Here is a 72,089-nt window from a genome sequence, read left to right as displayed (position 1 = left end):
GGCATTCTCCTGAGTAAACCTTTGGCAAAATTTCTTTATTATGAACAATTACTGTTCCTTCTTTAGGTGTTGTTTTTATTGGCACTACCATTGTAGATCTAGGTGGGATCGTAATACATTCAGTTATACAAATCCGACCGTGATCTGCAATGTCTATCAGAGGTAAAACTGCCACTTCTTTCTTATTATCATGAAATTTTAAAACTTTTCCAATTGTATCCATTGTTGAACGATTCCATAGTTTATCTCTTCCCAGTAATCCATCTGCTGGTATCTTGCTTCCCAATGGAACTACATGCATGTTGAATTTTAACTCAGTAAATTCCTCATGCTCTATATTTATTGTACCCAATGTACCCAATGTTATGTTACCACCAAAGGCTCCTATTAGTCCCTTTGTATTGCGTTTATTTATTTCTGCTTTATTTAATAACGCTTCGGACTTTATCAAACTTGTGTCAGCTCCGGAATCCACTAGAAGTAGCAATTTATTGCCCACTGCCTGTTTACAAGGTACTTCTATATAGGCATCATCGAACGATTGACTAATACCGTCCATGGTATTGTAATGTAATCCCGTAACCCGTGGTATTCGAAAATTCTGCGACATCCAAATTTTATTGATTTTCAACTGCTCCCAGAGTGTTGAAAAAACTGACATTATTAACATGCATATACGGCACAAAAGATCAATCTGGTCGCAGTGCTCTGCTCCAGTGGGAGCTAGTACCCTGTTTATTTTAAACATGCATATAATCAGTACATGTATTACAATAATTACCAAATATTTCTTACATTCATTTGATAATTGTTCTTTAAATTTCTTATATGTATCATCTGCCATATTTGTTAACTTTATGCTATTTACTTTCAAGTTATGAGATTCTTTTGCTTCTATTATAGTTAATTTATTTTCCTTCTTTTTTTCTAATACATTCCTTTGGACTTCCTCTTTTATTTTTGATGCTGGTTCCCATTTTTGTGTTATATTTATCCTTCTTTGTTTGTCGGCATTCCAGTCTAGCGTCTTAGACTGGGCCGATTGGAGTTTCCCTGCTGAGTAGGTAGCGTTACTCGGCAAACCTTTGCCATATGCCCCTCTTTTCCACATTTGAAACATTTAATCTTCTCTCCTCCAGAGCTACTGCCAATTTGATTATTCTGTGGTCTATTTCTGTGTTGTGAATAATTTTGGTTACTTGTCCAACGACTATAATTATTTGTTATTTGTCGTTGATTTCTATTGTCTGAATTTACAAATTTACAAAACCTGTTTTGTTCATGCCCCTTTACTTTACAAATATTACAAAACAACGTATTCAATTTCTTAAAACATTTGGAAGAGTCATGCCCCATTTTTTTACAGAAATCACATGTTATTTGTTTCGTACTTAGCTCATTAATTGTACCAATTCTACATTTTGGGCCATTCTCATGACCATATTCACCACAATTTGAGCAGTACGGTGTGTTTTGTCTGTCTTTGCAATTTACCCATTCATGTCCTAATTTGTTACAAAAAACACACTTTGTTTCCGTTAACGACATGTTAATATTAGAACGATGTTCCCCTAATAGTTCTTCCGCTGATTCTGCTATGGCCACCAGTTTAGTTATTGTGTCATTTTCCAATCCAATGAATCGGTGTTTCAAATTATTGTCTCTAAGCCCCTTTATGAAACACCTGACAGCTAACTGTTTGTACTCTCGTAATTGCGACAGGATTTCCACTTCACTCCCTTGATTTTTTATTTGTGTCTCCGCTTCGTGGAGTAGAGCCTGTAGGCGCTCCCCATAAGCGGTAGCAGATTCATTCTGTCTTTGCTTGTTGAGTGTTAAATCTTCTCTGATGTGCTCTAAGGTCCTCCTTCTTAAATACGTTCGTTTGACAGCTTCGCACAAATCGTTTATTGTAAAGTAGGGTCTATTAGCAATATTGTCGTATGCTATACCCACTAACCGTTGTTTTACACAACTTACAATATATTGTGCTTCAGCTTGAGGTAAAGCTTGTTGCACTACTTCGCAACCAGCTACAAATTTATGTACCTCTCCTCTTAGCTCCGGGCCTTCTGTTCGAGCGAAGTATGGAACCACTTTAGATACTGCTTCCATAATTACACTTATGGACGTCATTTTTCGTTCCGTTCCTAATCCTTTATTATTTGCCAACTCCTCTTCCGTTGTTTGATTATTTGTTTTGATCATTGGCTTATTTTCGTCGAAAACACTTATTTTATCTAATTTACTATCTAATTTACTATCTAATTCACTGTCCTCCTCTAGGTATATGCTAACGTCTTTATCTGACTTTCCTTCTCTTCGAAGGGCTTTTTCCAAGCTTAACGTCTGATTTTCTGCGTCTTGAAGTAAAACAGTCAATTCTTTTGTCTGTAGGACTAGCTGTTTGCATTTATACTCCAGGCCACACTTAGCATCCGTTAATTCTTCTAATGTACTTTGTAATTTTGCTGTTTTTATTCCTTCAACTTTCTCTATCTGTTCTTTTATATATTCTAATTCGTCTATTTTTGGCAATCTATTATGTCTTATGTAATCTTTAGCTAATTCAAGAAATTCCTTATCTGGATTCAATTCTACTAGTTTGTCCCACGCTTGATTCAACGTACTTGTTAAATATTTATTTAATTTGAATAATTCTTGTTCTAAAATTTTTATTCTCTCCTCCATTTATGAATTTATTGTAAGAAGTTTGAATAAAATACGAACAAAAACTTCCTCAAATAGAAAAAAAAAAAAAAAATTTTATTGTAATCTTTAACCAGCAATTTTGAACCAACAATTACATAAATCTCAGAATCATAAACCCCAGACAAAAATCTCTAACTTTAATTATTATAATTCATTGGGTTTAAGCATAAAATTATTAGCCAACATACAGAAAAACAAAAATTTTTCGTGAAACAAAAACCAACATTCATTTCACACATTTATTAACCAGCAAAAATTCTTTGCTTACCAACCAGCAAAATTCTTTGCTTGAAACTTCAAAACAAATCAAAATTTAGTTTGCGAAAATATTTTTCACACTTTATTTTAATGCCATATTTTGTAATTCATTAACACAATAATTTTTGTACAAATTGTATAAATTTTTGAAATTTATATGACTAATAAAAAATAAATTTAATTAATTTTCTTTATTATAATCCTCTATTATTTTCTGTTGCCATTTCCTAATGGCTTCTTTACCTAAGTGTTTTACCTTGTTAAACTCTAACTTATAAAATAACTCTCCGCCTCTGTCTTTTAAAATCGACTCTACCGTAATTCTGTCAACTAAATCATTCACCTTTTCTAATAACTTATCATGAATCCTCAAATGTTATTCAATCTTTTCTTTCCTAAACCTCTCCTCACATATAAAACAATATGAGTACTTCATAATACCCCTCAAAAAATACCCCTATTCAAAAATGGTACAATATAACCAACAGAAAATGCACAAAACTTATTGAAATTTAGAAATCATAAATGTAAATTTGAATATTAAATGGATATTAAATATTAAATTAAGCAATTTTAAAAATGATTAATATAAATTTTCATGCTATTATACAATTTAATTTTATATGCTAGCTTACAATTTAAATTTTTTCATGCTAGCTTTCTGTATACGATAGTTCAAATTTTCTAGATAGATTATTTACTTAAGAATAATAATTATTGTATCACTTACATATATTTTAGAATATTGTTTTCCGTTTGATGTCATCTTCAATGTTGTATCTTCAAAAAAAAATCCCTCGTAGAATGATGTAAAAATTAATATGTTTTGATGTAATATGTGATATGTTTCCCACGTAGGTTGTTGAGCGGAAAAATCCTTTTCCGGTCCCGGCTGTGCCAATGTTGTATATTGGCGGATTTGAATGTGTTGTTTATCGTACAATGTAACCCTTTTATATTGTACAATATTGTATATTCTTTTCTTCAATGACTTCTCCAATAACGTTGTATAGCCAACTAGTTGTCTAATACAATAATCTCATATTCTTTACTGTTCTGTTTACACTATGAATGTTACGACTAATATCCAAAATCCCCTTAAAGATTGTTCCCATAGTAAAACTGCATTTTTATTTTTCTCCCACTATTAGTTCATATATTTTATTATGTTTTGTTCAAATTTTAGTCTTTACTTATGGTTCAGTTTATACACCATAATTTCTTATTACAATATCACATTTTCCATATAAATTATGATTTAATTTTTATTCACTTGATTGTTCGTTTTAAATTCCAATTTCAATATTATTTTTCATGTTGTTCACTTAATTGGTTTTATTAAATTTACCTTATGTCCACTTTTAAAATTTATTTTGCCTGACATATCTTTGAGGCTTCACTTAATTTAAATTAATAATTTATTCTTATTTACAATAAAACTTATTTAGAATCCACATTAAGATTTAGATTCATATTTTAGACAAAGCTTAGGATTTAAATTAACTGCCAAATAATCTTTAGACTTCCGACTAAAAATTAGACTTTTAGATTCCTTAGGATTCCTTCAAAAATAATCTTTTGACTGACACATCTAAAATTCACTTCAAAAAACTAACTGCAACTGACCTAATTAATAAACAGACTCTATATATATAGAGCTGCTTTCACCTACGCTTAGAACTTTCTCTAATATGACCTTTATTTTAGACATTGCCCCAATAACCCAGAAAACTTTAAAAATTAATTAAAAATTAATTCTGTAATAATAATTTTGCGTAATTCGCAAAATTATTCATTCTACATATTTCAGTCTTTACCTTGTTACCATTTCTTTTTTTCAAAGTCATTTACAATTGACCCAGATAATAAATACTACAAAAAATCAGCATTTTACTTCGACAGTTTGTCTTACTGACTTTTTGTCTTCTTGTTAAAATTACTGCAATTGTAAATAACTTTGGCTTCTTTTAGGTGTAAATAGAAAATGTCCCCATAAAGACTGCTATGCATTTATTAATTATTCTTAACTAAAACTTTTAACTTTATTACATTAATTGTCCCAAAAATACGGTCTTAAATCTTATTTTGAGGAACGAAACTATAGTTAACTTTACATCACAACAAGAGTTAAAAAGAATGTTTTTCGAGAAGTCTAATCAAGCGATGCTGCAGACCTTTTGCAGCAACCAATTCATAAATTTCAATTTTATACCGCCCCGAGCACCTCACTTTGGAGGTCTATGGGAAGCGGCTGTAAAAAGCGCGAAAGGCCATCTGTATCGAACACTATCAAATACTCGATTCACCTTTGAGGAGCTTGGAACAGCACTGATTGAAATCGAAGCCATCTTAAATTCGCGACCAATCACACCTCATTCTTGTGACCCGAGCGATTACGAAGCGCTAACGCCGGCACATTTTCTTATCGGTGGGTCGCTCAAAACTTTATCTGAAGCAAGTCCTCAGTATGAAGCTGCATCATTAATTGATAAATGGTCTCGTATAACCGCGGTCAAACATCTCTTCTGGCGCAGATGGTCTAGAGATTATCTGAATGAGCTGCAGATACGCACCAAATGGACAGAAGAACAATCTAACATCACCGAGGGGGCCTTGGTTCTAATCCATGAATTGCATTGCATCAGGGGTCCAGATAATTTGGTTCGTGTTGTTGATGTGCAAACCCCAAAGGGAGTAATACGCCGTCCAATCCACAAACTCGCACTATTACCAATTGAAAATCCTTTCAAGGGGGGCGGGATGTTAGAGCGGTTGAAGTCAAATTGTTAATATTGTAGGATTCTGTAGAATTATTATAATTAATGTTTTATATGATTTATATATTATATTTTATTATATTTTAATCTATTGTAATTAATATATTGTATAATTAAATTATTATAATTAATATATTATATAATTCATATATAATATTTTATATGGTTAATATATGGTTAATTAATTTATCTAACTAACCCTGTATAAGATGTAATCAAACCAACGGTTCTAATTCTTGTTTTTATTGCCTTTTGTTTTTTGCGCTCGAGATGAGCAATTTTTTGTTATATTTTTTGGCTGGTTTTCGAACGCGAAAGTGTCAACACACGGGTACACACAAAAAAGTGATTAAACAATCAATAACCGAAATTGTATAAATTAAATAAATTCAAATAAAGATCACACCAATTATAAAAACGCTTATACTTTACACTCTCCATATCGATTTATTTACAGTTTTTTTCCTATAACATATTTTACCTGTGCAGAGTATTTTTCCAACTTTAGCAAAATAACACTTCACCGAAAAAGGTAGGTGTGATTATGTGCTGCAGTTTTCTAGGTAGTTCGGCTAGTATGAAACTAATTAACTTTTTAATTCATCTACATAAGAAAAAAGTTTATTAAACGGATTAATTATGTTAAAATTCATAATTTGAAAACAGAAATGATGCGGAACTGATTTAAAATGTTAATATTTCATTTATATATCTATTTAAGAAATAAAAAGTAAACATTTTTGTATAGTTTTTCTCCGAAAATGGTATTATGGTGCATATGAGCAACACCTGATAAATTAATATTTTTTAATTACTTCTAAAAGAAATATCACAGTGGAAATATTTATTTTTTAAGTAGAATATATATATAAATCTGAATCAAAAGTAAAAACAAAAAATTTGTGTGACATAATCTTTTTTTTTTTTTACTGAAAAATCGTATGTATGTGTTTGGTCTGATATGAAGGATAAATAAATTTTTAAAAGTACTTCTAATTACAATTTTTGTGTTTTATGTAGAATTTTATTACTAATCGAAATCGAAAAGTTTATATAAGAATATATGTAGTATATTCTTTGAAAATTCATTCAATGAAAATATAGTCCGCATGTGTTTGATGTGTTTTGCGGGAAATATTAAAAAATTTCAAAAAAAGATGGTATGTTGAAAATTTTTAATTCGTAGTAAAATTTAAAACTGAATCAAAATAAAATATAAAAATTGAAAATTTAGCTAACAGTTATGAGAATACTTTTTTTTAAATTTAACGGTTAATATTAGAACTTAAATATAAACAATTTTAATTGTTGAAACAATTTCATAAAAGTACAATCAATTATCTTTGAAACGCTGTAAATTTCAAAACAATAAACCCTTCAGAAGGCAACGGGAAACCACTGAAGTACATATCCCAGCATATCATGTAACAATGGAAGTACAACCACAATCAAGGCCCTCAGTCTCCGGCAGTACGAGGGTGCTAAGAATCCCCGGAGGTAAAACTAAACAAACTTTAAACATTGGAACATGGAATACTAGAAGCTTGTATGAAGCAGAAAAATTAGCTAACACGATTTTAAAAATGAAGAAACACAATATTGATATACTCGGCGTAAGCGAAACATGGTGGCCCGACTGCGGAGAATTCTTTTCTCAAAACACAAAGGTTTATTACTCTGGCAACCAAAACAAACATCATCGTAATGGAGTAGGCATACTAATGAAAAAGGATATTGCAAAATTTGTCACTGGATTCATTCCCAAATCCGATAGGGCTCTGATGGTGAAAATAAATGCCAAACCACTTAATATAAATATTATTCAAGTATATGCGCCAACTGCTGACAAAAGTGACGACGAAATAGAATCTTTTTATGCTGAATTAAATGAACTTATGCGACTGACCAAATCACATGAAATAAACATTATTCAAGGAGACTTTAATGCAAAGGTTGGAAGAGGAGAAGTTCATGGAGTTGTGGGCCAGTATGGACTAGGTGAAAGAAATGAAAGAGGAGATTGACTAATACAATTCTGTCAAGATTATAAATTAAAGATATCAAATACTATGTTCAATCTATCACCTCGTAGACTATATACGTGGAAATCTCCATCTGACACTCCTGATAACATTATCAGAAATCAAATAGACTTCATCCTAATTAATGATCGTTTTTGCTCTTCAGTAAAGAAAGTTACAACTTACCCAGGGGCAGATGTACCATCTGATCATAATCTTCTAAAGGCGAAAATTTGCATAAGATTAGCATCAAATCGCAAAAAGAAACCAAGCCTTAAATTCAACTTAGAAAAACTACGAAATGATGACATAAAATGTTCATTAAAAAATAAAATAAATCATAGCATTAGTAATATTGATTCTAGGAACCCAAATAATATATGGGAGCAACTCAAGACAACGATTACATCTTCATCGAAAGAAATTATTGGATCATATAGGAAAGAAATAAAAAATCATTGGATGACCGAAGATATAGTGAAATTAATAAATGAACGTCGTCAGTATAAAAATACACAACAAGATCTATATTGGCAATTAAACAGAGACATAAGAAATAAGATTCGTACAGCAAAAACAGTTTGGTTAAATAATGAATGTCAAGAAATTGAACGATTGCAATCATTACATGATGACTTCAATCTACACAAAAAACTGAAACAGACTGCAGGAATTTATCGAAAAAACTCTCCGTCATTTCTCATTAGTGATGACAATGAAATAGTTTTTGACATATATGAAAAGAAAAGAATTTGGAAAACATATATTGAAAACGTTTTTTCTGATAGCAGTAGACTAAATAATGATATTTATTTTACAAATATGCCAACTGGAATGTACATAACTAAAGACGAAGTCAAGAAAGCTATACAATCGATGAAAAACAATAAGGCAAATGGCCCAGACGAGATTCCATCTGAAATTTTGAAATTAATTGATGAAGAAAATACTAATCTATTAGTAAAATTGTTTAATCATGTATACGATATTGGACAATATCCCGACGACTGGGTAAAATCTACCTTCATAACACTGCCTAAGAAGAAAAATGCAAAAAAATGTAGTGAATACAGACTTATCAGCCTTATGTCACATGCTCTAAAAATTTTTCTAAAAATTATACACGGCAGAATATACAAAAAATGCGAAGAAGTAATGGGGAAATCACAATTTGGTTTTAGGGAAGGACTTGGAACTCGGGAAGCACTATTATGTATTCAAGTATTAGTTCAAAACTGTAAAGACGTTCACAAAGACGTTTTTCTCTGTTTTATCGATTACGAGAAAGCGTTCGACAACGTGAAACATGATAAACTTATAGAAATTCTTCAAAACATTGATATTGATGACAAGTAAATCCGAAGCATTAAAAATTTGTACTGGCAACAAACTGCGCATGTAAACATCGATGGTGATATAACAGAAGGGATATCCATTTCAAGAGGCGTTAGACAGGGTTGCATATTGTCGCCACTGTTATTCAATGTGTATTCAGAAAAAATATTTGAAGAATCCATTAGCGATATTGAACAAGGTGTGAAGGTAAATGGCGTTTTCATTAATAACATCAGATACGCGGATGACACCGTTCTTATTGCCGACAGTTTAAGTGGCCTACAGGAGCTAGTAAACAGGGTTAACACCACTAGCGAACAATATGGACTAAAAATAAATATAAATAAAACAAAATATATGATTGTAAGCCGAAAGAATATGTATAGCAACACAAATTTAATGGTTAAGAATAATGGTATAGAAAGAGTACAGCATTTTAAATATCTTGGATGCTATGTAAATGAAAATTGGAATTGTTCCAAAGAGATCAAATGCCGAATAGAAATAGCACGAAATACTTTTCTTAGATACAAAAAAGTGCTTAACAGTCATGATCTCAATATTAAAACTAAAATCCGTTTTGTAAACTGCTATGTTTGGTCTATACTTCTATACGCTATGGAAACCTGGACTTTGAAAATGGTTGATATTAACAAACTCGAAGCATTTGAGTTATGGATTTATCGGAGAATTCTCAAAATTCCATGGACAGATCATGTTACAAATAATGAAGTGTTACGAAGAATGAGGTGTGATCGCGAATTGTTAACAATTATAAAAAGAAGAAAAACAGCTTACTTGGGACATATTATGCGAAATTCAAAATATGAGCTACTCCAAATGATTATTCAAGGAAAAATCGAAGGAAAACGCGGTATTGGTAGAAAACAATTTTCATGGCTGCGAAACATTCGTCAATGGACTCAAATACGAGAGGTTGGCAGCCTTATAAATGTAGCGAGATTCAGAGAGCAATACGCAGAAATAGTTGAAAATTTGTAAATGTGTTTACTAAAAACTAATCAAACAATATATTATTATGTTATGTTATTATATTATAATTATTATTATGTTATAATTAATCAATATAGTATTATGTTGTGTTATTATATTATAATTATTATTATGTTATAATTAATCAATATAGTATTATGTTATGTTATTATATTATAATTATTATTATGTTATAATTAATCAATATAGTATTATGTTATGTTATTATATTATAATTATTATTATGTTATAATTAATCAATATAGTATTACGATATGTTATATGATCACCAATATTCGAAATCGAATTGGCAAATAAAGAAGAAGACATATGGTGCAATGTGTGGTTCAGTTATTTGTCATCAAAGCAATGACAAAATAAAGGCTCATATTGCTTGAAAATAATTTAATATTATTTTCATTTAAAATAGAACTGTGTCAATATTTACGTTAAAATTATTTGGAACACTTATACGTTGTGTGATATACAGTTTGTCAAGTATGAGTTTACACATTAAAAAAAAATTGAATATTTAAAATTCTTGTTCAAAAAAAGACAAGTTTTTGTTTTAGTATATATGTTTTTTATTTTATATATTTGTTAATTACTATATTATGAATATAAACATATAAAAAAATTAAAAAAATATTGAAAGAAAAACACAAAATATGCCAAAAACAAATCCTACATCATTTTTTGACTGTCAAGTAACTGTTTACACAACTTGTGTTTTTCAATTGTTTTGCATTATTTAAACGATGTACGGTAAATTTGCAGTAATTGGCGCTTTACGGTGATTCTTGTCTGAGATGTTGATATTTAATTAGTTATTATTTTTTAATTGATTCACTTTATTAACTAATATAAAATATTAATGGTTTTAAATGTAGAATGAAACATTATCGTTTGGAGTGGAACGGTCCAGGTATTATAGCCGCCACTTGGGGAAAAGTGTGCCGAAACTATGAGAAATATTTTACTAATATGTAGGACTATTTATAATATTTTAAATCTGAACACGAGAGTAGACTAGAGCCAAAGTATTATCGTCAAGACCAACTTTCACAACATATGCAGACTATGTTATCATGAGGAAAATATGAAAAAACCGGGTAAATTTGGTCTGGGTCTATACTATGGAACTTAGGGAAGAATATAATGTTGTTGTTTCTTATATAATAGAGCGTCAGGTCAAGTCTACTGCTTGAAATGAAGCGTCAAATTATAATATACCATAGGTATATTTTTTAAAATTTAACGGGAATCGTAATATTGCGTTTAATAACAATGTAATCACCTTAAACTACATTCTGTAAATATATAACATCTTATATATATAATTCTTCTGTACGTGTGTTGACAGTGAACTTCTTCTAAACGGCTTCTTTGATGAAATTTTTTGTGTGTGTTCAAGTGTAAACCATCCTTGAATTCACTTGAACACACACACAAAAAGAAGAATTATATATATAAAGATATAAATAACGTACATTAAAAAACAATATGAATAACATATGAGGCGGATATCGACTATTCGTCACATTCACGAATTGTAATCGGTGCTATGAATAAACAGTGCCAACACTGTCATAAACTTAAATACGAAGGTGAATCGGCCGGTTTCTGCTGCGCATCTGGAAAAGTTGTATTGCCACCATTGAATTTGCCGCCAAAACTATTGAAAGCACTATTGGCTGGAGCTACATCTCAATCTAAATTGTTTTTTTTCGTAAAATTCGCAAATTCAATTCGTGCTTTCAAATGACATCATTTAGAACAACAAAAATCGTTCAGAATGAGATTGGTCGCAATTTTCAATCAACGCTTAAGATTCAGGGCCAAGTGTATCACCAAATTGGTTCTTTAATGCCGATGCCCAATAATGATCCCAAATTTCTGCAAATCTATTTCATGGGTGATGAGAAGCAGCAAATAAACGCACGTTGCCAGTACAACCATATCGAGCAGAAATTCTGGGTATTTTAGAACCGTTTTTAAAAAGTCACAACCAGTTGGTCCAGTTGTTCAATACCGTTTCAAACAGACTGCTAAACGACAACTATACAATCGTCATCAAAGCAGACAAAGTACTATCTGGGCAGCACACAGGCCGATATAATGCACTGACTATTAATGAAGTTTTAGTTGTTATGGTTGGCGACGCATTTGAACGTCGAGATATACGAATACAACGTAGAGATAACACAGTGCATACGATTGCAGACAGTCATCGCTTTTACGACGCTTTGCAATATCCATTGATATTTTTTTTTCATTTAAAATGTAGGGCTTATAAGGATTTGAAATAACATGAAAATATTTGTAACATAAGTAATGCATGTGGACTTTTTGTAATTCAAAAGAAAAAATCAATTCAAAATTATTTTCGCATTAAAGGTTAAGTTGAATAACAACAAATATTATAACTCAGCTGAGCCAGGAAAATTAATTGCAAGAGGAAACAACGTTCGCCGGGTCAGCTAGTATATTATAATACTTTTTAAACGAAGTTTCTTTACTTTTATTTTGTTTACTTATGATTGAACTTAGGCTTGAAAAACTTATTACATATTACATAAGTTTTTATTAATAATTAAAAGTTATTAATGATAATAAAAATAATTGCAATATTATTTGTACAGGTAATATTAATTGAAATTGTATATTATATTATATCTATTATATTTTTTTTGAATGAAGTATTTCTACACTTTTTGTTTACTAATGATTAATATACTAATGATTATACAGTATATAAAGTTATTAAAATAATTGAAGAAATTGTAACAATATTTGTGCAGGTAATAATAATTGTAATTGATAACATTTGTAAATAATAATTATGTTTTAAATAGTTTTGTTATATTTTTATGTATTACTTTATTTTCTTTACCGTCATTTATCGTTATATTAGTATGTAAGGATGGAAATTTTAACTAATTTCCAACCTACATACAATCAGTGTGGAGTTGATATCTGCAATGAAAACTGATTAATTTTATTGTTAATTTAAAACGTAAATAACTCACCATAAACCCACCCCCGCATGCACGTAACTGCACCAAATGAATAAACCTAAGATTACATTGAAAATGCAAGGAATATAAAATATATTTAAACAAATAAATAATACCCTCGCCTTATTTATTATTTATATTAATAATTTTAATAATTTTAATATTTGTAATATTTATTTAAATCTTAATTAATAAATATAAATATTAAACACCGGCACTACTGACAATGAGTAAAAGAAAGCACATTTAACATATATAAACAAAACAAGAAATGTCAAAGCATGACAGCTTTGGTTGAACTAAATACAAAGCACGGCGAATTCAAGAACACGCGAAAACACAAAGCACAGAAACTACACCCAGGCGAACAACAGCAGCAAAAGACAACAAGTATCAAAAATACCAATGGCAAATGTACCGATGCGCTACCGGAAAAGCTTCAGTCGTTTGAGTATAAATAAACACGCATTGTACAAGCAAAAGCACTTGTTGGGAAACTCTCAAAGGTAGTAATGCTCTTTGTGAAACAAGTCAGAAGTATAACGTCAAGGTAGTACATACGTCTTGACTAATAGTCTTGTATAGCGTCAAGGTAGTACATACGTCTTGACTAGTAGATTGTATATGTAGTCTTATATGTAAATCAAGCCAAGGTAGTCATGATACATCTTGACTGGTAGAATTTTCTATAGGATTTAGTTAGGGTAGTAATACGTCCTAACATTAATAAATGCTAACCAAGGCTGTAACCCAGCATAACACTTCTAATCTCCAGTTAACGACGTCTTCTGACAAAACAATAATATTAGCACGAGTAGTGTCGTCTGACAGCAACATTTCAGGAACGTGGAAACAACAATCGGAACAATCAACGAAGCACAATTATTCCAAATAATCGTAGTCATCAAATTAGCAAACCAGCATTATATTATAATTATATTAGATTGTAAAACCTTATTTTATTTAAAATTCTCCTAAATAAATAATTGAATTACTACATCACATTGTTTTTGACTTCCAAAATAAAAATTCTCTTGCAACGACCCCTGGACGACGGCTGAGTATACCTCAGCATCATCAGCGAGAAAAAGTGTGTCGTTACAAGTGCCATTAATATAATATCTGTTACTTCAAAAGGGGCCTATGTATTGTCTAGTGTCTTTTCTTTTATTTTGAGATTTTACTGAAACCTTGCTTCCTATTTCTAACTTAATTGGATTATTATTATATCTAGTTTGTTCTTGCCTTTTGACTTTGGCATCATGAGTGAACTTTCTAGCTTTTTCAATCGATAGTTTGAGACGAGCCTTCAGTTTGTTTGCGTAATTTTCTAAATTGAATTTACCTGTATCATTCTTGAGTTTTTCATCAGAGTTAGAGTTAGAGTTTATATTGTAGATGTTTATTGGTGCATCAGAGGAAAATTCCCTAGGTTGTCCTCTGGTTCTGAGTAGTTTTTCTGGGCATTTAATATCCGTGTACGTCTATTTACGTTTGAGCTGAATTGACCTCTTGATTTTCCAGTTGTGTTATTGTATCTTGCTGTTCTATTCCTATTCTAATAGTTTGATGTATTGTTAGAGTATGTTGTTTATCAGAGATATGTAAAGTGTCATGAATTATATTTAATCTGTGTATAAAATAGTTTAATTCTTCAATTTTACCAGTGAAAGTTGGTCCAAGTTTTGCTACAATTTCGTAATTTAGTTTTTATATTGTACTTGTATTATTATGATTATTTTCCTGGCTTACTATATCTTCATTGGTAGATAAACCTGATACTGTTAAGTCAGGTTATATTTATCGAAAAATGTTTCTGCTAATGAAGTTATTGTTTCAAACTTAGAAGTTGGGTATACTATCTTGAACTTATTTGACAGATATTCTTGCACCCAAATTCACAAGTTACTTTTGCCACTTGCGCACGTCAACTAAACCGTCTTTGTTGCCGAGTAAAACCAGAAGAAATCAAAAAAATTTTTTTTTTTTTTTTTATTTATTATATAAACACAATCTGTAAAAGAACATTCAGTATTACTTATGAAAATAAAATATAAAATAGAATAAGATGATATGTAAACATGTGCGGGACACTAAGTAGTGTACACCGCTAAAAATTAAATTACAATTAATGATTACAATGACTACAATTAATAATTTAATGAGCAAATAGTTGGCTATAAATGTTTAATTTTAGTGAGTTTATAATTACGATTCACGTATTTGGGGTTCGACTTGACAAGTCCGACGTAGAAAATCTTCTTAGTCGACGTGGATGATTGATATCTGATAACAGCTCGTGTGCCAGTGAGTTCGGGTGGTTTAATAGCCCTGTACGGTAGTTTTTGCTAACTGTTTGTGTTGTTTCAAACACTGACGGGACATGGAGATCGCGATGTAAAGTACTATTTGGTATATACCACGGAGCAGCCGCACATAAACGAGAAGTTTTTTTGATTCAAATCTCTGTAATATCGCTATATTAGATTTTACAGCTATTCCCTAGATCGAGACACAGTAGGTCCATATTGGTTTTAAAATAACTTTGTATAAAAGTACTTTATTGTTCAGCGATAGCTTTGAATTTAGGGAAAGAAGCCAGTACATAGAGCGCATTTTCAGACCCAGTTGCTTGCGTTTCGTAAATATATGGTGTTTCCAGGTGAAACGACGATCAAGATGAAAATCTAGATACTTCACGTGATCGTGAGCAAAAATGCACTACTCAACCGTATTTGGAAAAAGACAAAAGCAACCGTTGCCATGTAATTAATTAGTTTTTATTAGTTGAAGTGTGCAAGTGGTGAATTGGCGATTAATGTTTTAACATTAATTCAATGCATTTCAGATTCATTTTTAAGATTTCATATATATAATAAAATTCATGCTTAAAATTAAAATATTATTAATAATAATATAAATAATAATTTTTTATATAATAATTACAAAAGAATATGACAATAATATTCTACATAAAAATAATTATATTCAAATAACTTAATAGTAAGTAAAAATCAAAAACATAGAAATATAAAGACATGTAATTTGGCTCTGATAAAAAAATCATGAATTCTGAAAAGGTACTGGGAAAAGGCATTGGGAAAAACATGTCTGTTTAAACAAAAATTATTAAACTTATTATTTCATGTATGATCACTAATATTTTGCTAGTGGAGTCAGAAATCAAACCAATAGCGAACATATTGTGTTTTGCTTGCACAAAATCATATAGAATAAACCAAAGTTTGGAATGTGGTACACAAAATCGTACACTGCACTGTGCGAGTGGAAATTATTTTTAAAATATGCACACGCACATTTGTGGTGTTAAGAAAAAAAATGCGCGCACTTAAATTTGATGTGCGGATTCAAATTTCAAATTGTACAAAGCGATGATTGTGCACACAGATTCGTGCACACACATTTGTGCTGTGCTGCCCCTGCGGGATAGGGGTTAGAATATTCCCGCGGTAAGGCATGCCTGTCGTAAGAGGCGACTAAAATCCAGCTAGGCGTCGGAGGGTGTGGCTTAAAAGGTCACAGAAACCCTGAGAAGCCCCTAAGCTGAGCCGAGTAGACGCCGGCTCTAACTAAGCGTCCACCATCCCGGGATGGCATCGAGGGACGTGTAAGCGCACAATGTCTGCTTCCAATGTGAGAGCAATTGATGCGCCAACGAGGGAGTCGGAAATGCGCAGCGTCTGTATATCATGTTAGGGACGACTGTCGCATCACAATTCACATACGAGAGATGATAATGGAGGAAGCCTATAAGAAAAGGCATCAGGATCGATACCAGTAAGATTCTGATTATGGTATACTGGACAACAGCAAACGATTGGATATGATGACTTGGGCTGGTGGATGATGTATTCTGTTACCAATATGGGCTAGAGTGAAATCTGGTCCAGACGGCTTTCAGGCTAATGCTTCATCTGCCTCCGTCCCGTTAAAACCTGGCAAGCCTTAAAGAACGATCTTGGATTCGTCCTGTTAAGTTGGGGTGTAGGGCAGTTAAGAATATCTTCTGCTTAGCTCCCGGTTTGGCTCTGAACACATGCGCTCATAAGGCTATGTGTCAACCCTCGCATGACCTCCCTGCATTGCAAAGATAATCATGGAACCACAATAAGGGTAACTACACAACGAAACTAAGATAACGGCTTTAAGTTGGGACCCAATTGCAAAGAAAAATGTTCACAACTACAAAAACACCAATACACTCTGGCGTTATTACTCCAGCCGGCACCGAAAGTGCAAAGGAGTCACGGATAGTCAGTCCCAGGCAAAACCCCTTCATGAGGGCGCCGAGTCTAACACACTCACCTGTGCTATCACAAGAGAGGCAAAATAACGAGAGAGCTCGCTCATCCCCTCCGGAGCTTAATGGGAACAGTGTTCCAAAAGTGAAAAGGGAAGCGTACATTAAACTCGGGGACAAAATATCCGAGCTAAATGAGATGATGGGTGGAAGAAGAAGGTCCATCCACCAAGCAATGCGTAATCTTGTTGCAATGATATCATCGCTCTATAAAAGAACTGCCGAAGAGACACCAAATAAAACTATCACCGCTAAAACCAACGATAGAGGTACCCAAACAATTCAGCCGCAGCAAACACCTGTTATATCAAAACGGTTAAGAGAAGAAATCGAAAAAAGTAGGAAGACACCGCCTAAGAAGACGAAAACAAATCGACCTTTGGGGGCAAATAATACTAAGTCTAAGGAGCCAAGGAAAGCATTGGAAAGTAACTTAGATACGGTGGCCGGGACGAACGGCAACGCTGATGTACCTCAAGCACCAATTGAAGACAACAACAAACGACACGCTTGGGTTTTACAAACAAAAAAACGCGTGAAACCACCTCGACCGGATGTAGTGATCATTAAACCGTCTGAGAAACTTTCCTTACTCATACTCCGGAAAGTAAAAGGAGCTCCAGAGCTTAAAGCAGTCGGTAATGATGTTCACTCTATCAGGAAAACACAAAAAGGGGAACTTCTGCTTGAATTCAAAAGATCAGCAGAAACAATAACAAGTGTCCACCAAGACCACATCAAAAGTATACTACCTGAGGAAATAGAGGTCAAAACGCTAACGGAAGAAGCTACCTTTGAATTACGATACCTGGACGAAATAACCACAGAAGAAGAAATAATTGATGCATGGAAAAACCAAATAGGCGAAATACATCCCTCGGCGATCAAAACAATAAGAAATGCCCCTGGAGGTACCAGAACGGCTATAATTGTAATACCAAAGAAGCAGGCCGGTAAAGCTGAGGAGGTGGGCAAACTACGAGTTGGATGGACCGTGTGCCGATTACTCCAAAAAGTTACCCCCAGGAGATGTTACAAATGCTTCGATTTTGGACATGTGGCAAGGAACTGTCAGAGCTCCAAAAACTGGTCTAAACACTGCTACAAGTGTGGTAGAGAGGACCACCTTGCTAAAGGGTGTCAAGGTGCCCCTCACTGCCTACTTTGTAGAACTGACACAAATATTGACGCTAACCATATTACGGGAGGACCTAAATGCCCCCACTACTTGACTGCCCGCCGGAGGATACTAAATAAAAAAAGATGAAAGTTTTACAGCTGAACTTAAACCACTGTGAAGCGGCACAGGATCTTTTAAAGCAGACTGTACGCGAATTAAAAATAGATCTAGCTATAATGAGCGAACATTATAGAACACTAGACAATCACTGCTGGGCTACCAGCAAGTGCAACAAGGCATCGATATGGACGTGTGGTAAATTTCCACTAGAACAGGTTTACGACAGAGGGGAAGCATACGTAAAAAGTACAGTGAATGGAATAATGTTTTTCAGCTGTTATTTACCCCCCAGTCTATCAATCGAAGAATACAAACAAAGACTGGACAATATTGTTAGCGACGCTAAAAATATGAAGCCGATAGTGATTGCCGGTGACTTCAATGCCTGGGCCATTGAATGGGGCTCAACATTGACAAACCCCAGGGGAGAGTGCCTACTAGAAGCATTGGCCACCCTGGATGTAGTATTATTGAACTGCGGCCAAAAGGATACATTCACAAGGAACGGTAGAAGCTCTAAGATTGATTTGACATTTATCAGCGATCCACTAGCTAATTCAACTGAGTGGCAAGTGTCAGATATCTACACACATAGTGACCACCAAGCTATCATATTCGAAATACATGACCGCGCAGCAAGAACCATTACTGCGGTAGCCACTCCAAATCCGCTATGGAAGGAGTTAACTTTGGACAAAGAAGCTTTTAAGCTCTCAATGGACGACATCCACCTAACTGGCAGTGCGAATGATAAAGCAATACAACTGATGCGCTGCATAACAAATTCATGTAACGCATCTATGGCAAAGAAAGGCCGGCGGAATGGCAGACAACATGTGTATTGGTGGACTGACCAAATTTCCGAACTGAGAAGAAAATGCAAACATGCGCAACGCCTATGTCAAAGAGCAAGGGGTCGTGAAAATTTTATAGCGCACCAAGAAGCCTATGAAACATCGAGAACTGACCTAAAAAAGGCGATATCGAATAGCAAGGCAAGATGCTTCAAGGAAATGTGTGAGGAGGTCGAGAATAACCCCTGGGGACTAGGATATAAAGTGGTTATGAAAAAATTATATAGCTACCGTCCACCAGTTACAACAGACGCAGCTAAACTACAAGCAATAGTTGAAGGTCTCTTCCCGCAGAGAGCTGATATAACCTATACAGTACAAGATAGTGAGCCACAGAATGAAATACCTGAGGTTAGCAGGCAAGAATTGGAAGTGGTATGCAAAGGTTTGAAACTAACCAAAGCACCTGGAGTAGATGGAATACCAAATCTGGCACTAAAGATGGCCACAGAAATCAACGCTGATTCATTCAGGGAAGTGTTCAACGCATGTATAAAGGAGAGAACATTACCCCAGATATGGAAAATACAAAGGTTAGTGCTTATACCTAAGGGCAATAACGTACAAGATGCATCAGGCTACCGCCCGCTTTGTATGATTGATACGGCCGGTAAACTTTTGGAAAAGATAATTAGCCGAAGACCGTGGAAGCAGTCATAGCCATAGCAAAAGATGCCATTAAAGGAGACCGTTGGCTCGAAGGAGACAAAGAATACTGTGTTATCATTACAATAGACGTTAAAAACGCATTTAACTCAGCGGACTGGGACACTGTTCTAGCAGCACTTCAAGGGAAAGACGTTTCAAAGTACCTAGTAGAATTAATCGTTGACTATTTTAAAGAGAGAGTGCTTTTGTATTACACAGACAGAGGCACAAAGTCATACCAAGTAACAGCAGGGGTACCACAGGGCTCGGTACTGGGTCCAATATTGTGGAACATTATGTATGACGAAGTGTTGAGACTTGAGCTCCCAGAAGGCGCAGAAATAATTGGATTTGCTGATGACATCGCGCTGGTGGTTAAAGGGAAACAAATAGAAAAGATACAATCAACATGCAACGATGCGGTCGCTATTGTAAGGAGCTGGATCACAAGTGTGGGGCTCAAACTTGTTGATCATAAAACTGAAGTCCTTCTTGTAAGCAGCAGGAAAAAGATTGAGTACATTACAATAACTGTTGGCAATGAGCGAGTCACATCAAAACAAGCAATCAAGTATCTTGGAGTAATGATTGACAAGGGCTTTAAATAGCATTTTATGCTTCGCAAAAGGTTCTAGGTGGTTTTAAACCCTGAGGTTTTTAGTATTTATTTACGGCATCACAATGGGCCAATAGGCCTAAGTGGATCCACTAGGGATCACCGGTATAACCTAACCTAACCTTATGATTGACAATAGACTCACCTTCAAAGAGCATTTACGATATGTTGCTGCAAAATGTGCGAAAACAACGTGTGCACTATCGCGAATAATGCCCAATATAGGTGGACCTAGACAACAGAAGAAGCAGTTACTCACAAATGTAGTTAAGTCTATTGCTATATATGCGGCTCCCATATGGGCAGATGCAATGAATAAAAAAACGTACAGATCAGGAGTAGACGCAGCCTACAGAAGATGCGCTCTCAGAGTTGTTTCCGCATTCCGTACAGTATCTACTGACACGGCCATGGTTATTGCCGGAATGATGCCAGTACAGCAGGAAGCAGAAATTGAAAAGGAAAAGCATGTAGCAAAAAGAATTGGGGTTACAAACTTCAACCAGCTCAATGAAGAAGCATTGAATAAGTGGCAACGGAGTTGGGATATATCCACAAAAGGAAGATGGACGCATAGGCTCATTCCGAAGATAAGTGATTGGACCAACAGAAAGCATGGGCAGGTGAACTACTACCTAACCCAGATGTTAACTGGACACGGCTGCTTCAGAGCATATCTTTTTAAGTTCAAACATGACGAAGACAACACGTGCCCAGCATGTCCAGCATGTACAAAAGAAACGGTGGAACATGTGTTCTTTGATTGCCCGAGATATGAGAGCCACCGCAGCTCCTTGGCAAGAGCAACCAGAGAGCAGGTCACACCTGATAACATCATCCCACTGATGTTAAAGTCAACAGAAACCTGGAACCTGGTGGGTATTTTTGCGAAAGAAATCACAGAAGAACAGAGAGCAGCAGAGAGAACTAGAAGAGCAGTAAGAGACGCCAGCAATCGCTTAAGCACCACCCTCCGAAGTAATGCTTAAAGGTGGTTCCGGAGGGATTTATGGTTAGAAGCGACACGGTGTTAGGATGAAGTTTAGTACGTAGGCGCAAATATCAAGCAAAAGAGTAAGTCTTGGTTGCGAATCGTGCATGCTGGTAGTACGGGCTACCAGTATCTTTTGAAGATTCCACATCCCTTAGCTCGTATAGCTTAAAAAACAAAAAAAAAACATTTGTGCTGTGCGACTGACTTGTAAAAATGTGCACAATCAGATGTACGAGAAAATTCTCTTCGCACACCGCACTGTGCGACAAATAATTCTCTGTGCACACGAGTGTGCTGATATAATATTTTTTTTTTTATTTTTTATTTTTTTTTTGGTATCGAACCTGGGTGAAAAATCTTTGAAAGGTACAAATGCTCGATTCAATTGACTCAAACGACTTAATTCAGTCATACATGCCTACGGACTAAAAAATCCCCTACATTCTCAGCTTAAACTCCTGGAAATCCCTGCAGTCCGACCAATTAAGGTATTCCTTCACAGGGCAGGTTAGAAGAGACTTAGCGTGCTTTCACTCCGATTGTGTACTAAGTATATCGTCCGCTATAACAGCGTTTATTGTTCTAGATATTATGGACATGTAGAGGGTCGATTCTTCAACGCTTGCCAATATTTTTTTTTTTTTTTTTTTTAATTTTATTTTCTTATATTGCGATCTGTCAATTCAGAGTAAACAATAAACAATATTTGAAAGTGACCAAATACTTAAAAGTCCATTTTGAGCTTGAATGGACTGAGCTCAGTAGCACATCCGTCTGTTGAAGTCGGACACATAAAAGTTCCAATGCGTTTGTTTGCGGACGCGTGTAAACGTTTTTCCTTCTGCTATAATTCTGCTCATAAAGTGGTTGGGCTGATGTAACATACGTTTTGGAACGTTGAGATCGCGATGCATACATTCATTTGTTATATATCTAGGAGCATCTAATATTAATCTAAGGGTTTTTGATTGAAAACGTTGGGTAATCTAAATATTTGAATATGCAGCAGTTCCCCAGAGTTCAATGCCATATGTCCAGATTGGTTTGAGTATCGCTTTGTAGATAAGAAGTTTATTTTCCACGGAAAGCTTTGAACTTTTGTTCAGTATCCAGTAGAGCTCCCGCAGTCTGATGCCAAGTGGTTTTCTTTTGGTAAAAATATGGTGCTTTCAAGTTAGTTTTGTGTCAAAGTGTATTCCTAAATATTTCGCTTAGATAGACTGAGGGATTAACACATAGTTAAGACGTACCGGTGTGCAATTTTTCGTTCTCAGTGTAAAGGTTATTTGTGAAGATTTAGACTCATTTGCTTGTATTCTCCAGGTTTTAAGCCACTGGGAAATGTTATCTAGCGCTCGCTAGATTTTGTTGGATGCTAACTGGTGATTTTCGTCTGTAGCAATCACCACAGTATCATCGGCAAAAGTTCCAATCTCAGTACCAACGGTGGTAGGCAAGTCGTTAGTGAAGAGTAAGTATAACACAGGTCCCAAGACACTGCCTTGTGGCACTCCAGCCTGAATTGGCTGCAAAGTTGATATTTCATCCCCCCTGTTTTACAAAGAAATATCGTGATTCGATGTACGATTTTAAGAAAATATAGTAATTAGTTGGGAGCATCTTTTTAAGCTTAAACAATAGGCCGTTATGCCAAACTTTATCAAATGCCTGGGATATGTCCAGAAATGCTGTTGTGCAGTACTTCCTTTTGTCAAGTGCTGTATGTATAACATTAACCACTCTGTGTACTTCTTCTATTGTACTGTGCTTTTTTCTAAAACCAAATTGATATTCCGGAATTAGTCTCCTTCTATTGACAATGGGCATTAATCTGGTAAGAAATAAATTTTCCAACAACTTTGATATAACCGGTATAAGACTAATTGGTCTATATGACTTAACATCTTTTGCCGTTTTTCCAGGTTTGAGTATCATGGTAATTTGAGCCACCTTGAATTGGGGAGGGATAAAGCCTTTTGTGACAATAGAGATAAAAATGTTTCGCAGCAGTACTATTGCTTCATCCGGTAACTCCTTTAATATTTTTGAAGTAATTAGGTCATAGTCGAGTGCTTTATTTATTTTTAGTTTTTTGATTTCAAATTTTATGTCGAAAATGGAGAATTTTTGTATTGGAAGGTCCAGTTGGTGCGTTTGCTGTAATACCTCTCTAATCTCTTCAATTATACTATTTTGGGCTTCATTAATGTTTGGAATAAAATATTTGAATTACTATAGTAGGAGGGCTGGCTTCACCACTTAGAGTCTCTAGATTTTGTCTAGTATCAACGAATCTTATATAGTCTCTAATTATATGGTCGGGGCTCTCGGGGCTTTATCTGGAAAAACTGTCAGTACGGGCTACTTGCCAGTCTGAACCGGCAGCCATGCCCAGTAAGAAATTGCGTTAATTGAAATCCCAAGTCTCCAGATCCTCGGTTAATCCAAACTTTTATATTTGGAATTAAGGAATGCGTCCATCTTCATTTTTGGGAATGGTCCCACCTATGTTGCTATTCATTAAGATATTTGTCTCTTATTTCTAGATAAGTATGTGGCAGAGATTGCTGAGTTTCATTCATTCGTAGACGAGAACGCAGGAAGAAGCTGTCTCTGGCCAAGAGCGTTTCATGGTCTTTTGGCATACGTCCAGTCAATACTCCTGCAGCATCGTCCGATACTGTACGGTAAGCACGGCAGATGCGTAAGTTTGCCAATCTATGTGCATTTTTCATTACGCGTGAATCCGACTTTATGCTTGTAGCAAGCGCCCACACAGGAGCACGATATAGCATTACCGACTTAGAAACGGATGCTAAAAGAACTCTAGCTGTGTCCTTGGGGTCTGCTATGTTTGGCATTAACCGGAATAATATGTTGCTAACACGTGAGGCTTTGTCTCTTGATTGTTTTATGTGAGTTTTGAAATTCAACCTACTATCTACGGCAACACCAAAATACGTAAGTTGGGGGCTAGATTGTATATCTACGCCACCCACTTTAATTGAGCATTGTTCAATCTTTTTCCTACTGCTGATTAACAGCACCTCAGTTTTATGCTCAGCGAACTCTAATCTGCTGTATTGCAACTATGATTTAGCTGCTGTAACAGTAGCGTTGCTATTCCTAGCCACTTCATCTAAAGTTTTTGCAACCACTACTATTGCAATATCATCTGCATACCCAACTACGTTTACACCGTCCGGCTTTTCTATTCATGATATTCTAAAGAATTGGCCCTAGAACTGATTCCTGGGGAACCTCTCCCGTAATCTTATATGTTTTGGGTCCGGAGTCTGTATCAAATAAGAGTATTCTGTCTTTAAAATATGATGTAATTATTTTTAAAAGATATTCTGGGACTCTTATTTTCATCAGTGCATTTAAGATACTTCTCCACTTAGCAGCATTGAAAGCATTTTTAACATCTAAGATCATCACCGCGCAGTATTTTTTGGTACCACTTAGCTACCTTAAGCCCTTAGTAGCTTCCTTTGCAATGTTGCACACATGTAATATAGCATCAACAGTACAGCATTTAGGTCTAAAGCCAAATTGGTTACTTGACAACTAATTTGCCTTGCCTCGTAAATTTTTCTAATCTAGAACATATAATTCTTTCAAGGATCTTATCTACAGTGTCCACTAAGCATGAAGGTCTGTAAGACAATGGTAGTTTTGTGGGTTATTACCTTTAGAAATAAGCACCAATCTTTGCTTTTTCCACCACAAAGGAAAAATTCCTTCCTGTAGGCAGCTGTTGAATACCTCCCTGAATATAGCAGCTTGTTTTTGTATTACCTTCTTCAATATAGTATTGGGGATTCTATCCAATCCAGGAGATTTATTGGATTTAACTCTGGAAGAAGCGGCTATGACTTCAGAATCTGTAACCGGGGGGATTTCATTTAAATCTGTGATTATCGGTATTAAGATTCTAAGTTCTCCCGTTTTTGGGAACAAGTGTTTAACGATATTCACCATTATTTTAGGACACGAAGGTACCGAACCTCTTAACATCTTAAATTTAAAAACGTTTTGGTCTACATCATTGATCAGAATTTGAAAAGCTTGGTTCTTATTCCTAATAATTGCCTTTTTAAGTTTAGATCTGCTCTCTCGGTATTTTTGTAAAAGCCCCTTTCTGCATCTACATTTACGCATCTACATTGAGCTTTTCCGCAAAGCATTGAGATATTAGTAAAGCTATTTCTTCCGTCCACCAATAGTTTGGTACGCGCCCATTACTTCTGTCTTTTCTTGGCATTGATGAGGTTTATGTAGAATACGCCTCTACCATTATCGAACGTTGGGCTATGCCCATTGTTCAGTTGTGTTAAGCGCGGTGCAGACTATCATACTGGTGTGTCATACGTGTTGCGCTCTCTCTTGCTCAAATTTCTTCTAGCGACCGAATTTGAACAGGTATGACACACAAGAGTAGGCAAAATTTTTGAAGAGTGCTTTTGCGGGTAATGCTGTGAAAATTTGTGTTTAAAATAAAATTTTAAAATTGAAAAAATTGATAGTTAACGTATAGGTTGTGCTTTGCTTATAATTGATTATAATTTTGTATATTTTATATATGCCGCGTTTTTTTTTTTTGCGATCTTTATATTCACAGCTTTGTACATCCCACAAACAGCGATTACTTTTGTTAACATTCGATGAAAGCATCTAATGCTTTATGCTTTTATCTTAATGCTTTATCTGCATCCATATTCATATTTTTTTTAGGTTTATTTACTGAAAAGATCAGTAAAGGACTGTAGTTAATTTCATTCACTACCTGTAAAGTTTCTTAAGAAATTTTTCATAAATAGATCATACAAATAATGTATATATATATATATATACATAAGAATGTATATATCTTCATTGTTTTTCAAGAAATTTGATCATTTCCATATTTTTGTTAGTTAAAGGTTATTAACATTTAAAATTCTTTTATTTTAATAACAAGTTTTAACAAAGAAAAGCATATTTAGAATACAAAGTATTATATCTTAAATTTGGGTTATTAATTAATTGTTATTACGACCAATTTTCAATATGTTTTTTTATTACTGGGCTTAGATCATAAATTTAACGATGTTTATATTTAGATGTTTTTTTAAAAAAAATTTTACTTATAATCATCGTTTATAAATTAAAATAAAATAAAATAAAATATTTAATATATTACATAAAATATTTAATTGTATTTTAATTTTTTATAAGAATTTTATGTAAAAATTTATATTTTTTTTAACTAAGATACAATTATATATTTAACACAAATTTATAAGTGTAATTTTAATAATAATAAATATAATAATAATAAATACATTAATAATAAAATAATAAAAAACATATTAAATTTATATTATAATTCTACATATTTCACCTGCTTACAATAAATTTGCAAGGCAAAAATGCTCTTGTATGACGTATGAATCGTTAGGGGTGACAGACTATCATACACAACGCGTATGTGAGAGCTGTTCACCAAAATTTTGGTGAGCACGCCAACACGTTGGTAAAGGTGGCAGACTATCATACCTGTGTGTCATACGACGTTTTTCTCTCTCGTATGACATACCAGTATGATAGTCTGCACCGCGCTTTAGGTTTAGTGAGGTGAATGTCTTTAATAGGGCTCTACCTCGGCGTGTTGTATTAATACTGCTCTATTCGACTGCCCAAGCATTGAAATCCTCTGCAACAACGATGGAAGTTTTATTTCTAACTGTTCCTGATAGCCTATCAAGCAACTCTCCAAATCTCTCTTGGGTAATATTTGGGGATATGGAGCAGCTGCACACATATATACCTCGGATTCTAGCAAGTACTAGACCTTCTTTTTGTACCAATACGATTGGTTCAAACATTATGTCCTGTCCTAGCCAAATGGCTGCCTTTGCAGAAGTATCTTTATACCCATTAAAGGTTTCTTCTGATTTGATTTTCTCCACATCTCATACATGTACTTAATCTATCACCACTTTTGCATTGCCTAGCAGCATGTCCAAATTGAAGGTATTTAAAGCACATCATGGGTGTGATATGCTTTCTGATTCTACTGCGCACCCAGCCCACTCTGATTAAGGCAGCTGTGATTAGTACACTGTCATCCTTGGTAGGGAGATCGATAATCGCTGTTCGTGTATTATCCCTTGTCAATGCCAAAAATTGACGTTGATTTCGCTTACGTTCATTGCTGGAAATTGGTCAGCAATCGCTGCGCACACCTCTTCGTTGGACGTTACCTCGTCCAGATCCGTGCATTCTTTTAGGATGCGTTGTGTTAACGATTTTACACTAGCATAATCCTGAAGTGTGTTCTTCATTACAGTGCATAAGTCCTTAGCTAAAGTTCCAGCTTCTTTGGTAAGCTCAACCAATATATTCCCCTTCGTTGTTTTTTGGATTCTGTTCACATTTTTTCCGAATTCTTGAAGCTCTGGTTTTGTCTTAAGGAGCTTTAACATTTCAGCGGAAGACTTGTCTTGTCTGCCGTCTTGCTAGTAAGAATAGCTTCAGGTCTCACTCTTGGCGCTTTAACGAGGTCCAGTTTTGTCATAGTTTTCCTGTTTTTCTTTTCCACTAGTTGCGATTTGTTGCAAGGCGTTCCATGTTACATGCTTCCTATTTTACTAATCTGAACTTTGGATGGTGGACCGTTCGGTTTTTCATTTGCAGAACGCTTTAGTGCTCTCTGAGTTTGCACGCTAATGGAAGTAACACTCTTAGCCACTAACGACACTAGGGACCCCCTTTCTTGTTCCGTCTTATTCATCTTAACTACCTGTGCTAGAAAGTCCCGCATATCCTTATTGATATGTCTTTGAGATTCCATCATCGCAGATAGTTGTAATAGCTTATTTTCAATGTTATCGTCTGGCTTGGTGGATAAAGGTATATTTACTACCTCCTTCTCCATTGTTTTCTGAGATGCGTTTTGTTTCCGCATAGGTGATGTTCTTTGCCCACTCACACTTTATTGATACCCTTTTGAATTATTTAGAAAATTAAAAGAATGAAGTACCTGTAAATTTTAAATGTTCAAAATTCAGAATTTATGTTCAACATTAAAATTTTGCTAGTAAATTTAAAATTTGCTAAATAAATTTAAAATTTGCTAATTAAATTTAAATATTCTGCTAAATTGCTAAATAAGGGTACAACATTACACGATTGCACAAGCTTTTGAGTAAGAATTGATCTAATTATTTGATCGTTTTGTAACACTTATTCACTTTGTAATATTTCTGTGTTAATAATTTTAATTGCTGTCTCTATCAGCTGCTTTTGTATGTGTGCAATTATTTTGCAAAAAAAAGCACTAAAATTTGATAAAATAAAAAACGATATATGAAAATTCAAAAATTAAAAAATTTAAAAAGAAATTTATGAAAAATAACATTTATCACGGTAAGTAAACAACGTGACACTCACTGTTCTAATATTACGATTGCACAAATGTGCGATTTTGCGCGCACCCAAGGGTAGAAAAAAATTACATGAATTTCACAATTTTGTTTGAAATAGAAAATATTATTTTGCTGCAAATTTTGAAAAAATTGATATTTGCCTTCGTTGGAATCGTAACTTATGTTAAAAATTGTATAAATTAACAAATATTTAAAATAATTAGTTTTGTTAAGTTTTTATTATGTTAACTAAAAATTATAACTGTCTTAACCATATTTGTATTTTAACTTAAAATATTAGTTTCTTGTATATTACTTCCCAACTTTTGTGCATTTTTAAATGCAAATTTAGTAAGTGAACTTAAAGTATTTGTTTAGTAAGTTTTGCACCAGTTTAAAAGAAATAAAAACATATTTTAGGAAGATTTTTTTATTCCCAAAAAATATGTATTTACACACGTAGAGTATGTTATCTAACTTTTATGAAAAACACGAAAGATTAGGAAAAGATTCTCTTGAACAGGTAGCACGTATTGGTATTGGTGTATTTGTTTAATAAGTTTTGCATAGATTGCTTAGATTTGCTAATGTGAACTTAAAAAACATGAAAAGAAAGTAAAATTTTTAACTCTTTTGGTAGGACACAAATTTTTAAATACAAAGCAATTAGTTCCCACAGAAATATATGAATGAATACTAATAATAGATTAAGTAAAATACTATTAAGTGGTACTCTTAAATAAAAACCAACCAACTAAGCCTCAGTCGTGTTAATCACTTACACCTTAGAGAACAAAATCAATATTCTATAATTTTAATTTCTAAGTGATAAATAAAATTTTATGAAGTAGTCCAAAATTAATTTTTTTAAAGTAAGCTCCGTAGAACAGATCCCCTTTACTTATAACATTTCGAAACAAATACTCTTTCTCTATTAAATTCATGTACCTATTTAACCCATATATCATAAGCTATTTATATTTTATATTATAACAAAGTTTTCAAGTATATTATGAAATTAACTTTATTAGCATGTTTTAAATTAATAAACCTTAAAATAATAAGTAATAGAAGCAATAAATATATATCAAATAAACACAGTTTTTTCCTGAACCCTGGAAAAAACTCTAATATGAGAGCAAATGCACACATAACTTCTAGTTCATGTGTAAGTAAGATTCTTGGTACACTTTTTCTACTCTTCTTTGTTATTGCACACTTACTATGTTAAATATCTTTGTATAGGTACATGGGTAGGTAAGACAATATTTTTGAATGTGATGCTTGGACCAAGAAACTTACTTACGCATGAACTAGAAGTTATATGTGCATTTGCTCTCATATTAGAATTTTTTCTATATGGTTTTGTTCAAGCAACACACAACTTGTTCGTTATTCGTTTGATTTCTGACTCCACTAACAAAATATTAGTGATCATACATGAAATAATAAGTTTGATAATTTTTATGTTTGAACAGACATGTTTTTGCCATTGCGTGTACCTTTTCAAACTTCAAAAATTTGCTTTCAATGCGTTGAACTTGTGTTTTCAAATAAGGCTGTAGTTTATAAGCTCGTTCTAATATTAAAGCACGGCAAGTGTTTTTGTTAGTGTCACTAATTAAATAAAAAAGTGACAAGAAACTTGGAACTAGAGCACTGAAAGTTCCAAGTGCAGCCTTGTCTATTTGTGGATAAACACGATTAGTCACCGCTTCTTATACAACAGGCACGAGTTCTAAGCCTGGCACTTGCAGTCTAAACAAAATAATATACGGATTATAAACAATTAAATTCAATTATTTCCTAAGACCACTAATGATGAGTACTTGGCAATAGTCGAAAAACCGTTGTATGGTCAACCAAATTTCAATAAATTAAAATAAATTTTTCTTCTTTGCTGTCTTTGTCTTCATTACTATTCGAATCCATTTAATTTTAATAGTTTCTTTTCGTCATTTCTTGCCACTTTTGACAATCATTAACTTGACAAAAAGATTTTTAGTTATCGATGCACCATTACGATTTTTACAATTATAATTATAAATCAACGAATTAAATCAAAATATCCAAACGAAGTTTCAATAAAAAAGTATATAATTCAGTCGCAAACATTATTTATTTATATATATAAATTTATAATGATATTAACACGTGATTTTATCATTAATTACTTGTTAATATGATAATTACTAGAGTTTCTAGTAATTTTTATTTATAAACATATATTTCTTATAAATCATACAAATGCACGCGCTACGCCTAAGCAAAGGTACAACAAGTCAAATAAAACCAAAAAAAAAAGAAATGTATGCACATTCCTTCAAAAAAAAAAAAAAAAGGATGAACAATGAAACTATGCAAAACCACCCTTAAATTAATGCTCACTACTCAGCTTTCTATGATAATTTTCTTATAAATATTTGTAATATGATTCCATGTTTTCATGGCGAAGCAGGAATGTCAGTAGAAAAGTGGTTCGAAAATTTGGAAGAATTGGCAGATGCATATAAGTGGTCAGACACACAAAAATTAGTGTTTGCAAGAAATAAGATAACCAAAGTAGCAAAACTTTTTATGTAAACACTAACAACAAAAAATTACAGTACATTTAAGGCTGAGATGCTAACGGAATTTACACATACTTATTCAAGTATAGAAGTTCACAATCAACTACGAGAAAGAAAGAAGAAAGACAGTGAAAGCGCCCATGAATATATTTCACACATGCGAAACATCGGTGCAACTGGATCAGTTGAACAAAAATTCGTGATTCAATATATTGTTGACGGAATCAAAGGAAGGCCAGAAAATAAAATGACGTTATACGCTGCAAAAAATTATTTGGAGTTAAAAGAGCAAATAGAAATTTACCAACGCATAAGTAAAATGAAACCGATGAATGAAAAGTACGGGAAAAACAAAGAAGTAAAAAAGGAGCATTGCTACAATTGCGGCTCAAAAGAACATAAACGACGTGAATGCACAGAAAAGCAAAAATGTTTTAAATGTAACAAATCAGGCCATATCGCAAAAAATTGCTTAGAAACCAATCTAGGAGCTAAAAGTGTTCATTGTACTTTAGAGATGGAAAAATTAAAATTGGTTAGAATTGACAACAAAAAATTTAAGTGTTTAATTGATGGTGGTGCCGACATAACGCTGGTAAAACATAGTTTATTTAAAAGCATAAACATAGTATGTTTTGTATTAGTTTAAACAATCCTAAATAATGAAATGTAAACAAAATTCAGTCAAATATAAATAGTCAATCGTGTCGGTCATATTTACTTCAGTTGGCGACGAAAATAAAAAACTGCAATTATTCAATCGATTTCACACTTATTGCGTGCCGTTTGATATTTAATAAACAATTATGCCGGGCGAAAGCGAAATTTATAAGCAATTGCTTAAAGAACAGCAAGAGTTCTCAAAAAATTTGCTGAAACAACAACGTAAATGGATGGAGTCACTGTTCTAAAAACAAGGTACTACCGGTGTATCTGAAAGGAATCACAACATTGTTCTAGTATTTCACAAATTTTCGAAAGAGCAGCAAACCCGTCAATCGTACTTGGAGCAACTTAACCAACATTTTTTAGCATATTCAGTCCAGTGCAGTAAAAACAAAAATTTTTTGTCTTGGATTGGCACAGAAAATTTCGAGCTTCTAAAAAATCTTTTCGATAACACGAAATTACAAGAACATTTGTTCAAACAAAGCTAACATATCATTTTCAGTCGAAACGACATGTGGTCGCTGCGCGTTACGATTTTTTCAAAAGGGAAATGAAGCCGCATCAATCGTACAGAGAGTGGGTAGCCGATCTCCGCGGATTGGCAAGAGAGTGTAACTTCTCGTGGTCAGCCCAGAATTGTTTGCACAATTTCGTAGATGATATGATTCGTGACCAAATTATTATAGGTACACCGCACGATGCTGTGCGCACGGCTTGTTCCAAAAGCCCCAACCGACACTTGCTGATGTTTGCAGATTGCAGATTTGTACGAAACAACCACTAAAACGGCGACAACAATTAAAGAACAAACGATCGAAAACTCAATGCCTGTTAATTCAGTTGGTACAATTATAAAAAAAAACGCGTGTTTCCAACAATTACAATAATAAAGTAAAATTCAAATCATGTTCTGGCTGTGGAAACTCTCATGCAAGAGAAAACTGCAAATTTAGAAATGCTGTATGCAATATGCAAAATTGGTCATATTGCGCCAGTGTGCATGTCAAAGTAAAACAAGAGCAACAAACGCAATTCAAGTGACGAAAACAAAAAGAAAGATTACCGCCGTAAAAGAAACAACATTGGTACTGTTAAAACAATTAACAGTTTGACAGAAATTGTGAAAACTGAAAGCAATAAGAATTATATTGACTTGAAAATTTGTAATAAAATTGTGTCTTTTCAAATGGATTCGGGTGCAACAGTTTCTCTTATAAATAAGCGAACATTCAAAAAACTAAATTGCCCAAAGTTGCGAAATTGTTCAAAAACCTTATTTGGCTTTGGCAAAAATGAAATTCCAGTGCTTGGTGAACTTTGCGTAGCTATCAAATGTGGCAGAAAAGAAAAGGAAGTGGTAATCGTTGTCGTGGATGTCGAAAACTGTAACAATTTATTCGGTTTCGATTTATTCGAAGAATTCGGGTTTGAGATTCAGCAAATTTGTAACATTACTGAAAATTAGCGAGCTGTATAATTATTGGCACAATAAAAAACTTTAAGATCAGTGTTTTTTTAAAGCCAAATGCACATCCGAAATTTTGTAAAAGCCGACAAATTCCATTTTCGCAAATATCATTTTACAAGAAAGAAGTCAATCGATTGACAAATGTGGGTAACTGGAAACCTGTGAACTTTTCTCAATGGGCTTCGCCAATTGTACTAGCGTGAAAAGCTGATAGTCCCGCCTATAACAAGTACTTGGAATTTTGCAACAAAATGGTATCAGGTGCAAGCAAGAAAAATGTAAATCGATAAAATCGAATATCTCGGGCGTCAAATTAGTGCAAAAGTCATATTGCCAGATGAGTCAGAAGTCTCTATGTGTTTTACGTGATTCCCTGCCGTGGAGGCTTAACATCACTTTACTCAAAAGCAAACGTCTTGATACAATGCGTCAATAAGCGCCCCCTTGGAATTAACTTCGGCAGGTACCAATGAAGAAATGTGTGTAGGTTATTACTTCCATCTTGGTTTAATGCGAGGCCTATCTAAAATCTCTGCTACAATGTGGGCTGTAGCACCTGGTGATGAATACGCAACTCCACGCCGATTGCACCATAATGTTTGTAATTCTTCCCGCGTGAGTTTGGGTCAGTACAGCCAAAGCTGCGGGTCACTGATCCCTATAGTACCAGATCGGATCATCTCTGGTCAGATGGCGCAAGTGCCGTGCTCACTCTCTACCATACGTACATCCTACACAAGTACCGGATTGGCACCGGAATTTTAAACGCCTTTTACGACAAGCATAACTACTGCGGGAATATTCTAGATCCCTTACCCGCAAGGGGCTGCCAGATGAGTCAGGACTAAAAGCAGTCAAAAACCTAAACTACTACCATAATTTTATACTTAATTTTTCGCTAACACTTCGTTCAATAATATGTGTGACTAACTAATTAAAACACATTTTTTTTGCCAAAATTCGTTTTTATTCATCAACATAGTCCCTTTTTAGGGAGATACAATCATTCCAACGCTTTTGCAATCTTTCGATACCGCCTTTGTAAAACGATTTTTTTTTGCCTTCAAAATAGGCGTTAGTTTCGGCGTTTACTTCATCATTTGAGCCAAATCTCTTACCACGGAGCATCTTTTTAAGGTCTGCGAAGAGCCAGTATTTGCTGGGGGCCAGATCTGGAGAATATGGTGGGTGCGGCAGCAATTCGTAGCTCAATTTGTTCAATTTTGCCATCGTTTTCATCGACTTGTGACACGGTGCATTGTCTTGGTGGAACAAAACTGTTTTCTTCGCCATATGAGGCCGTTTCTTTGCGATTTCGTCTTTCAAACGCTCCAATAACGCTATATAATAGTCGCTGTTGATGGTCTTCCCCTTCTGGAGATAGTCGATGAATATTATTCCATGCGCATCCCAAAATACAGACGCCATAACCTTGCCAGCCAACTGCTGCGTCTTTGGTCGCTTTGGGCGGCTTTCACCGGCTGCATGCCACTCAGCAGACTGCCGATTTGACTCTGGAGTGAAATGGTGGATCCATGTTTCATCCATCGTGATGTACCGACGCAAAAACTCCGACTTATTGCGCGTAAACATGTCCAAACAGCTCTTTGAATCATCGATTCGTTGTTGTTTTTGCTCCGGTGTGAGCAAACGCGGCACCCATTTGGAAAACACCTTTTTCATACCCAAATGTTCGTGTATTATGGTGTGTACACTGCCTGCTGATATCTGTAGAATGTCAGCAATCTCCCTCACTTTCACTTTACGGTCGGACATAATGATTTTCAGTGTTTTTTCAACGTTTTCCGGAATAACAGCGTCATTTGGCCGTCCAGTAGATGGAATGTCATCGGTGTCTGTACGACCACGTTTGAATTCGGCATACCAATAACAAATGCTTCTTTTTGATGGAGCAGAGTCCGAATAATGTTTTTCAAGCCATTCCTGGCATTGAACAGTATTTTTTTTCATTAAAAAACAATGATAAATCAGCACACGGAATTGCTTTGAATTCATTTTTTTTTGAAAACTCAAAAGTAGCGTCACTTAAAGCACTGTAACTTGTAAACAAATGGTCGGATTAACATATGATTTTGACAGTAAGCCTAAAAAGGTTGCCACTTTCGAAAAAAAATATTTATTTAGTATTAGTGCCGCCATCTATGTGTCAGTCACACACATTATTGAACGAAGTGTTATTATGCGCGCCAATCAACAGGCTGCGCCGGAAAAATGTGAAATTCACGTGGGGTTCAGCAGAACAACAAGCATTTATAGCTCTCAGGAACACTTACCGTTGGTTCTAGCAACAGATGCCTCCTCCTATGGCATAGGAGTCGGGCTCTCGCATACGTACGTTGACGGTACAGAAAGGCCTATTGCTTTTGCATCTAAAACTCTCGACATTCATCAACGACGATATAGTCAGATAGAGAAGGAAGGGCTAGCTATCGTTTTTGGAGTCAAGCGTTTCCATCAATATTTATACGGAAGAAGATTCACCTTGGTTACTGACCACAAATCTCTTGTTAGCATTTTTAATCCAATTCATCAGTTGCCGTCGATGACGTCACATCCTTTACAGCGATGGGCTATTATACTAATGGCTTATCAGTATGATGAACGGTATCGTAAAACTACTGATCATGGTAATGCCGATGCTTTATCTCGTTTACCCGTTGGTGAAGATAAAACTTTTGATCACGAAGAATCCTGTTTTAACATGAATGAATTTAAAACACTTATCGACGCTAAAATTAGTCGTCAACAAGCCAAAAATGTCCCAATTATTCGCTGAGTTTATTTTCTCGTTACAAACGGTTGGCCTGAAAAGCTAATGCCACAAGATGCTGATCTTCGATCATTTTTCAATCATCGCTTTGCTTTAATGCTAAACAACAATTTGGTTTACCTCCAGACGGAGTACAATCGTGTTGTTATTCCAGTCTCCCTTAAGCAGAAAGTTCTTAAACTTTTTCATGATGGGAAATCATCGAAAATAAAACAGCTAGCTCGACAACATGTCTGGTGGACTAATATTGACAAAGGCATTGCAGAATTAACTGAAAATTGTGATGTGTGCAAAATTGCAATTGTGTGCAAAATTGATATATTTGACACCATATCAGCATAATCTTCAATATTTTCTGGAAGATATACTAGAAACCATCATAAGTGCCAATGGTTTGCAATTAACAGCTGAAGCATTAAAATATTTTTGCTTAAAACTTGGAATCAAACATATAACAACAGCGCCATTTCATGCAGCCTCAAACGGGTTAGCCGAACGATTCGTCAGATCTTTTAAAACTGCTGTTAAGAAAAACATTGACGATGGATTGTCTCTCAAATTCGCTGTATCAAAATACCTTGCAACATATCGTGCAATGCCGAATGCTGAAGGTAAATCACCTGCTGAACTTTTACATGGAAAAGTTGAGTCCACTGTTTGAATCGCCTAGGAAGCACCTTGAAACTTCGAAGCGAAAAATGAAATTCAGTCTCAAGCAATCTGTCTTCGCTCGAAACTACGCAAGAGGAGAAAAATGGATAAAAGGAGTAATTGTGAAACAACTTGATAAAGTGGTTTACCGAGTGAACACATCTTTTGGCTACATCAAACGTCACGCTAATTAGCTTAAAACTAGAAGCAGTTCTAACCTCTCTTCACAACCAATTTTTGAATTCGCTCTCAATATTGTCAATGCAACACTGCCTTCATCTAGCCAATCAACATTAATGCCTACTGAAGAACATTTTACCGAAGTAGTTCAACTTTGAAAAAGTGGACGTATTCGGAAGGATGTAAATCGATTTGAAACCGACGATTTTAGGAAAACTTAATTTCATTTTCATATAACTTTTCACACATAGTATTTTCATTTTGCATTCATTAATTTCAACACATACCATTACATTTCATTATCAAAAATTAAGGGCGGAGAAGTGTTATAATCTAGTATGTTTTGTATTAGTTTAAGCAATCCTAGGTAATGAAATGTAGACAAAATGTAGAATATATAAACTGTCAATCGTGTCGGTCATATTTACTTCAGGTATTCTCATCATTGTTGAGAGTATCATAAAATACATTTTCCTCTGATATCTCTTCATTATTCCACATCTTCATTTACGTTTTGTTTTTATCAGATTTTGATTCACATTCACAGCTGTGTTTTAGCGAACTATATCTAGAGATGACTGATCATTGAGAGTTGTTATTTCAGGTAAAAAATAAATATCGCACGAAATTTTTATTTTTCGCGACTTAGTGTTCTACACCCTGAGAGCTCTGCTGTTGTCTGCATAACCAATTAAAATACCTTTTCAGGCTTTTGCATCCAGTTTACGGCATTTTTCTTTAGGTATGTGCACATAAACTTCTTCACCAAAATTGCGCAGATGATTTATATTTGCCTGTTGTCTATACCACAACGCATATGGTGTCTTTTCGTTTACCGTACTAGTTCATGTACGATTTAATACGTAAACTACGGTATTCACTGCCTCAGCCCAAAATTTCAAATCCATGTCATTAGCATAAATCATTGTGCGCCATAGCTTCATTACCGTTCACATCTCACGTTCAGCACCGTCTTTTCATGCTTTACACTAAATTTTGCAAATATTTTGAAAAATTCATCATTTTTAAATTCTAAACCATTATCCGTAAGCATGCGTTTTATATTCTTGATCAACTTTCTCTGCTTGCATCAAGAAACTTTTAATGGCATTTCAGATTTCTCTTTCAAGAAATAAACAAAACGAAAATGAAAATAGTCATCTTTAGTTTATAGGAAATACCTGGCACCACCGATAGATTTTACTTGTAATGGATCACACACCTCTGCGAAACACAGTTTACCGCAGCTTGACGACCTCACTTGACGTGATTTAAAGTAACTTCTGTGCTGCTTACCTATAATGCATCTCTCGCATGTAAATTCCTTATACACAAAGCCAATATTGTTCTTATTCAGAATTTTCTTCACATGTGTTGCATTTTGGTGACCCATTCTGTCATGCCATATTTGCAAAGGAAAGTTCTCGGCAACTGCTACATTTAAAAAGTTGCATTCTTGAACCTTAATTAGCATATTAAATAACTTTTCTCTTCGAACCCCCACTGCAACAGTACTTTCATCTTTTCTGACAAATTTACAAGTATTACTGTCAGAATGAAATTTGTAACCTCGATCTAATGCCCTCGTTGACGACAATATCTCCTATTCCTGCCGCTTTAATAGCAAGTCCATCGCCAACCCGACTATTTCATTGTAGTTTCTGAAATTCTCAAACCACTCCTGTATATGACACATGTGATCTGTTGCTCCTGAGTCCAACCCAATTGTGTCCGTTGCAGTTAGCATTTGTACCACACATCAAAGCTTCATAGCTTCTAGAGGGATTCACATTTGGTCCAGCCTTTTTGAAGTATATATAATTCCACTTAAAATAGCCTTTGTCACCACACTTAAAACATCCTTGGTTTTGGCATTTGTTTTCACGGTTTTATTTTGTTGCCCTTTAGTTGATGGTCGATATTGCTGTTTTGCCAAGAGAGCTTCTGATTTTATCTTTTCCTGCGCACCCATTCTTATTTCTTTTGCCATAAGCTGTGCTCGTAAGGTGTTTAGAATGTGGTCCTCAGCTCGTACCGACTCCCATGCACTATAAAAATGATTGTATTGCGCTAGTAAAGACAATAATTCACCAACCAACAAGATCTGAAGTATCGCCGCCATAAAACTACTTAAAACCAACAGGCAGTGACAACGTCAATCCTGAACTATTGAAGGGCGATCCAGAATTATCAGCATCTATATGGCTTCCTATTCTGCAGAGAATCTGGGAAAACGAAGCAGTACCACTTTCTTGGAATGAAGGTGTGCTCGTTAAGATTCCGAAAAAGGGTGATGGATCCTACTACCCGGGCCTAGCAAAATACTCACTTCGACTTTACTATCACGAATCTCGAGGGTAACAGAAAAATTTCTTCGTGAGCATCAATATGGTTTTAGACGAAATCGATCTTGTGTCGACTTAATCAATACTGTCCGAATCGTGTTTGAACAATGCAATAAATTTAGGTCTTCCGTGTATGCAGCATTTATATACTTTAAAAAAGCCTTTAATAGTTTGAACAGACGTTTTATATGGGCTGCTTTACGTCAAAAGGGCATGCCACTAAAAATACTTAACATCATCAAGTCCATGTACATTGAATTTAAATGCAGAGTTTTGCACGACGGAGTGCTGTCTGACGTATTTGACGTGAGTACAGGAGTTCGGCAAGGCTGTCTCCTTTCACCGGGGCTTTTCATTCTAGCTCTGGATGAAATAATTTTAAGAAACTCGCTTCATGGACACCATGGTATACAGTGGACACCTATTCACCATCTAGAAGATCTCAAATATGCGGACGATGCGTGTCTGCTGAGTCACAGAAACAGTGATCTCCAACGTAATGTAGACAGCCTAAATCGTAATGCCCGGGTAGCAGGTTTGGAAATAAACACGTCTAAAACGGTTGTCATGTCCAGTGGATACTGCGCTGTCACGATTCTTTGATAACTGTTGAGAACATAAATATAAATGTCGTTATCCTGTACATACTTGGGCAGCGTAATCACCGTAAGCGGAGCAGAAGAAGAGGTTGCGGCTCGTATAAATAAAACTAAGTCTGCGTTTGGACAACTACAAAGCACTTGGAGGTCAAATCAACTAAGCGTCAGAACAAAACTTCGAATATTCCAATCAAATGTCGTATTCGTACTTGTGTATGGGTGCGAAACATGGAAGTTTACTAGATCGATCAACTCACGAACCCAAGTCTTCATAAACAAATGTCTAAAACGCATACTCAAAATATGGTGGTCAGAACGTATCTCCAATGCAGAATTGTGAAAAAGAGCAAATATGCAAAGCGTCGAGAGCGAAATCAAAAGTCGAAAATGGCAATGGATAGGACATACAATACGCAAGTCGAATTCCTGTATCGCTAAGCAGACCCTAAAATGGAACCCACAGGGTAGTCGCCGACCTGGCGCCCTTCAAGAACATGGCGAAGGACAATTGATGCCGAATTAACATCAGCTCGCTACTCATGAAACGACATCTGCACGGCTGCTCCAAATAGAATACGGTTCAGAGGAATTGTTGAGGCCCTATGCTCCACTGTAATTTAACGGAACAAAGAAGAAGAAAGACATTAACACCTTTGCAATTATCATCGAATGAGAAATACTTTCACCTTGATCGCGAAAATGCTGCACTATTTCCGTTAGTTTGGATAAAAAAGTTGCAAAGTCGTCCTCCGGGTCTTTATTATAACTATAATATTTCTGCAGCAAAAATAATACGTTTGATCTTGACGTTTGTTCGTATACCCTTTCTAGTGTGTCCTACATATCTGCTGCAGTCACACAATGAAGTATTTGCAGCAAAGGTTGTTTACCTAGTGACAGGCATATAGTGCGACGAGCCCTTGCATTAATTTTCTGCCGTAATAATTTTTTATCCTCCTATAGTAGTTCAGTCCCAGTCACCACGGCATACATATCTCCTGTTTCCAAAATTTGAACCATTTCGAATTTCCACGTAAGCCATTGCGAACTGTCCATTAGTTTTTCAATTCTAATTTCACCTTCCGATGCCATTGTTTAAGTTTGTTTCAGTATTCAGTATTTCAGTATTTATATATAAAATAAAATTTTTAATCAAAAAAACGCGACAATTACTAAGAAAAAGAGCACGTAAAAAAAAAAACTAAACTGGAGTACCGTTTTTAAAAAAAAAAAAATTAGCAGTAAAAAAGATTTTATTTTAACAAACACAGCTCGCAGTGGAAGGGTGCTGGGCCCATAACCTGTTAAGATAAAGTGTGTTTATTGACTAAAAAAAATTACGGAGAAAAAGAGTTGGAGAAGTTGATTCAAAAGGGGTTGGCAGGGGTTGTAATAAATATCACATATTCAATAATTATATTATTTGCATACAAATTGTACACACATACATTGCTTACAATTTTGCATAACTTTATTCAATGCACAAAACTAACAAGAAAGTTGTCTATACACATTGCCTTCAATCAAAAACAAAAAGAAGAAATCCATACACATTCGATTATAGCAAAACACAAGCTGCTAACGCATAAGCAAGAACGTTGCATATATTCCAAATGCATAATAGTTAAACATGTAAAATCGCCTATTAGCAAGCAATCAAAATGAAACCAGTTTGCGTTTTTTACTGTTGCTAATGCATATTCTTATTTCATTTTAATATGCAATGCATTAGCAATTAGTCGTTTGACAAAAATTGACTGATCAATATTTAAGCAATAGTCAAAATTTGCTTGCTTTTGCTACTTCTCAGCAAGCAATTCAAACCCTGTTTCGTATTTTTAAACATTAGACATTTGATGCTGGTGAGCATGCTCATGTACGTCATTTTTAAAATATTTATTGATTCTATAAAGTACATAACTAATACATATTATAATTACAACAGTAATTAATGCTACATGATGTTTCAGTTCTTGAGGCACTTGTTCTACTTTTTATGTTTTTTGTTTTAAATTATCGATTAAAAGGAATTTTGTTTGTTTATATAGTTTTATATTATGCGCACATAAAACTAAATATAGTTTCGAATATAATAACGATTTTTTGTTTGATTTTTCAATTCAAATACTTTTAGTATATTGTAGTGCCCATGACCTACATCATTGTTTAATATGACAAGTGATTGCATAAAGTAACAAAATAATTGTGACATAATTTATTGAATACGCATTTGTCGCTTTGTCGTTTTGACTTTGATCATATTACACTTTTAAATTTTGTTTGACTCACGCCGTTATGATTGTGCACTTGTAACATGATGCGCGAGTCAAACGTTTAATCATGTGTAGTCATTGTACGGTAGTAGCATAAATTCCTTTAGAGAAATGTAATACCGTATGAATAGTTCTTATCATAATATGCATAAGTAAAATACATAAGCAATATATAACATATGTTAGAATAGTATGATAGATATTATGAATATATCTTACATAAGAAAATTATATACTTTATTAAAAATTGGGAGTAACCAATTTATTACATAAAGATCCTGCCAGATCTTTATTACACTATTATATAGCAAATAAATATAATATTACAATATATATATGGTGGGACGTTGGGACAGCGCACTGTCCAACAAGTGGCCAACAAGTGAAGGATAAGTCGAAGTAGACCACGAAAGCACTTGGGTCCTTTTTCGTCCTTCGATTCTCGGATGTTGTTATTGAGTTAAGGCTGAGGTGGCTACCGTTCGCGTAACTAGATCTTTTGTTAATGCAAGCAGCTCATTTAGCTTGAGGTTTCCTGCCAAGTCATCACCATCCCAATAGTGTCCCAAGACAGTCTTCCTCCTACTTGCCAGTGCTGGGCATTTGCACAATATATGCACCGCTGTTTCCTTTTCTTCTAGACAAAGTCTGCAAGTGTCGTCCTCAGCAAGAGTTATTTTTTTGAGGTGATACTTGAAGTTGCCATTTCCAGTAATTAGTGAGGTCAGTCAGCTTAGGGTGCTCCGCTGATAGCTAAGCATTTTAGTCGCTTCCGTGACCCACGGTTTCGGGAACAAGAGTTTGGTCTATCTACAAGTGCTCAACTTGTCCATCTATTGAGATGAAGTAAGGTTATCCATTTATAGACATAGGCTGTCATCATGTTGTAGCCCAATGGTATTCTGGGTTCTGGGCTGCAAAAGTTATATCTTGATCATTGCTTTGCAAGTTCATCTGCCTTCTCGTTTTGCTCAATACCGATGTGTTCCTTAACCCGCATAACCGTTACCTCATTTTCATGAGCACATTCCATGAGCTTGGTTACACATTCTTGAACTAAGCTGTTAGCTATCTATGTCTTTTGCATGCTTTTGATAACTGCATGATTGTCTAGCGCTATCAGAATCTTTTTCTGACACACCTGACAATCCAATAGGTGATACTGAGCATATGAGACGGCCATAAGTTCCGCCTAATAGACGGAAACATATATTCCTAGATGTATAGTGCACGTTAGATATAGCTTTTTCGAGTAAACCCCAGCACCAGCTATGCCATCCATCAAGGACCAATCGGTAAAGATGCAGATGTCATTCCCGTTACATTCATTATGTAGAAGGCCGTCTACTATCAGTATTCTATAGGACACTTCTGTCTCATAAGCTCTCATAGTCTCAAATGGCATCTGTGTTTCCTTGACCGCGGTCTGGACGAGGTCAAGAATTTTCCGATGTCCCACCAATTTTCCGAAGTTGTTCCACGTGGAGCACCGATTCATGCGAATTGCTGCCAGTGCCGCCATTTTCTTTATATCTAAATCCAACGGAAGCAAAACTAGCATCGCATCTAACGCCGGTGTTGGTGTAGTGCGCATAGCGCTTGTTATTCCAACACAGGCTAGTCACTGGACCCTATCTAATTTCACTTTTATTGTCTTTTGGGTGACAACTGACGCATATGTTATAATAGGTCTGACCATCATCGTATAGATCCAGTGCATCAATTTTGGGGATATCCCCCATCGTCTTCCGCTGACTCTCTTACATTGAAATAGGACCCTCTTCGCTTTTCTGATCTTTTCATCCACATGTTCATTCCAAGTCAGTTTATTATCTACGATGACACCTAGATACTTCACCGACTTTGATATGCGAATGTTATTATCGAAAAGTTGTAAGGGCTCCATTGACAGATTTCTCTTCCTCGTGAAGAGGATAGCGTCTGATTTCGTCGCATTGATGGTCAGCCTTTTTCCTACACCATTTTTTGACGCATTTGAGAGCACCTGTCATTACATTTCTAATGGTGTCTAGGAACTTGCCGTCACCATCAGTGCTATATCGTCCGCATACCCAATTGTTTGTATGCCTTTGAAGTCAAGCTGTTGAAGTAGAGAGTCTATGGTCATGTTCCACAGAAATGGTGAAAGCACCCCTCCCAGTGGGCAGCCTCTGACTGCTCTACCTCTCAGTCTATGTCTTCCATTTTGTAGATTTACTGCTCTTTGCCTTAGCATGAAATCTATCCATCCAATAATAAGTGAACCGACTTCTCGGTCAGTTAGAGCAGATTTTAATTTATCAAAGCTTACGACCTCGTGCAGGGCAGTCTCTGTGGATCTCCCCGCTCTATAGGCATGTTGACATATGCTTAAAGGATATTTCATTAGTATGGTGCCTTTTAGGTAGTCCACAATTACCTTATCCGTAGCTTTAAGCATGAAAGAGGTAAGGCTAACAGGCATGAATGACTTTGCTTCTGTGTAATCCTTCTTTCCTGGCTTTGGTAGAAAGGTCACCCTTGACTCTCTCCATATCCCATGATATTGAGTTCTTCTCTCTCATGTATTTATTAAAAGCTTTCCTAATCTTCTTTTTTATGATAGCAAGGTCCTGACTTCACCAGGGTGTAGACGACTTTTCTGTAATGCTGGTTTGGGGACAACCATTTTCGAATGCATTAATCATCGCAGCAGTAATTGCTTTGACTTCTGTCTCTACATTCCATGTGGTCTTCAGTTTCCTCAGCAGCCTGTTTTGTAATAATTCCTTCAACCACGTCAAGTACGTTGCATGATTCGTATTCTCGAAAATTCTTACTAGCCTCTGACTATTAGTGCGTTTTGGATGACAGAGTATTTCAAAATGTATTGCACGATGATCCGACATTGTTAGCCTGTCAGCGACTCTCCAGGGTTAAGTCAATAACTTCTAACCTACGTGCGTCAACGAAGGTAGGTTTTAACCCCCTGTTTACAATCATCAGATTGTATTTTTCAACAAACTCGAGGAAAGATTCCCCTCTGTTGTTACTATCGCTGCTACCCCACACAATGTTGTGTGCGTTCGCATCGCATCCTATGACAATTTCTAGTTTTTTCGTCCTACAATACTCCATCAGTCTGATTACCTCCTGACCGGGAGGCGGCTCAGCAGAGTCATATGGGAGATAGGCTGACGCCATGATAAAGGTGTTTGCATCACTCTACTCTTACGTAATAAGATCTGGTGAGCATAGATGCGGGAATTGGATGCAGTGTATCACCTTTCTCACCATAATGCATGTCCATATTTTTCCAGCTGTCTGTGGAAACAACAGCGTGGCAACTGATGTACTGAGTCCCTTAATAGCATTTTTAACAATTCAACTAAAAATGTCCAACTTTTCTTCATCAAAGTGTCGTAGGATCATTGCTGATGCTGCTTTACTGTGATGAATATTCAGTTGTTCAACCTTTATGGTTTTCTGGTATGGGACCACCCACCGCCCTAACGGTCTACATAGACCCGTTAGCTCCATACCAGAGGCTTGCTCGCATGCGCGTCGTGCATCCCTTTAAAATTTCACTTTGGCTTGATCTAGACCGCAGTTGAGCCTGCCCCTGCGGTCTTAATCGCCTCAGCGTCTTGTTTGGGGCATCACACTGTGAGCATGACACCAGCACTGCTCGCTTCGCCAAACTTGCTGAAGTTAGTAACCCTCCGCTTCGAAGTGTCCTTAACACAGCTTTTGTGCTTCTGCAGCCTGCTAAGAATACTTTCCTTGCCTACAGTAGAGTCGTAGACAAAAATAAGTATTCTGCTTTCGTTGCGCAACGCTGTTAGCGTATCAGCCGTCAGCTTAGCTTCAGGCCAAAAGCCTTCGAACTTAGTTACCGTGCTGGTTAGCCATGCCTTTGATTGTTGGTTCTTACATTAATGTTAATGTACCCATCCTCAAGGCGAGCGTTGTTAACAAAACCCTATGTCACCAATTCCACCATCTAGGGACTCCACGGCGTTCAACAAAGATGGTTTAATGGCAACTAAGTGTTTCACGCCAAGAGGTCCTTCGACTCTTGAATCGATGATACCCATATTAGGATCCGTCCCAGCGAAATGGGCATAGGAGCTCTTATGAGCAAGGCCATCTTTTGCGTCTCTTACTGCCCGCTTGCCGTAATTCTGCTTATTTGCAGCCATATTTGTGCTAGGTAGATGGTCCGCTGCCCTAGTTTGGTGTCCCACTTGGTTAACAACCGTTACTAGTTATCCACCTTGTTTGACCCCAACCTTGTGACCTATGGGTTTTGATTGGTTGACATCCTGTATGGGTTGTCCGCCTTTTCTAACCCCTGATCCAGTTTGCGTTCTCTTTTGGTTATCAGCCGCTAAAGGTTGTTCACCACGCCAATTATATTTAATAAAGACACAAAATTTAAGTTATATGTTTCTTTATTGAATTGAATCTTAAGACTAAATTAAAAATATTTCTTAAACAATACCTTAAGTCTAGAAACATAATCAAATTCAGTTAACCCTGAAATGCAAAATATCTAACTCAGCAGATTTTTGCACCTGGGTACCGAATTTGATGCTTGCTGTCTTTGCAATAGCATTACCTAGATAACGCTATAGTAGACAGCTTAATATTTAGATCAACATGCATATTCGCGTTAATACGATATTTATGAAAATATGCATGTCTATACAAACATAAATAAAATGCATACTAAGGTATGCAAGAGGTATGAGAATGTAACTCGCCGACCAATGGTCCTTTTACCAACCAATGCGGGTCGGTTGAGTGCCTGATTAGGTACTCCACCTCGCGCATAAGTTAGATCTTTGACTGTCGATTCAGCTTGGCTGACGGAGCTTCATGTTTCCAACTGACAACGACTGAGCAGAAATGCCGGACTGCTAGTAAAAGAGTCGTCTTATCAGGAGTTGGCCATATGGTGCAATGTGCGGCTCATTTATTTGTCATCAAAGCAATGACAAAATAAAGTCTCATATTGCTTGAAAATAATTTATTGTTATTTTCATTTAAAATAGAACTGTGTCAATATTTACGTTAAAATTATTTGGAATACTTTTACGTTGTGTGCTATATTTGGTCTCATACCCATATCATATTACAAGAGTTCCACGAAAGAAGCCACTAATAAGTAAAATAAATAAACGGCTTAGATTGGAATTTGCAAATAAATACAAAAAAAAAGACGTGGAATTTTGGAAAACTGTACTTTTCACTGATGAATACAAATTCAATTTGTTTAAAAGTGATGGTTGTATAACAGTCTGGTGCAAACCTAACACCGCCACTCAAACTAGGAATTTAGTTTGAGCAGCGGCTGTTGGGAATTTGGCTTACATTGATGGAATAATAGATCAACATCAATGTAAGAGCATTTGGTGACAATATTTACGGTCTTCTGTGAACAAATAAGTTCTTGGGCACCATTGGATTTTCCAACAAGACAACGATTCTAAGCATAACGCCCTTTCAGTGAAAGAATGGCTACTTTATTCTTCTTCACGGTAGCTGAATCCTGAATCCTACATACTGCTGCTATTCTTTTTATTCTTCTTTTAGACTCAAGTTGGTTGCTGTGCCAAATGTGCGTTTACTTCTTTGTTTTCTTTTATTGTGTTTATATTTATTTGTTTAATATTAAATATTGTAGTCATAATTCTATAAATTCATAATGACAAAACTATTGTTTGTTTTATTTGCCATTATTCTAATATAATTCTAATAAGCTAATAATTTAAATACTTTTACATTGTGTTTATATATACACCTATGGCTATGAATAATATTACCATAATTTGTATCTAAAGTTTTTAGATGACAGTGATTGTTCACTGGATGAACCGCAACATATAGCCGAAGAATTTGAAATGCATAAACGAAACTATTATATGGAAAAACTAAATCAAAATAATATAACTAGGTATTTCTAAACGAAATTCTAAAGTACTAGTAATTTCTAAGATTTTGTTTTTAGTCAGCAAAAGCGGGAGTATGCTTACCGGTATATAACAGCTTTACAATGGAATTTAGATTATTATTACCGTGGTGTTCAATCATGGGACTGGTATTATCCTCACCATTATGCGCCTTTTATTAGCGACCTTAAGGATTTTAAAGATTTTAAAATTGAATTTAATATAGGTGAACCATTTTTCCCATATGAACAGGTAAAAATAATATATCCTTTTGTTCTACAATTAATTACTTTAGTCTTAAAATCTAAAGTTACTGGCTGTTTTACCTGCTGCAAGCAAACAATTACTACCATTGGCATACCAAGATTTAATGACAAATTCCAATAGTGAAATTATACATTTTTATCCTAAAACTTTTGATACAGATCTTAATGGCAAGAAACATGAATGGGAATCCATAGTGCTTATACCGTTTATAGATGAGGTATTAATACAATAACTTAGCGGCCAGTTGTTGACACAAAATAAATCAAAAATTTAATTTATTTTATTTAGAAACTTTTAATTAATGCTATGAAACCTTGTAGTGTTAACTTAACACCACAAGAAATTGAACGTAATAAATTTGGTCCTATGCTGAAATATGATTATACTTCATCAGCACAGGGAAAAATATCTGGTATATATACAATGGAGGCAATTCAAAAAGTGTTTTGTTTTGAGAAAGAAGTTTGGTCACATGAGATTGCTATATCATCTAGTGATACAGTTTGTACAAAATCATCAAATGCATCAAATAACGTGTTCTTCCCTGGTTTTCCAACCATGAAACACTTAAATTATAAGGTATTTATCCTTTATTGTAGTTTTTTAGTGATCAATAATGACATTTATTTTAGTTTGAATTTAAACCTCAACGTGTTAAAGTTTTCGATCAACCTAGTCGTGGCGATAATTTAATTTTAAAACCACAAAAACGGAATGAATTTGATGACGTTTATAAAGTAGCAGAAAAATTCTTAGGGCAAACTGTATATATAGGATGGCCACATTTAATGAAATCAACAGTAGCAACTGTATTTAATAATGATGTAATTATAAGTAAAACTGGAATTAAAGAAAATGATCCAAAACAATTCCAACTAAATGTTAAGTCAACACAGGAACAGTTACGTTTTATTAATTATTTGTTGTAATAAGAAGTTACTAATATATTAAATATAAATATTCCTAATAGTTTGTTAATGCGTATGGGTATCGAGCTTGAGGACTATGATGTTATGATGCAAGTACATGCTTATGTTGGTAAAGCATATATATGCGGCGCTATGGGAAAAATAGTTCAAAATGACGTATGGAGCCCTTTAACAACCAACTATCCTGTTCAGGTATAATATATATTAATACAAAACTTTTTTCCCGTAAGTATAGTTATATAATTATATTCTATAGTGTGTTGTTCCTGAAATATCACTAATACAAAACAAAAACATTGGCGTACAAAAAATAGAGGAATTTTTTCCTGTAGGCACATTAACATTTTATTTAGGAAACAAATATCATGCATGTGCAGGTGAAGTAATAGATCCTATGACAGCTTATATAAATGGGCGTATATGTTGTAAGTAATAGAATAAAAATTTTTAAGTAAATAATGGTATAATTTTTTGTGGTTTGCTTGTATTTTCTAATTAAATATGTAGTAAGGATTCTATCTTACAAATATCCAGATTTTACTGAAGCAATAGAACTCCATAATGGTTTAAAAGAAAATTATGTAAATTCATATAACGCATCATCTATCATAGGAATAAGTCCAAAGTGTTTAGGTCGTATAACTGGTACTGTTTTGGTTGTAGCAGGTGTAAGAAGAAATAAGAATCTAGAAAACGTGCCTAAATTAAATATTGGTCTACAATTAAAATTCCCGAAACAAGTACAATATGCTTTTGAATTAAAAAATTTATAAATTAATAAATATTTTTTAATTTAGCAAGAAGAACGGATTGGATATGCACGCTGTTTGAGAAACCAATGGCATTATTCATCAAAAGCAATCGAGCTTGTTAAAAATTATTTTATTCAATATCCCCAGGTTTTTGAATATTTAAATTTATTATCAGACAAAAACGGATTAATATTTGAGTCGGACATATTTCCGGATAATTTGGGAGAACATTATATTGAAAAGATTGTGACATGGATAAAATCTCAAGATCATAATACATCAGATAGAATAGTATGTGGATCTGAAGTTGCAGAAAAAGGTTCTGTTGAAATGGTTATTCGAATCATAAATGATATAAAGGTTTGAACAAATTAAACAAATATGAAAAATAAAACTAAATCATATTTTTTAGAATCATCCATTCAAAGAAATTAAAGCATATGTAAAGCCACACTTACTAATAAAGCCAGATGTGACGCTACCGTTAATGTATAAATCACCTAAACCAATTAAACTCTTTGACAGAGTTGTAATTGTTAAGACGACATATATGGTAAATATAATATTATAAAAATTATTGTATAAGTATGATCAAAGGCGATTTTTGCATTGTGCAATTAAGAAAACAGGTGATTATCACTTTAACGTGCCGGTTTAATAAATAATATGATAATGAAACCACGTGAAATTTTTAGTTATACAATTTTGATTTTTAAATTATTGCACAGATTTTGCGCAAATGTCTACAAGACCTTTGATATATCGATGCTCATAAGCTTACACTTTTGCACATTTGACTATTATAGAATATTACACAAAAACTGGATCTCACGTTTTATTTTTTGTACTGTTTATATTCCTTTCGTTATTGACCATAATACCATTTCAATATCTTTATTTTTAATAGTATATTAATTTGTCAACTTTCCAATATTTTCTTTTGTGTAAATGTCATCTTGATTTTATTTTAATTTGTATCTTCGCTATCTTATTTATCATTTGGCATCCTAAATACAACAGAGGCTTACAAATTAGAAATCTTACAAATTCGAACTGTCCAGAAATTAGAACTAAAAAATTTCAATACATTGTACTCACTAAAAGCTCTTAAATTAAAACTTTTGGCTCTAACTTTTGAGCAAATTCTCCTCTCTGTTTCTTTTTTACAAATTAGTAAGTTGATAAGTGTTATTGTTCGTACTTTGCTTCAAAGAAAATAAAAGAGGAATTCCCAAAATGCGCATTCACAGCCTAAGCAAACTAGCGCAAACAATGCATAAATGTCTTAATATTATTATTATATTATTATTATTATATTATGGAGGTCAAAAAGAAGGAACGAAAAAATAATTAATTTAAATTTTAAATGCCAACATTTTGGTAGATAACACGAATTTTTTATTTCTTTATTCTTTATTTTATGAAATGCATTCAAAAATGCAAGTTCAAGATGGATCTGAATATGAGTTTAATACCGATAATGATACTTCAAATAACTTTTGTAAAGTAAATATTACAAACACTTAATTATTATACTGTTTTATTTGTGTTGAATTATTAAAGATTAAAATATTTAAATAAATGTCAATATCGTGAATTACGGCGTTCGACGTTTTGTTCCGATGTGAGTCAACCGATAACTACTACTCTCATTGTCGTTTCGATGAATATCATACTGTTCCCCCGCAACAGGGTGCTCTTCATTTACACATTTAAGATTACGTCTTCAATATTACACCAAATGTGTCTCATTCTGAAACGATTGAAATCGCTAATATATTAATAAATTGGTGCACAAAGAATGACTTGTTTGTTACTGATCATATGACAAATCTTTTAACTCTCCATAACGATATCATTGTAAAATATTTGACGAAACCTAAAAAAAACAAACACATTTTACTGAATATTTTGTACAATAATGCTTAATAAGGACTGATTTCAATTGTAAAATAAATCATGATTATTATGCATTTTGATCAGGACATTCGATTATTATTTAGAAACATAAATTTTGTCTTGTCTCATGATATTGATCTCTTATTATTTCCCGTATCTGTAAATATCTTTTATAATTTATTATTATACGTTTTATTTTTATACTCTTTTACTACTCGTCGGGAGCTCTAGAAATAACTATCAAAATACACATCGAGCAAAAGTAAAGATACAACAACATTTGCCAAATACTAATATCACTTGTCCAAACTTGACTTTTGCAGTGTGATTCGAATAAAAATTTTGAATAACGGCAATATCATTCTTGTCTATATCCAATGATTGCAATATCTGTATAATTTTGTTATATTGTACGCTTTGAAAAGTTTGCCGTAGTTCATAAAATGAAAATATAATATTTTTACACGACACAACATTTGCGCCGACATAACACAAACATGGGATAAAGTAGCAAAGCATAACCTAAAATAATTGCAAATCTTTGTTGGAAAGTGAATTGATCACGACATTCACGTGACTTTCGTTGGCTACTGTAGTGACTCAGGAGAAAAATATAGGCCCTTAGATGATTTCTGTTCTTCTGGTTTAGCTGAAATATGTGGTACAGCCGGGTTGATGGTGTTGTAGTGATCTGAGTGAGGTGAACCGACTTTAAACTAGCTATGGAAGCTGTGCACCTTTTATATTTGACGTTAGTGTCAAAATTTTTGTTGCTACGTTCCAATATCTGAAATAACGTTTGTAAGAAATGTCCGAGTCTGTAACTGTGACTTGTCTTCAGGTTGACCTATAGGAGGACCTAAATTGACTGTTCATTACTGAACGGACCTTTTTATCGGCCCCTTGCATCTTCGCTTTCTTGACGACTTTCGGCTGTTTAGCATTCAATTCTACAATTCGAAAAGGAATGTCGGTCCCACAGTTGTTAGCGACAGCGATGTGCCATACGTAGGTCAATAATTGCAACATAAAAATTCCCTGCTTTTTAGAGCTTACTTAAAATATTGTATTGGGCGGTGGCAGTTAGCTCTTGACCGAACGCGCTGTTTTATTTGTGCTGGACCCAACATTCTTAAGTTTAAAGTTAATCATGACATGTTGTCCTTTACGGTGTATTGCTCTATCAGCAGTGTCAATTATTATCATAGGTAGATAGGTAGGCAGCTCGTCTTATAAAAATAAGATCGGCTTAATTAAAGTTCGAATTTGTGTCCATAGTAATACCATTTTATATGTATGCATGTATAAATATATACATATACAGCTGTGTTCATTGAAATAGCAGTGCAGATGACCTGCTCTTTTTAGATTGTTTAATCTTATTATAAGGACCATTTTGGCACAACATTTTTTTATATTTGCTAAATGTGTTTATTTTCACATAACTTATAAATTTTTTCCTTTAATTTATTCAGTATTTTTCGAATATTGATAAATAATAAAATAAAATCGATAAATTGTGATGTTCAGTGAAATAGCAGTGTTAACAAAAAGAATCAAAAAATTTAAGATAATTCATAAATAAACTTAATGATATTAAACAACATTTTAATAATGCCCTAATATTTAGTTGAATATCCTTTATTGGCTATTACAGCTTCGCATCTACGTGGCATGGAGTCGACCAAGTCCTGGCAAAGCTTAAGGGGAATCTGGGCCCTGTTGCACCAACACTTTTCACTTTTCACTTTGCAAATTTTTATGAGTTTTTGAGCATTTTTCTCTCATTGAGAACATAAAGCATTAATTTGAGAATTGAGTTATGCAAAGTTTTGAAAACACTCAAAAAATGCAAAGCGTTGCACCAAAGTACTTTTCAATGAAAAGTAAAGTATGAAAAGAAAAGTGAAATATTTGACAAAAAACTGCTTTCTTTGCAGTTTCTGTTGCACCAACACTTTTTACTTTGCGCTTTGCAAAAGTAAACTGCAAAACTTTACAAAAAACTGCAAATGATTAATTCACTTTGCAAATTTTGCAAAGTGATTTCTTTCAATGCGTAAAATGAAAGAAATCATTAATAAATAAATAAAAATAGGTTTAAAAAAATAGAAAATTGGTTTAAACAAATATTGTTGTTTTTGAAATAAATTTAGTTGCAATAATTAAAGGGATATATTACCGGACAATACTTTTAAATTGTGAATATAAGAGTTCAGTTTCTAAAAAAACTTTATAATACATTTAAAATAAATATTTTATGTGAATTATTGTTTAAGCATGAACACTTATTTATTATAATGATCAATTTATTGTTATTATAAGTCTGTTATCGTTCAAATTCTCCGAATTATGAACTAAGAAAAAACATGGGTAAAAAATATCCTATAATAGCTAACATTGTAACATTTTTAAATATCTAATTATCCGTATCTAATTATGATAATAAAAATGTATTGCTAAAGACAATAGAAGAAAAAATCACAAGTGCCTGGACTTGCGTCGTTTTTTGAACCTTGTTTGAAATGTAATTAAAAATAATATAGTTCACTAAAATTAGTGATAACAGATAACATATTATTTTAACGTTGATAGTAAAATTAGTTAAGTTAGTTTTAAGGTAATTTTGTATAAATTAAGAAAAATGTTCTAAATAAAATCAGTAATTTAGGCCCTTTATGCGTAGGTTTCTTTTGTATTAGGATAATACACAGCGACAAGTAAACAATACTTTAATAACTTATAATATTTTAAAATTAAATAATAATGACAGATTTTCAACTAAATTTTTATATAAAAGCAACTTATTATATTTGTTAACTTTGTTTTTCAATATAATTGTTGTTAAAACAACTCATACTCATACGCTTTACATTTAAATTCTTTTTTTATAACTTTTCAAACTGCAAAAAAAATTAAAAGCATAAAAATGCTTTTAATGGATATACACAACTTCTTTATCTACGATTCAATGTCAATAAAAGAAATCATATACAAAAATTTTGTGTTTTGTATTAATATATAACATATAATTGTACTAAAATTATACAAATATTACAAATTGTAATAATAAAATTTATTAAAATAAAATTTTATTTTAAAAACTTTTATTTTAACAAAAATTAAACTCATAAGTACATACTATGCATAAATCATGTACTCATAGCATCAAAATATCAAACAAACAAAAAACAAGTATACATACAGAAACGAAATGCTTTCAAAAACCAATGCAAAATGAAAGTGATATAATTTTTTGGTGCAAGACTTTGCAGTGAAATTTTTATTTGCAAAGTGCAAAGTAAATTATGTTAAGTCTTTGGTGCAACGCTTTTCACTTTTACTTTGCAAAAAAAATCACTCATAAATTTTGCAAAGTGAAAAGTGAAAAGTGTTGGTGCAACAGGGCCCTGCTCCCATGCCTCTTGAACAACCTGCCAAAGCTGCTGCTTAGAAGACGGGGATTGCTTTGAGACATAGCGTTTGATGTCCCTCCATAAGTTTTCTATAGGATTGAGATCCGGGGACTGAGCCGGCCATAGCATTAAATCGATCCTTGCTTGGCTAAGCCAATTTTTAGCCAATTTTCTGGTGTGCTTTGCATCGTTATCCTGCTGGAACGTCCATTTTAAGGGCATATTCCAACTGGTATATGGCATCATAACGTTCCTTAATATATCCACGTACATATTTTAGTCCATGATCCCATTGATCATATGTATTGGGCCCACTCCACTATACGAAAAACAGGCCCATACCAAAATTTTAAGGCCACCATAATTAACTGTCTTGACAGTATAATTTGGAAGATACTCCGTGTTTGGAAGTGAACGTACATACTGTCTAGAACCTGTTCCAACAAACAAGATCAGTTTAGACTCATCTGTCCAAAGGATATAACGCCATTTTGATATTGGCCAGTTCAAATGGCTTTTGGCAAACTCCAACCGCGCTTTAATATGCCTTTAATTAAGCAATGGAACCTTTCGCGCATTTAAATTTTCATTCAACAGTCGTCGTCGAATGGTAACGTTGCTGATCTTCAACTTCAGCTCTGCTTTTATATGCCTAGAGGATGCAAAAGGATTGGTTTTGCTGAAACGCACTATGCGTCGGTCCTCTAAATTTGTTGTTTTACGTATGGCACCTCGTTGTTCGGGCTTCAATTCATAATGTATGGCATTGCATACCATCTTGGCAGAGTATTTTAAACGACTTTGTATTTCTTTATACGTTTTCTCCTCATTTCTAAGCTCAAGCATCAAAAGCTTTTCTTCCTTGGAACAGTGAGTTCCTCTACCCACTAAAATAATTCAATTTCATTGTTATAGTGTATTGTCATATAAATTATAATAATCAACTTAATTAAACTCACTCTTCTAAACTTTACAAATTTTTTCGGCACTTTTCGTTGAAGAAAATTAAAAACTGCTATTTTAATGAACAGCCAAAAATGTGTGGGATTGAGCAAAAATATCAAAAAAGCACGAAAACATATCAAATGTTATATCTATATTCCATTCTGCAAAAACAATGTGCAAGCGATCAACTAACGAAAAGGAATATACAAAAAAACCGTTATTTATCTTCGCTTCTGTTGCACTGCTATTTCAATGAATACAGCTGTGTATATGTATATTGATATATATATATATACAAGGTGAGATGAAAAAACTGCAACAAAGTAAAACGCCATAATTTTTTCATTTTTTTTAAATTTTATTGAATGAAAGCAAAAAATGTCGGAAATAACATCAAATTTGAGAATCGGTTTAGATTTGTTCGATGCCACTTGGCACACATGCTTCAACGGCATGAACCAACACGCGCCCGAAAGTGGCTCTGCGGTATTTTGTCCCATTCTCGGCGAAGCGCTTGCTTGAGATGATCGACACTTTGGTATTTTTTAGTTCCAACCTTGCTTTCCAAAATACCCCAGGCACAATAGTCCAACGGATTGGCATCCGGAGATTTTGGTGGCCATTGTGCGGTGGAAATGAAGCGAGGAACCTCATTTCTTAACCATTCTTGGATGGCGCGTGCTGAGTGCGATGGTGCTGAGTCCTGTTGGAATGTCCAAGGTCTGCGGCCGAAATGTTTGCGTGCCCAGGGCTTCAGAACTCCCTCCAAAATATTTTCGCGATAGATTTGCGCATTTAATTTGACACCACGGTCGATGAATACGAGCGGCGAGCGACCATCGGCTGTTATGGCGGCCCACACCATCACCATGGCCGGCTTTTGAGTTGTGATGGCCAACCGAAGTTGCAAATTTTCAGCTGACCTCTCTGGCAAGTAAACACGATCATTTTGTTTGTTTACAAACTGCTGGATAACGAATGGTTTCTCATCGGAGAAAACCAAATTCGGCAGTTCACCACTTTCGGCCAAGCGAAACAACTCTTTAGCTTTTTCGAGTCTAACTTTTTTTTGCGCATCAGTAAGATCTTGCACTTTTTGGAACTTGAATGGCTTTAGTCCAAGCTCATTTTTCAATATTTGCCGAATGGCATATTGCGATATGTTCAGCTCACGAGCCATTTTTCGTCCACTGCGACGCGGATTTCGTTCAATTCGCTTTTTCACTTTTCGAACCATTTCTGCCGATGTTGCTGTTTTTTTTCGTCCACTTCCTTGACGTCGGGCTACGCTACCAGTATCATGGTAACGAGCGATGGTACGAGACACAAAACATTTATTCACTTCTAAATGCTGGAGGGCTCTAACGATAGCCACTTGTGGTTTTCCAGCCAAATGCAAAGCAATCACACTATCACGCTTGAATTCCATCACAAATAACTTTTTTTTTGAAAAATTCCCACCAAAATGCTTTTGTGCGCTTGTAAACAATATAATGAGCTGTCACTAGAATAAATCTGACAGCTGTGGGACGAGCGGTTTAGAAATGACAGCAGTCTGAAGTTGGTTGCAGTTTTTTCATCTCACCTTGTATATATATATATATACTAGATAACCCGACAAACGTTGTTTTGCCTTATAAATTATTTCTAGTTTCTAGATAAATTCTAGTGTAGACAAAAAGTAACTTACTTATTATAAGTGTGTAAGTATGTGATATATGCATGAAATAGGCATGGAACGCTATGAACGAAAAGGAAAATAAAAATAACAAACTCCAAACAATATTATTTTTAAGTTATTATAGTTTATTTATTAAATTATTAATTTAAAATCAATAGATTTGTATGATACCAAGTTCCCTGGCAACAACTGTTGTAAATAATAATAATGATAATGGGCCAGTAACATTAACCAACAACAGTCGAAGATAAAAGCACTCAGTGTGTCTTGGATTAACTGTAAATAATCGCCCCAAAGCGTTCGATTTAAATAAATTGAGACATGCATCAACTGGTGAAACTTGCTTGCGGAGCATCCATTTTTTTGTTTGAGCCCATGTGAAATAGCGTGGTACTTGTGAATAGAGTAATGTTCTTGCAAAGGCACCAAAATCATCCGTACTATTACACAATTCATATGTAAAATGCAGTGAGTGTAGATTTAGGTGGATTTGTACCACGATCAATCACTGTCTGGTTCGTGAAAAATACACGCTGACTGTTTTCAAGATGGACGGCTAACTGAACAGGTGTTGGATTCCGTTCATGAATTAGAAAACCGAAGATACGCCAAGCAGCTTAATTGGAGCTGATGTACCGACCAATGGTAGAGCGTAATTTCACCGTTTTTGTTCATTGGAGGAGCATTTACATTAGTATTTTCTACTCTAAACACAGCCATATCACTGCCTTTATGGACATACTTATATATTTGATGCTCTTCACAGAACTGCAAAACTCAACATTTATATGAGCATTGTATGTCTTGCTTAGCAAAGGAGAATACGGCACCACCCGCCATTGTCCCCCATTATCGGGATTTCTTCGACGATATATTGGATATCCGTCGGTATTTGTTATAGTATCATTAGTGAAATCTTTAGAAAAATTTTTAGTACATTTTCCATCTGCCATGCAAGGTGAAGACGAAGAAACGAAGTGGATGTAAATGCTCGATGTACTTGTTGGCGTAGTTACATAAAATATTAAGAAAAAAATTTTTCTTTTTCAAAAATATAAAAAAATTTATGTCAAAAAAATAAAAAAAATTTTTGTTAAAGCAATAAAGATATTTTTACTGGATAGGGACACCCTAATCACTTTAGCGGTATGAAAAATAGATAGTAGCCGATTCTCAGACCTACTAAATACGCATATAAAATTTGGTAAAATTCGGTAAAGCCGTTTCGGAGGAGTACGGTAACTAACATTTTGACAATGTTAATTTTATATATAAGATATATATATATATATATATATATGTATACATATATATGTATATATATATTAGGGCGTCTCTTATATGAATTAAAAAAAATTTTTTTTTAGATATCGGAATGCATACCTCCTATTTCTTTTTAAACTACCCTGACCACTTAACCCGTGCCGACAGAACTCTGAAGATTTTGAAAATTGCTGTTAACCTTTTCCGTTATATACCCAAATCAATTGATATATTAAAAATTTTAAAAAATAAAATTACAGATCATTTTCTTTTGAGGGTCTCTTTTTACAGTCTGGATACAGATTTCTATGCTCCTGAACACAGCATAACAAAAAGTGCTTTGCTCTTCCTTTGCAGAGATCAAACCATGAAAATCCTTCATAAGTTTTACAGCTATTTCAGCAGTAACATTAACTGCCCTTAAGGAAAGCACTTTCCTTTTCGTCTCCGAATAGGCAACATCTTCATCCTATGTATAAACGGATCTCTCGATGAAATTTTGACAGACACAAAATCACTTAATGATTTTCCTGCAACAATAAATAAGGCAGTATTATTAACAATTTATTGAAAACAGTATAAAAAATAGTACAATTTATTGTATTCCTACTTATTATTCAAATAATTAGACATATCTTCTTCAGATGTTATGTATCTCTACCCAGAATATTACGAACTGTCTCTTTGGACATTCACTACATTGTTTGTTTTGGTTTGTTCATTAACTTCATCATCAAAGAGTGATAAAACGGCAATTTCTTCCGACAAGTACCAAAGATGTTGAGTAAACTTGCTCAGAGCTGCTTTGGAGATCAATTTGTCAACAGTTTACCGTCAGACTACATCCAAGCCATGGTTTTACATATAAAAAAGTAATGAATAAACAGACGTCTTGAAGTGCTCGCTAATCTTTGACGCTAATTTTAAACTGAGATTGCAATAAACATATCTTTAAAGAGTAAATAGCTCTAATCATCCACCTTGATTGATGCATCACTTCAGGAGGTCTAATTTTAATTTTTTTTCACTGTCTTCTAAGAAAATAATAGATATTTCAATCAGTTACCGATAATCGTCACGTCCAATGGTTTTTTGCAGTTCTTGATTATAAAATATCAATAAATCTTCTATTGTTGTATTACAAAATCGTGTGATATCGGTATATAAATCGTGATATCGGTATATGTTTCAATGGCAGCAGGATTAATAGTTTTCCAGTTGTCTCTAAACTTTTTGAACAGTGGAATATCGGGGCTACTTGTGACTTGGTGGATTTTTGTCTCGAACACACGTTTTAAAAGCAGTTCGTAAACGCGATAGCGGCAAGCAAAAAGTAGTACTTCCCTGTCTAGTTTTTGTTCCAAACATACACAAGTTCCTTTCAATCGCTTTGTATTAAACGAAGTTGTGTCAGCACATTATTTGTAACATACTTTGTCATCGAGGTTCCAGTCATAAAGTGCGTTCAACACAGTCGATTTGTTTATCGAAAAATCATCACAGCTAATATCTAGTGCTTCTACTACAACCTGAAGTATATAGATAGAATCCCTTATGCTTAATTGATATCTCTCTAAAGCTGCAACCAGCTTAGGCGTGATAAAGTTTTTCCTTCCCCTTTTTGTGGTAGTTTCAGAACTTACCATTTGAGAGGTGGATACCGAGGGTTCCTCAAGGCTTTCATCATTAGAGTTGGTAAGTTGATCGTGATGTCCTTGCATTTGAATACAATCTTGCGTAGTAACAGATAACGATAAACCTCTAAAACACATTTGCTCACATCTTGTTGTTTTATTTAATTTCCTTTGTCTTGCCTTTTCTTCTTTTTCGGCTACCTTTTTGTCTACACTCGCTGAACACTCCGAACCAGGGCTTCTCTTTATATTTGTAAAAATATCTTTTCTTCAATTTTTATCCATTCCAAAGCATCAATGTGTGTTATATAAATAAATTATTTAAATTGTTCTTAAAGTCGTCCTCACAGCGCTTGTAAATATCTTGTATTTTTTTTGGAATTTTTTTGCAACTCGATTGCAAAAAAATCGCGATTAGCGATTTCACTAACAGTCAATTTAACTTCGCGAATGTTAAAAAAAGTACTGCAAGGACTTGTCGATTAGACGGTAACTTCGCGCCTGTTATTTGATAATTTACGTTACCAACTAAGAAAACACATTTTTTATTGCTTCTTAATTCCACTACCATTTTTTAAATGTGAAACAACAAGTGTTAATTGCGAGAATAATTGAGAACAAATGACAAATGTCGTGAATACGCAGCGCTACTGCTGCACAACATGTATGAACATGATTCAATGCAAGTTGGCACGGGTTATCGTACTCTAAATAAGGTAAAAATTATTTTCGAGTGTTTTAGAGGCAAATGAACAAAACTAACACCTATGCGTTAGAAATTTAAAACTTTGAAAAATAAAGGACATCCTGATATATATATATATATGGTGTTGGCAATGCTTTCAAGAGAGAAGCAGTAGCAAAGAAGCAGTAGAAAAGCAGCAATAGAAACCTTCGACAAACCAAGTCAAACATATATATATAAGTAAAATAATTAGAGTTTATTACGAATTACTTTATATTACTATATAATTAAATATTTTTTTTTTTTATTTTTATTTTATATTTTTTTATTAATTTTTTATATTTTTTATTTATTTATTTTTTATTTTAAATTCATTTTATTACAATCTGTCACGTATGAATGATAGTAAGTAATATATATTAACATAAATCGTAATATAGTTATTACAATCTGAAAAAGAAAGGCACGTATGGACTATGTCCAGTTGATTACATCAGGTGTGTAACCAGCGAGTATGCATATATATGCGATGAGCGTAATTTTTTGTAAGACGAGATATTTCTTCCTTGGTTGTCGGAACACGTAGTTGTTTATGCAGCCGTTCATTCGTTTTATACCAAGGTGCATTTGTGATAATTAATCCATATAGGTTTTAGCAGTTTTGTATATAAGCAGCTTACTGTCGAGTGACTGTTTGGAATTTCGGCTGAGGAACCAAAATAAGTTTCGCAATTTGAGACCCAACGCTTTTTAAATAAGTGTGGTTTCCAGGTTAGTTTACTATCCAGATGTATGCCCAAGTATTTTGCTTATACAGCTTGTGGTAATTGAGTATTGCTTATTAAAACAAGCGGGCACATAGAACGTTTTTTAGTAAATTACCTGGACAGATTTTGAATCATTTAGTTTGATATGCCAATTTTTCATGTAGAGACCAACATTGTTAAGGCAGGTTTAAATATTTGGTGGAAGTACGGTTTGGGTCACTGTCAACTGATAAAATAGCTGTGTCGTTTGCAAAGGTACCGATAACACTCTCATAGGTAAGGGAAAGATCCGCAGTATATAAAAGACACAGCATTAAATCCATTATGCAATATTGAGGTGCTTCTGCTCCTATATCATGAAGTCCTACAGTTTCGTTTCCATGCTTAATGGAAAAGTGCCTTGCCGAAAGGTATGATTTGATAAGTATGAAAAAATTTAGGTGTAGATTTAGTTTTAGTTTGAGAAGAAGGTCATACTCGATAAAAAGCTCGTTAAATATCTTTAAATACCGCAGTGCAATATTTCTTACCGTAATTCCGTAACTTTCAACTGGATCGGAAGTAAACTTATAGGGCAATATGATTTGACGTGTTCTGAGCTTTTCTCTGGTTTTGGTATCATGGAAATTTTGCGCTATATTCTACTGTGGCGGAATAAACCCCCTTATTATCATAGCGTTAAATAGATGAGTGAGAAATACAAATCTTTTTGATGGTAGCTGTTGCTACCATTAATATGTTAAAATATCTTTTATTTGGAAGTTGTAATTGAGAAGGCTCTTGTAGAAAATTTATCCTTTGTTTTATGATATCTGACATATTTTGATTGTCATTTAGTTTGAAGACCTAGTCCAAATGTAACTCGAATGTTTCTGCTTTTTCAATATCGCTTTTTGCCCATGAGTTGTCTATTATGCGTATAGGTGACAAAATATACAACTTGGTCTGTTATAACATAGAAATCTGTCTCTTATTTTTTTTATGGTTTTTAAGAAGGAATATTTTGTATCATATGAAGCACTAAGGTTTTGGAGGTATAGGGACGTGTAATTATGGTTGTACTTTATAAGAAAGACTTTAACGAGTTTACATAATTTGCGAGTTTTATCCGCAGGGAATATCATCTTTTGCCAATGTTTTCTCATATTACTCTTTTCTTTGATTTTGTATCTTATGTTAAATGAATATTCTTGCTTAACACTTTTAGAAAACGATGTAGTTGATTCCCAGGCAGACATTTAGACACAAAAGTTGAAATGCTCTACTGCTTCAGTTACATCAGATTCAGTTTTTAACCGGACTTCGGTATTTAGAACAATTGTAATTAATTGACGATAACTGTTCCAATCAGTATTTTTGTTATGAAGAATACATGTTTCCATAATTTCACAGCACTCATTGAGAGGATTAATATTGGCGAGTGGTCAGATGACAAGTCGAATTTGAACTTACAGGTAGTTGTCTCGATGCATACCCCCTTTGATACTGCAAAATCAATTAAGTCAGGTATTTTTCTTCTATCCGTTGGCCAGTATGTGGGTTCACTTTTCACTTGTTGAAATTTGTGGAGATTGAGTACATTAATTGCTTCGAAAAGTTGTATTCCTTTTGGGGATATTAGCCGGGAACCCCATTTTAAGTGTTTGGCATTGAAATCTTCGCATACTAGAAATCTAGATCCAATAAACCGAAAAAATTATATGTACATTGTAATGAACCTTTCTTTTGGTTCGTATAAAGTTGGGGTTGAACTCAGCCGTCGCCAAGGTCCACACAAGAAATTTATTTGATGAGACCCTGTCACTTCTGATTGCTCCTAACGTCTTAGCTGAAGATAACTTGGATCGAATATCAATCGGAATCACAGACGCAATGGAATCACTGACAGAAATCGACATGATATAATACCAGCACACGTGACTGTTAAAGCTACGTGAGTGGTATTACAGGTCGCCGATCACACGCCCTTCCCTGTTCACTGTTAAAGCGCCCAGGGGCCGGAGACGTTAGGTTTCTATTAAAGCTACCTATCGCTTCCGACACTATGGTATAGACTCCGTGCAACCGAGATTCAGTCACTATTGAAGCCCCGAATCTTGCTTACCTATGTTTCGCAATTGTGCCGTTGAGTTGGATTCCCACTTTGAATTTGCACCGTTCAGGAGAAGCTAGTTTACGTTGTACTTTACCAATTCTGTAGTTATGCCTATGAGCTCTCGTTTATGTACCTGTTTGCTTTTATTTTAATAAAAAAAAACAATTTTTAATTTATTCTCTCGTTTATTTTCTTTTTTTTATTCATTAGAAGAGAATTTATTAGGATTTATTTTATTATCTAATAAATAATTGTGTACAAAATTTAGTTTTTTTTTTAATTTACTTTATTTTCTTTATTAGAATTTTGTTTTGATCTCGTAATGTTTTTTTAAAGCGTGGTTTTTTCCTTTTCTTATAAAAAGATAAATTATAATCAACTAATTATAATTAATAAAACAATCAATTAAAAAAAAAACAAATCTGTGAATCATAATGAATATTACTTCAATTGCTAGATGTCTGTGGTTGTGGGGTGGCTATTGCTATTGCTTTTGCTTTATTGTTGTTGAGGCTGCGGTGAGTTAGTCAAGTCAAATATTTTAATTATTAATTCACACATTTTTTTGTTCCAGATGTCTTCAATAGTTTTATATAAATGTTACTTGTTGTGTGTTAGGAAGCCGTGTTGCGATTTGTAGGAAGCTATACCCACGACGTTGTAACGATCAAATTTTAATTAATAAAATTTTGTGTCGTTACAGCATATTCTTCGTAATACTGTGACGCGGTGGGCTGTAGAGTGATGTGAAAGTCATATCGCCTGCTTTAGTTTGTACTACAATGTTTGTAGCCTGAATTTCATTCGAGCAATATGGTTTTACTTCATAATGTTTTATCGATTTCCTTATGAGGATCGCAGAGCCACCATTTCCTTTACCATTGGGATGTATTGTGTGATAAAGTTCATAGTTCGGAATTTTAAAGAAACTACGCGTCGCAAAATGGGTTTCTGATACCAGCATTATGTCGACCTGGTTTATTTTTAAGAATACTTTTATTTCGACAGAATGTTTTGATAGACCATTTGTGTTCGATATAACTTCGATTAAATCAAGAATTTTTTTTTGTCGTCAAGTTGATCAGTAAATTGGTCATTACTATGATTTGTTGCATCATTTGCTTCAACAACGTTGTCATCTCGCGGAATTCTGCCACAAAAGTATTTGTAATTGGTGAAAGCTTCTCCTCTGTTGCGCTACTGGTGTCTGACTTCACTATTATTGCGAATATTTGTGATGGATGAGAATTCTTAATGTAATTTTTGGTTAGAGAAGTCTGAGGATTTTTTCGAATTTGAAGTTCCGGTGCCTTAGGCCTTCATTGGAAATACATTTTTTTTGCATGTTTTTATAGATTTGACATCCTTTGTAGTTGGCAGGATGATTTCCTTCACATAAAACACATTTGACATCATTAGATCTGCTTTTCCTTTCACAATTTACAGAAGCATGGCTTCCAGCGCCCTTGATACATTTGGGTTTGCGGTGACTGTATCCTTTTGTGTGCCCATACTGCTGGCAGTTTGCACATTGAGCGGCATCACGTTTCGGGTGAGGTGGTCCGAATTAGAGATGAGCGCGTGAGGAAATTTAAAATCATGTCAAGCGTTTCCATTTGTGTTTATAATTTTGTATGGTCCGTGATACGGACTCTGGTGTTTTAGTTTATTTTCGTTTTTTACATACACCATATCTCCAATTTCAAAATTAGATTTGTTTGCATTTTTGTCATATTCTTGTTTTCTTTTTATTTTTACTGCATTTATCAATTTTCTGGCATTTGAAATTGTATTTTTTAGCCGAATATGCAATTCGTTTGCATAATTTTCAGTGTCATAGCATTTGTTTACTTTATTTATATTGTCGCTTGACAGCGATGGTAATTTACCATATACTAGCTCATAAGGTGAATAACCAGTGTCTGTGTGTGGTGTTGTGTTGTATGCGAATGTGTAGTATGGTATCCATTTGTACCATTCGTAATCGTCAGCAAAAGTTAGTAAATATTCGTTTAGTTTTCTGTGGTTTCGTTCTAGTGACCCAATTGTTTGATGGTGATACGGAACTGAAAATACTTGCTTTGTATTTAGTAGTGTGCATACGTTGTGCATTAATTCATTAATAAATTCTGTTCCTCTGTCAGATTTTAATGTTTGTATGAAACCGTATTTAAGAATGAGTTGTTCGACTAGCGTAGTTGCAATGGTTTTTGCATCTTTAGTTTCAATTGGATGTGCTATAACGAATTTTGATAAATCGCATTGCATCGTTAATATGTATCTGTAGCCGTTTGAGATACGAAGTGGGCCTACTGTGTCGATTGAGACTGTACTGAATGTTAAAGTTGGTGTGTCTGTCACTACAAGCGGTTCTTTAATATGTTTTATTGTTTTATTCTGTGCACATTTTGTGCAATTGTTGATAAATTCTTTAACCATTTGCCGCATGTTTTTCCATATATATCTTTGTATTAATTTTAAAATTGTCTTCCTAACACCTAAATGACCTGATATGTTGGAAGTATGGAATTCGTCTATTAATTTGTATTTAAGTATCGCACTATGTATTTCCTTTAGACCTTTATATATTAGTATTCTTATTGGCGCGCTTTTATTTTCTTTGAGCTCATTATATTTATTCTTGAATGCATTCATATTATTATTTTCAAATATATATTCTTGTTCACAAAGGGCTAGCTCCTTTATATGTGAACTATGCATAGTACTATGTAGTTTCTCCAACATTGAATCTAGTTTCAAAGGGTCATCGCTACATGTAACTTGCACTTCATTATTAATTATTTCAATTGTAGTACTACTTTCTTTATCAATTTTAAATTTTAATTTCTTTAAATTTTTAACGTCATTAAAGGATGTGCAAATTAAACTATTATTTTTTTGTGTAGCTTCTGCTACCACTTTATTTAAAATGTTTCTTAAGACTAACTATATCCATAATTTTTACTCGTATTTGTACCAAGAATTCGAAGTATCGAATCCCGATAATATATTTCGTTGTTTGCTTAGGACAGCCAACGATAATAATAAATATTTGGTTACAATGTTTAGTTACAATGTTTAGTTACAATGATTAGTTAATACAATAGATAATATTTCGTTGTTTACTTAGGACAGACAACGATCATTAAGAAATGTTTAGTTACAATGTTTGGTTATTTCCAATTTCCTGTTTAATACAATAGATAATACTTCGTTGTTTACTTAGAACAGACAACGATCATTAAGAAATGTTTAGTTAATACAATAGATAATATTTCGTTGTTTATTTAGGACAAACAATGATCATTAAGAAATGTTTAGTTAATACAATAGATAATATTTCGTTGTTTATTTAGGACAGACAACGATAAACACAATAATTAGTGTAGGAGACGAGACTTGATAACTTGCATTTCCATATGTGAAGTTGATCAGACTTCTTTGGAGATGTGTCTCTAATGCGTTCCGCGGATAATTCATTGTATTCATTTTTCTTATATGTTTGCGCCTTTTTATTTTTATTATCTTTACATGCATGCTTAAATTCTTCATTCTTACTAAATTTTGCGGCCTTGCTCCTTGTTAATATGTTAATTTTTATATTTCCTACGTCATTTTCTGTAGTAGGTATCATTGCTTTCAGTGTATCGCTATCTATTTTGATGCGTGACAGTGCATCTGCGTTTGTATTTATTTTACCTTGTTTGTAAATAATTTCGAAGTCATAATCAGATAAATCTACTCTGATTCTTGTCATTTTTGATGACGGATTTTTGTGTGTAAATAATGAGACTAGTGGTATGTGGTCTGTTACCACGATGAATTTTGTGCCATAGAGATATGTTCTAAACTGGTTGATGCCTCAATGAGTGGCTACTAATTCTTTTTCGATTATGAGCTTATTGATATCATGTTTTTGCAGGGCTTTACTTGCATAAGCGATTGGCAAATCATGACCTATTTCGTCTTGTGATAATATTGCTCCTAGGGTAAAGTCAGATGCGTCAGTTGTTAGTATAAATGGTTTGTCGAAATTTGGGTATTGTAAGATTGGCGGGTTTATCAATTTATTTTTTAATGTGTTAAATGCTTTTTCGCATTCTTTCGACCAAATGAATGGTTGTCCATTTTTTAATAATGTGTTTAAACACTTCGCTATCAGTGCAAAATACGGTATGAATCGTCTGTAATAATTGCAAAATGCAATTATGGGGTAATTGCGTACAGTGTCGCATTTGGCTGGGTCAGTTTTGACACCTTTATCTGTAATTAAATGACCGAGGTAGAGGACTTCTGGTTTTAAAAATTCACATTTAATTGGCGTTTAATTTTAGATTATATTTTTTTAGTCTTTCGAAAACTTCTATTAAATTTTTGTTGTGGTGTTTTATTGAACATCCAAATAACATAATGTCGTCTACATAAAGGAAAGGTTCTGACTTTAGTCCAGATAGCGCTATTGTTAGCATGCGTTGAAAGCTATTTGATGAAATTTTTAATCCAAAAGGTAATCGTTTGAAAGGAACTGGTCATATCTAAAGTTGTAAAATATTTTGCTCTTCCAAGCGTATCTAATATGTCTTCCAGTCTTGTTAGTGGAAATTTGTCGTTGACGATTTTGTCATTTAACTTTCTATAGTCTACTACTAGTCGCCATTTTTGATTACTATTTTAATCATTCTTTTTTTGTACTAGGAGTAGTGGTGAACTATAGGGACTAACTGATGGTTCGATTATATTGTCTTCAATCAAGTTATTTATTTGTTTTTGGATTTCGTCCTGTTGTGAGTGCGGTAGTCTATAATTTTTTATATGAACCGGTGAACTATCTGTAAGGCTTAGTTTTTGTGTATAAAAAGAATTTGTGGACAGACTTTTGCCTTCAAGATGGAATACTGATTGATATTTTCTGAATACTTCGTGTAGTTCATTCTCTGTTTGTTTGTCTACATTTCCTAGTTTTAATTCTTTTATCAATTTATTGAAACGGTTGTTATCATAAATATTTGGTTTTTGATATGCTGTCATAATATTGTGATCTGATAAATTCTCTGTTATGCATTTTATTTGTTTTATTTGCGCTGTATGATTGTTAACGTTCATAATCTTTATGTGGCAAATTCCTTTTGCGGGTGCTATAGAATTAGCTAGGAATACTCCTTGTTCTATTTCCTGATTTAAAATTATGCTATCTTTGTTTATTTTTAAATTTATCGGCACTATCACTTCTGTTCTGTGTGGTATTTCTAAAATTTCATTTGATTGTAACTGTGTGTTTATCGTTAATGTGTTTTCATTATTGTTAATTGTCGCAGTTAATGTGAACGTTTCGTAGTCAATTTTGCATAAATGTTTGATGAGGAAATCTCTGCCTAAAATTCCATCAGTTGAAGTGGGGAAGTCATCTGTGACTAAATGGAAATTAATGCTAGTACTATCTTTACCTATTTGAAAAGTTAGCTCAGCTGTGCCTACTGAAGTGATTTCGTCTTTTGTGATACCGGTTAATTTGCTTTTGTTACTACTATTGTAGTTAAATTCATTATTGAATGGGTTTTTGCATATGGATATGTCGGCTCCTGTGTCTATTAGAAATGTCATGGGTTTGTTGAATTGTATATTATAAATTGTGATAAAGTTTGTTAAATTCTGGCAGGATCGCCATGTAATGTTTATAAATGCTAGTTTGTATGCAAGATCGCCAAGTAATGTGAGACGCAATATATGCGAACAGTTATTCCTGCTTAATTCGAGCATGCATCCTAATCCTATTGATACAATCAAGAACAAGTAATGAATCGGCTTGTTTCCGCTGGTACCTAGGCCAGTGTTACGTAGCCAAAAGCGTTCGAGAATAATTTAACAACGCATAGGTTTTGCAGTCATAAGTATATTCTGAATTTATTGAACAATAATTTGGGTATTTATACATTTTTCTAGTTTGTAGCGATCTCATGACTCCGCCTCTTAATTCCAGACAAAACCTGGAAAAGTATAACGGCAGCCAATCAAAGTGATTGCTGACCTTGCAGAATGCATTGCATTGCGACTATACTGTTTGCTCATTTAGGTCAAACGTCAAAGTTATTATTAGAGTGCATTGACAATATTGCTTGCACATGTCGATTGCAATATAGGAAATATTATTATTGAAAGTATTGTAACATGTTGTTTAATCATAAGCTTTTTTATGATTTTTTAAATATTAGTCTTTTTCTTTACTTAATTTTCTTACACGTTGTGAAATTATTTATAAAAAACGCAGGCATTTTTAACTATATAAACATATATTTGCATAAAAGAAAATATATATATGTGGAAAGAAAGTATATGAGGTGTTATTTTCAAATGTTTTACTTCAATACACTATTTGTTTAAAAAACTAAAATTAATGTTTTTTTAGCGCACAGAACGTCTTCTTATACACACCTTTTAAAGAGAACAGAACCGGCTTTTTTACAATAGAATTCAAGTTGCAAATTAACATGCGTACGAATAATTGAGTGCGAATGTCAAGAGCTGAAAGCTCAAATGAGTAAACGAAATGACTCAAAACTGGTATTGATCTTGCTCTACATTATTCGTACACATGTTAAAATGCTTACAAACTCAACTTGCTAGATCTACCAAAGCACCGTGCTCCAACATCCCGCCCCCCTTGAAAGGATTTCAAGCTGGCAATAGTGCAAGTTTGTGGATTGGTCGACGGATGACTCCTTTGGATGTCTGCAGATCGACTACGCGAATATGCTTATCTGGACCATTTACACAGTGAATGATTCTTCCCATCAGCCAACGTTGTGGGGGCATATTATCCTCGTGGATTATTACTAATGTTCCATTGCTGACGTTTGATTGTTCCTTTGTCCATTTGGTACGTGTCTGCAGCTCGTTTAGATAATCTCGAGCCCATCGGCGCCAGAAATGATGTTTTACAGCCTTCACACGGACCCACTTATCTGCTAGTGGCAATTTATCATACTGAGATGTTGGTTCCGGTAATGTCTTAAGTGGGCCGCCGATAAGAAAATGTGCTGGTGTCAATGCATCATAGTCGCTTGGATCGCAAGACAGCGGTG

General features: G+C 34.2%; 3 protein-coding genes across 3 annotated transcripts in view; 2 read left to right on the top strand and 1 right to left on the bottom strand.

Annotated features, from left to right (window-relative positions):
- The first annotated feature begins 31,672 nt into the window (after positions 1-31,672).
- LOC119665993 lies at positions 31,673-33,902 on the top strand. The gene is made up of 2 exons (XM_038075255.1): positions 31,673-32,303; positions 33,690-33,902. The coding sequence occupies exons 1-2, from the start codon at positions 31,821-31,823 to the stop codon at positions 33,900-33,902; spliced, it is 696 nt and encodes a 231-aa protein (XP_037931183.1). The 5' UTR covers positions 31,673-31,820.
- A 3,077-nt stretch (positions 33,903-36,979) lies between these two features.
- LOC119665992 (5'-3' exoribonuclease 1-like) lies at positions 36,980-51,213 on the top strand. The gene is made up of 11 exons (XM_038075254.1): positions 36,980-37,351; positions 48,570-48,682; positions 48,737-48,929; positions 48,988-49,161; positions 49,233-49,523; positions 49,577-49,845; positions 49,915-50,065; positions 50,130-50,298; positions 50,381-50,613; positions 50,671-50,985; positions 51,038-51,213. Exons 1-11 carry the CDS (start codon positions 36,980-36,982, stop codon positions 51,194-51,196), a joined length of 2,439 nt encoding a protein of 812 aa, XP_037931182.1. The 3' UTR covers positions 51,197-51,213.
- Positions 51,214-71,679: 20,466 nt separating this feature from the next.
- Positions 71,680-72,089, bottom strand: part of LOC119665991 — a 5,151-nt gene continuing 4,741 nt past the window's right edge. The window contains exon 1 of the mRNA XM_038075253.1: positions 71,680-72,089. This exon is cut by the window's right edge and continues 4,741 nt beyond it. Coding sequence (XP_037931181.1) covers positions 71,680-72,089 — 410 coding nt within the window.

This window comes from Teleopsis dalmanni, chromosome 1, assembly GCF_002237135.1.
Source record: "Teleopsis dalmanni isolate 2A chromosome 1, ASM223713v2, whole genome shotgun sequence".
In the NCBI taxonomy this organism is placed as follows: domain Eukaryota; kingdom Metazoa; phylum Arthropoda; class Insecta; order Diptera; family Diopsidae; genus Teleopsis; species Teleopsis dalmanni.
This window is presented reverse-complemented; position numbering and strand designations above follow the sequence as displayed.

Coding starts and splice junctions, on each gene's coding strand:
- LOC119665993 (XM_038075255.1), top strand. CDS start 31,821: ATGCTAACGGAATTTACACATACTTATTCAAGTATAGAAGTTCACAAT. Junction 32,304..33,689: donor AGATGGAAAAATTAAAATTG/GTTAGAATTGAC, acceptor AATTGCCCAAAG/TTGCGAAATTGTTCAAAAAC.
- LOC119665992 (XM_038075254.1), top strand. CDS start 36,980: ATGTGTGCAAAATTGCAATTGTGTGCAAAATTGATATATTTGACACCA. Junction 48,930..48,987: donor CATTTTTCCCATATGAACAG/GTAAAAATAATA, acceptor TAAAATCTAAAG/TTACTGGCTGTTTTACCTGC. Junction 50,299..50,380: donor TATAAATGGGCGTATATGTT/GTAAGTAATAGA, acceptor TTAAATATGTAG/TAAGGATTCTATCTTACAAA.